This window comes from Monodelphis domestica, chromosome 1 (assembly GCF_027887165.1).
Source record: "Monodelphis domestica isolate mMonDom1 chromosome 1, mMonDom1.pri, whole genome shotgun sequence".
Classification (NCBI taxonomy): Eukaryota; Metazoa; Chordata; class Mammalia; order Didelphimorphia; family Didelphidae; genus Monodelphis; species Monodelphis domestica.
In genome coordinates, this window is record NC_077227.1 from 281,555,868 (window position 1) to 281,616,815 (window position 60,948).

Sequence of the window (60,948 nt, forward strand, 5' to 3'; positions counted from 1 at the left end):
GATGAACTAATATCTCCAGGTCCCACTTCTTTGACGCAGTCTCCCATTCCTGGAATGAGTCTCCCCTCAACTTCATTGAGTCCTACTCTAGCTTTTAGCTGGATCTCAGGCACCATCTTCTCTACATAAAGCCTTTCCTAATTCCCTCAACTATTCGTAGCATCCTTCCCAAAGTACTTCCTTATTAATTCATTTTAAATTTAAGCTGTGTACATTTTTATATGTATTTGCTGTTGTCCCTATTAGAATAGGATGGGGGGGGGGCATTGTGGATAGCTAGGTGCCTCAGTGGATTGAGAGCCAAGCCTAGAGACTAGATAGAGATTCTGGCTTCAAATCTGACCTCAGATAGTCTTTTTTTTTTTAACCCTTACCTTCTGTCTTGGAATCAGTACTGTGTATTGGTTTCAAGGCAGAAGAGTGGTTAGGCAATGGGGGTCAAGTGACTTGCCCAGGGTCACACAGCTGGAAAGTGTCTGAGGCCAGATTTGAACCTAGGACCTCCCATCTCTGGCCTGGCTCTCAATCCACTGAGCTACCCAGCTGCCCAGCTGCCCCCACCTCAGATACTTCTTAGCTATATGATTCTGGGCAATTCATTTAATTCCTATTGCTGAACCCTTACCACTCTTCTGTCTTGAAACCAACATACAGTGTAGATTCTAAGATAAAAGGTAAGAGTTAAAAAAAACTGAATGGGTTTGTTTCATTCTTTGTATTTTCATCCCCAATGACTAGCACATTGTCTGGCTATAGAAGGCACTTAATAACAAGGTGATGCTTGACTGATTTCTTCCACTCATGCCCTACAAAATCGTGAGTCTGGTTATCCCCATAACCTACTTTCTCTGTTCCTTCTCTTTAGCTGTTCTCCGACTATCATTGTATCTGTATCAGTTGTTCTTAACTTTCCTTTACCTCAAGCTCTCAAAGAACCCACATTTCCCTTCTATCAGCAGATCATCTGGCCTCCTACTCTACTGAGAAAATCAAGGCTAGCACCATGAGTCCTCTTCCTCTCCCATTCCACACCTCAAAATTCATTTTCTTCTCTCCTCTTTTGTTTCAGGCTTTAAAAAGAAGTAATCCTTCTCCTTGCCCAGTCAGCCCCTAAACTTGTGCCCTTGACCATACATTCTCTCTTTCTCTGGGAGTTCCCTACCACTAATTCTTTATTCTCTCCCCCTTGTTATCTGGCTCTCAGCCATACCACTCAACTGGCCTGTTTTTAACTCGCATCCTCTTTTAGCCTTACTTAGAACTTCTGACATAATTAAACCTCTCCTCCTGGATGTTCTTACTTCATTTGACTCCCTTGAACCTACTATGACCTGGATCTCCTAATTACCTGACTGTTCTTTCTTAGTATCATTTACTTTACCATCATGTTGTACCCTGCAAGACTCCATCCCCTGAAATCCAATGACACTGGCCTCTGCTTTTTGTGGAACAAGATGACCCACATCCCAATTTCAGGCATTTGTGCAAGTTGTTTCTCCCTCTAGGAATTCTCTCCCTCTTCATCTCTGCATCTTGGCTTCCTTTGAATTCTAACTAAAAGGGGAGAGGGAGAGAGGGAGAGAGGGAGAGAGGGAGAGGGAGAGGGAGAGGGAGAGGGAGAGGGAGAGAGAGAGAGAGAGAGAGAGAGAGAGAGAGAGAGAGAGAGAGAGAGAGAGAGAGAGAGAGAGAGAGAGAGAGAAGAAAGGAAAAGAAAGTAAAGAAAAGAAAACCCTTTCTGGACCCTCCTTAATTTTAGTGCTTTCTCTCTGTATATTATCTCCAATTTATTTGTTTTCTTGCTCATACAGAGCTATTTGCATATGTCTCCCTTATTAGAATGAGCTTTTTGAGAGCAGTGACTGTTTTTTCATTTATTTTGCCTTTCTTTTCATCCTTAGCATTAATACAATGTCTGGAACCTATGTTGACAAGACAGTGATCACCAGTGTCAAATGCTGCAAAAAAATCAAGAAGAATAAGGGTTAAGAAAAAGCTATTAAAGGCAGCTAGGTGGTTCACTGGATAGAGAGCCAGACCTAAGATCAAATTTGGCTTCAGACACTTCCTAGCTTTGTGACCTTGGGCAAGTCACTTGACACCAGTTGCTTACTCCTTATCACTCTTACATCTTGGAAATTATATTTAGTGTCAATTCTAAGACAGACAGTGAGAACTTTTTAAGAAGCCCTTAGATTTGCTGATTAAGAGATCCTTGATAACTTTGGAGAGAGTGATTTCAAATTAAAATGCTGAGGCCAGAAGCCAGACTGGAGAGGATTTAGAAGAGTTAAAAGAAAAGAAATAAGAGGTACAACCTATAATGGCTTTTTCCAAGGAGCTGAAGGGATGAGACATATGGAGACAAAGCAATATAATTACATTTGACATATAATAAGCCTTATGGCTTTTTACATTTTTAAAAAAATGTTAATTTACATTGCCTTCATTTGCTGCAGACTCTTATTTTACTCAATTTGGCATTGATTTCACAAGATTTCAACACATTCTTGAACTTCTCATCATGAAACCACACTTTTATCACATTAGTCATTAAGTGTACTTTTGACCTTTGACAAAACAGCCCATTTTCCTGAGTCTAGACTTGGTTATAATCCAATTTTTTTCCAATAAGGTTTAAAATCAGGTAAGTTCCCAGGCCACTGAAGCATGTTTAACTCCATCTTTGAGATAAATGCCTTCATCTTTGTCAATCCTTAATTGCATCAAAAAAAAGTTACAGCATTCTGTTTCTTTTGGGGAATTTCAGTGATTGTGGAATAATTCTACCTCTTAGCATATTAATATATTTATCAGAATTTATCACTCCCTCAATGGAAATAATTCTTACAAGCTAAATAGAAGTTTTTTTAAAATGCCACCAAACACTTTTTGAGATGAACGTTTTAGAATCTAATGAAGTCAACCAAATCTTATAGAATCCCCCAGGCTTCTGGCAATGGTTTTAGTATAATTTTGAATTAAAAGGTAAATTTCATTAGTAAAAATTAGCTTTTCCCCCACCTTCAATACTTTACTCTGTGTATTATCTTACCCATAACAAGGATTACTTTTTTCTTCACTATGATTAACAGTTGTTTGGTTTTTGGTTTATTTTGGGTTTTTTTATGGTCTTCTCACTATTCTTCCAACTTCAAAGAATCTGTGCTGCTCTACTGATGAATTAGCAGAACCTCCAGCTTCCAGGTCCTTCTTCAGGTCTTTGCTTGTTTTCTGAGATTCAATTAGGTGGTTTTGTAGTTCATAGATTCTTAACATTGATTTTTGGTTTTAATTAGACTTTCCTTTATACCTTGGTGTGATTAATACTGTTTCATTGTAGGCTTAAGGTTGCCCTTGAAACTCTTGACTTCTCCCCATCAGTAGTAACTAAAATTATGTCAAATAGTCATCTAAGTGTTAGCTTTAATAGCTACAGCCTTTGCATACTTCAGTGGAAATCTTAATTAAAAAAGCAAAGAAATACAGGTGTTTAGTATGAAACAGTATTCAAGTGAAAGAGAACTGACTAATGGTGGGGAAACCAGCTCAACCTGGTTTCATGTGGTCAAGGTCAGCCATTCTGAGTCATTCTAATGTCAGTAGAAATATATACACAGGATCATTGCTGTAACAAAATGAAACCATCTCCCAATGACTATTTGTCCCATGGAATTAGCACACCACAACAACAATTAGCAGGGATGGTAGGATCTAGTGAAGGTATTTTTAAAACAAGAGGCAGTCATGAGAATGTTTTAGGTAGCAGGAAAAAACTCAGTAGAAAGAGAAAGACTGACAATTTGAGAGATGTGCATGTGGGGTTAATCTGCCAGAGTCCTGGAGATTATTGCCAATAGCTATCGGAATTGTGGTTGGGTGATCAATATGGACTGAGAGAATCTCAAAGGAGGAGCGCCTACTGAGTGAAGGTGGTAGAGGGAGATCTGGAAATGACAGTGGGGAACAAGGACTATTCCAACTCAACCAACCAGTGACTGCAGGAAATGAGTGAAAATGAAACCCACACCAAGGTATATTTAGTGATGGGTAGTGCTGGTAACTGAGAAGGACTTTTAAGGAAAAGAGAAAATGCCTTCTGGGGACAAGAATGGGGACAAGTCAGTGGTTTAAAGATAAAGATTCTGGAAGATTTTGCTTTCATTTTGCATAGGCAAAATCTCTCCAGGAGATGAGATTTACTGTGCCTTAATAGGGACAGTAATGAGGAGCAACTGAAACTGGAGAGAGAAGTATTTTAAAAAATGTCATGCCTTGGGTCTTTTTTGATCAGATAGGAGAGTCTAACAGATCAGTCCCATTTAAGACTGTAAGATGCTTAGAGGATTTACATACATTTTTGGGTCTAATGGTTGCATTTATAAGGATTTACTGTATGATCTGTTTTCTTTCAATAAAACTTTCTTTTACAATAAAAAAAAAAGAAAATGAAACCCAATTCTGGAATGGGTAGCACTCCAGGATGTGTCATCAAGAGAGGGCCAGGTCCCAGGGAGAGCCAGAAATGGAGAGGATGGAAAAGGAAAAATTTAAGATGAAATCAAATTTGTTTCCCATGACACAAGCATTTCAGAGAGCACAGAAGAAGGGGTAGAATCTTAGAATGGGACATTGAGAAGGGATGGGTTAAAGGAATTGGGGATAAGAGCCTGGGCACTGGGGTAGACGAATTTCAGAGTTATGTATTTTAAATCAGCAGGCTGGAGGCACAACCACCCCAGGTGTGGCTGAGGCAGAATGAAGGTACAGATCACGTGTTCTAAGTGGCTTTTGAGAAGTTGGCTAACAAATCCTGTATGTCAACTGCAATCTTGTTTTAAATTCCAGTTAAAATTTTTAAATATAGACTCTACTGCCTCTATTGACTTTCTCCATTAGGTAGAGTAAAGGAAATTTAAATTTAGCTCTGGGACTTTTGCTTTCTAAAGTTTAGGGCTGAAGGGACTTTAAAAAGTCATTTTATCTATCCATTCATTTTGCAAACAAGAGACAGCTAGGTGGCACAGCTATGCTTGAGTCAGGAAGACCAGTTAAATAAAACCCAGCCTCAAGACACTAGCTATGTGACCCTGTGCAAGTTACTCTATTTACAAGTCACTTTATTTATCCTGTTTGCCTCAGTTTCTTCAACTGTAAAATGGGAATAATAATAGCACCTAACTCCCCGGACTGTTGTAAGGATCAAAAGCTATTAACACAGTGCCTGGTACATAACAGTCACTTAATAAATGCTTCCTTCCTTCCTACAGGTGAAAAACTGAAATGAAGCCCAATATGTAGGTGGACTTGTCCAAAGTCACACAGTTAATAGAAGACCTAGAATTCAGGTCCTCTGACTCTCAAACCAGGGATTTTTCTGTTCTAGGGAAGTTTCTCTTTGTGGCTCTCAAGTATCCTATTTATTATTAGCATTAGGAGATTCTTCAGTACATTTTTAAGAAGAGAAAGGCACTGGTTCCTCCGTCCAATATTAATCTTTCCATCAAGCAATTTGCACAGAACCTTTAAGAAAAAAAAGAATGAAACCAACCCAGATTGTGGACAGAAAACAAGGCCCCTTCAGTCTGTGGTTGCAGAATTGTTATTCTCATTCCATGTACATAGGGAACCACAAAGATTCAGATAATTCTACAAACAATTCAAAGCCACAGGAAGGGGGTGGGGAAAGGGAGGAAAGGAAGAACCAAAGTATTTTCTCTTACCCAGACTAAGTGCTCTGTGTGGCTTCAGACATAACCAGATCCAGAACTTCCCAGGGAGAGAGCAGTACCTCCCCCTCCCCAGATCCCCATGTGTCCCTGGGCCAGGGCTGCAAGTCCTCTGGACAGGAAAGGGGAGAATAGGGCCTGGAATGACAAACCCCCATCTTGGGCCAATTAATGAATCACACCCCACCCAACCCCCCTTTTCCATCCCCCTCAGCCCATTTCCCCAGCTTGAGACAATTAAGTAGAGAATTTGAACAGACTGCTTTTAACCTCTTAAGGGGCCTTGATGATCTTCCTTTCCATTCTTGCTCCAATTCAATGCTTGGATGCTCTCAAAACCTGCCAAGTGGTCATTTTCTTTCTAACCCTAGAATTTGAATTAATGAACGAACAAACAAGAAATGGATAACCTGGGCTAGAAGAAGTGGTGGGAGGAGGGAATAGGAAAAGTAATCAAATAACTGGAAATAGTTTATCAGTTACTGGGGGGGATAATTAGCTTGACAATTATAAAGGCCCTGAATTTCCAAGTAGATTTATAATCATTGATTATTCATGGCAACACCCTGCTGCAAAATACTATTATTTCCCATTTACAGGGAAGGCAGCTATAAAGAGGAGCCTGGAAAAGTAAGGGATGAGTGGCAAGGTGGGGCTTCCATTCACATAGGTAGGGGGCCTACAGAAAGTGATCTTGCCCTCTTCATTCTGGTTTTTGTCTTCTTCAAAATGAGGGAAAGAATCTCTGACTCTGCACTCATCGCACCAAGTGACAGTGAAGGTAAATTAAGAATGATAAAGTGTTGATCCTACAAAAACGCCAGGGATTTTGAGGATAACAACCAGTAAAGGAGACACTGGGAGGGTTAAAGTTGTTCAGTCTTTTCAGTCATGGCTGACTCTTCATGACTCCATGTGGGGTTTTCTAGGCAAAGATACTGGAGTGGTTTGCCATTTCCTTCTCCAAATCATTTTACAGATGAAGAAACTGAGGCAAACAGGATAAAGTGACCTGCCCAGAGTCACAGAGCTAGTGAGGATTGAACTCAGAAAGGTGAGTCTTCCTGACTCTAGGCCCAGCACTCTATTTACTGTGCTATTTAGCTGCCCCCAGGCTAGGAGGAAGAAATAACTAAATTGCCTTCCCACAAGGAAATGAGCTCTTCCAAGGCAGTAATTCCCAGTACAGGAAGGGACTGGGAAGGGAGCCAAGATACTAGTATACAGTCATGGGCTCTGTCCCCTAATCATGTGTGCCTAATTATTGATCAATATTAGTCTATAGGAAGAAGATACCTATATCGAGTCATTTTACCTCAGTTTCTTCATCTATAAAATGGAGATGAGGATGATTAAATCATAGGATCATAGATTTTAAAGTTGGAAGGGGCTTCTTTAGTCATTTAATCAAACTACTTGATTTAACAGCTGAAGGAAATTGAGAAGGCCCAAAGGGACTTGGGGACTAGCACAAAATCACATGGATTAAGTTGATCTCAAAGGACTCTTCTAGGTCTCTCATTCTACAGTGTTTTAAGGACAGTATGGAACCTGGGCAACTAGGTGGCACAGTGGATAGAATACCAGGCCCGGAGTCAGGAAGATTCACCTTCCAGAATTCAACTCTGGCCTCGGACACTTAACTAGCTATGTGACTCTGGGCAAGTCCCTTCACCCTGTTTGACTTCATTTTCTCTTCTGTAAAAGAAGCTGGAGAAAGAAATGGCAATCTATTACAGTATCTTTACCAAGAAAATCCCAAATGGGATCATGAAGAGTCAGACATGACTGAAATGACTGAACAGCCAATGGAACCTAGAAGGAAGGCCTCAGGGAGAGCAGGGCTTGCCATACTCCAACTTTAATATTGTCAGGGCACCTCACAAATAACTCTGGGGTGGACCTTCCACTTGCATGGGAACTATTACAGACTTTCAATAGGATTGGAGGGGGAATAATATATTACCTAAGGTCCCCCATCAAGTAGTAAAGTAGTCAGCTACTACATTGTACTACTCATTGGGCCATGCACAATTTCTTCCAATGACCTTTAAAAACAGAGACAACAAATCACACGATAGCTCCAAACAGGAAGTCTAGAGAAGGCAATGGTGAAGAACTTTACTCCATTACACATCCATCTCCTTCCTTTGGGAGACTGGGGTACATTTCCTTCCCATAGTCCTAAGAAGAAATACCATTCTTTCAAGTCACCCCAACTAGTCCTCTAACCTAAGGCCTTGAAAGGATACCACTCTGAGGCTAAACTCTCATCTAGGGATGTTGATAATTGACCTAAACTCATCCCTCAATGATTAACAAACTCCCACCTGAGTATACCTCTCCAGCATTCCAATGATTGTGAATGCTGTAGGCAAAGTTATACTTAGCACCACCCCATCCCAAGGCCTAGTCCCTTATTCCCAATCCCTTCAACCCATCTCTTCCCAATGCCCCATTCTAAGATTCCCTATCCCTTCTTCTGTGCTCTCTGAAATGCCTGTGTGATAGGTAACCAACTTGATTTTATCTTAAATCTTTTCCTTTCCCATTCTCTCCATTTCTGGCTCTCCCTGGGACCTGGCTCCCTCTTGATGACACATCCTGGAGTGCTACCCATTCCAGAACTGGGTTTCATCTTCATTCGTTTCCCCAAATCACTAGTCAAGTTATATTTCTTGTTCCCCACTGTCATTTCCAGATCTCCTTCTATCACCTTCATTCAGTAGGCTTTGAGATTCACTCAGTCCATATTGATCACCCAATCAAAATTCTGATAGCTATTATCTATAACCTCGAGGACACTCCCTTCTTTCCTTAATGAGGTACATGCCTGGCACACAGTCTTTCTCTTTCCAAGTTCCTTTCCTCACACCTGGAGACAGGGATATCCTGGTAATTGTTTAACAACTAGCTCTCCCCACAGCCAAATGTATATATAATACACTTAATTTAATTGCATTATTTTCACACTATAATCTGATTGTTAAGCAATCAATAAAACAAAAAAAACCAAACTCCTGATTTGTAGTATTTGCCAGTTCCCAATATGTAAATGCTCACATTGAAAATATAACAATCCATATAAGCTATCTCCAGTATACCTCTAACTAGGGACTTCAATATAGATATGGATATAGAGAGAGATGGATAGATAGATAGATAGATAGATAGATAGATAGATAGATAGATAGATAGATAGATAGATAGATAGATAGATATTCCTTCAAACAACCTAATTCCACAATTTCTCAACTTCACACAACTTAGTCCTCTGTCTCACCTCTCACCTCAGCAACACAGAGAGATGGCCATATTCTTGTTCTGCTGTCACTCACAAATGCAACCATTTCCATATTCATGAACTCTGAAATTTCTTTATCAAATCACAATCTCTTTCCCTCAGCCTTGAAACACCAAACCCTGTTCTTGATCTCACCAAGACCTCCAGTCTCTCAACCCCTCAGTTCTTTCCTAAACTATCCATCAATCTCCTCCCTTTGCTGTCTTGGACCACTGGGGAACCAATTCAACCCTACACTGCCCTCCTCAGCTTCAGGTTACTCTCACCATCCACTGCCTTAATGCCTACTCACATGCTGAGCCCTCACTGCTACAGGGTGATTCTTTCACACCTTCTTCATTGACTCATTCTTCTACTCACTAACTTGCTTTTCAAAACCTTTTTGTCCCTCCTCAAACTTCCCATCTCTTCCCTTCTCATCACTCTAAACTGAAGGGGTGATGGAAGGGAGGGAGGGAGGGAGACAATTTGGATCTTATATTTCAGAAAATATATGTTGGAAATTGTTATTACATGTCATTGGGAAAATAAATTATCTTTGAATAAACCCTTGTTTTCTGCCTTAGAATCAAGACTGGGTAAGGGCTAGACAATGGGGGTTGTGACTTGCCTAGAACCACACAGCTAGGAAGAATCTGAGGTCCCATTTGAACCCAGGACCTCCATTCTCTAGCCCTGCCTTTTCATTTTTGCCTCATATTTCACTGAAAATATTAAGGTCATTTGCTAAGAGTTCCCTCTGGTCTTCCCCCCCTTCTTCCTCCTAATCTCATATTACTCAGATGACTTATGTCACGATTTCCTCCCTCACCCTGGTCTCATATGAAGAAGTAGTCTTTCTCTTTGCCAGAGCTAGGCTGTGTGTCTAAACCTGAATTCATTATCTTTTCCCAAACAAATTCTCCCTTCTGAACTACTCATTACTATCTAGGGCACAGGTATCAAACATGCTGCTTTAACAGTCTTTATTACAGCCCAAACCAGATTAAAAAGTAATTAGGGAATAGTAACAAGATAAATAAAATTACAATAAAATGTAGATCATAGACAGTATTTTGAAACTATGTCAAGGGGGTAGATAGATCGCTCAGTGTATTGAGAGGAAGGCCTAGAAACTGGAGGTCCTGGGTTCAAATGGGACCTCAGATTCTTCCTAGCTGTGTGGCTCTAGGCAAGTCACAACCCCCATTGTCTAGCCCTTACCCAGTATTGATTCTAAGGCAGAAAACAAGGGTTTATTCAAAGATAATTTATTTTCTCAATGACATGTAATAACAATTTCCAACATACATTTTCTGAAATTATAAGATCCAAATTGTCTCCCTCCTTCCTCCCTTCCCTCACCCCTCTCAGAAATGGTAAGTAATTTGATCTGGATTATATGAGTATTGTCATGCAAAATATAAGTATTTTTTTAAATCCTAAATCAATACACAGTCCATAGTATTCCTCATCTATGGTTTAATGACCCCTATTTCCGTTTGAATTTGGGTGCCTCTGGTCATCCTCCCAGTCACTCAGGCTCTCAATTTAGGTGCCACCTTTGACTCTTCACTCTACTATCTTGAAGATTTAGCCTCAGACACTTCCCAGCTGTGTGACCCTGGGCAAGTCAGCCCATTGCCTAGCCCTAACCACTCTTCTGCATGAGAACCAATACACAGTATTGATTCTAAGATAGAAGGTAAGGGTTTAAAAATAAAATAAAATAAAAAATAAAATAAAATAAAATTCCTCTGCTCTTCAAAGCTCTTTACAACCTGGCCAATTACCTTTCAAGGATTTTTATGCCTTGCTCACTCACTATGTACTCTTTGATTCAGGAACTGTCGGTCTTCTGGTTCTTCCTCAAATAAGACACTCCCAAGAATATCTCCCAACTGGAGACATTTTCTCTAACTGTCCCCCATTGCTGCAATTTTCTCTCTCCTCATCTCTGCCTCCTGGCTTCCCTGGCTTCCTTCAGGTCCCAGCCTTTCCTGACTCCTGACTCTACCTTAATGCTAAGGCAAATCACTTAACCTCTCAGGCCCTCTGTTCAGTAATCTTTAAAATAAGGCGTTAGACTGGGTTCCTTGCAGCCCTAGAACAATGACACTATAATCTGCCCTGTGTGTGTGTGTGTGTGTGTGTGTGTGTGTGTGTGTGTGTGTGTGTGTGTGTGTTTCCCTGTATTCATTCATGTCCTCAGGCCAGCATGGTGAAAAAGTAGTGTTATCCTTTAGGTGAACCTATTCTTTTGGGTGGAATCACTGAGGCTGAACCGAAGGGCCCTTTCTAACATAATTTCTGGCTCACTCCATTCCATAGAGAGGAGGAAAGAATTGGGGTGGAGGCACTGAGCATAACTCTCTCCTTGTGGTCACTAAATCATTCCATAGCGTCCCAAGTGCATTTCCATGGAACAGATTCAATCTTTGAAGCTTCTTCCTAAAATCTCTCTATATGCCCGTTCTGTCCCCATTCTTCTGGTAATATTAGAATTTGGCTCATGCATTTTAGCTCCCATGGAAGCATTTAGGCTAATGAATATTAAATAAGAGGATCTGATCCCACCTTCTAGGGAAAAAAAAAGATATTTTCCCCACACTTACTACATGTAGAAAACTTTGATAAGGCTTCTTATAATGAAAACATTCATTTATAATGTGAACAACCACCTCCCTGGATTTTTAAGTATTAGATTTCCTTAAAATGGAATGCCTGAGGGCAGCTGTGTGGCTCAGGGGATTTGAGAGCCAGACCTAGAGACAGGAGATCCTAAGTTCAAATCTGATCTCAGACACTTCCTAGCTTTATGGCCCTGGGCAAGTCACTGAACCCCCAATGCTTGGCCATTACACCTCCTCTGTTTTAGAACCAATAGACAAAAGTTAAGGGTTTAAAACAACAGCACCATAGAATGCACCTTCAAAGATTATAATTGTTTCCTAGGAGTACCTAAAGAAGGACTAGTCTTCCTCTATCCACTAAATGAAGTGGTTAAATGACTGGAACATCTTATCCTTTAGAGTAATTGGCTGAGAGCCAAGACTTCTTTCTAGAAAGTTACAACTCCTAAAGCTTGGATGTAGCATTAACCTACTCATCCTGATGGTATAGCCCTTAGGTGACAACATGGCACTTACACTCCCCTCTGAGATGGCTCATCCCAACCTGTGCTCACACTGGCAGGTCCTAAGGGGTATTCTTAGAGAGGACCAGTCATAGGAGTTAAAACTCACACTCTAGACCTAGAGGAATGGGGGGAGATAGGCAAAGACAAGGAATTCATTGCTACTACTCACCACTGTAGCTCCTGAGCCCCCATCAAGGGGTTTCCCATTTCGCAAATCTGTTACAGTGATACTATTGACTCTTGAACATGAAACATTTATACATCTTCTAAAGAAGGCAAAACCAAGAATAATTATACCATAGCATTTTTTCAATGGAAGACAAAATCAGAAATAACCAAAATAAGGCAATAACCCCATACATTCTAGTCATATTCTGTCACCAATTACATTGTATAGGGCTGAGGTAAGGAGCAGAATGGGAACAAACTTACAGAAACAGCAGTAAGGCACATGAATAGGAATTCACAATTCTGGACTGCAAGTCTCAATGTCAAGGGTCTCTTTTAGAGAACAGTCTTTATAATGTACCACCTGTTCCCCCTTTGAGACTCCCTAGCCTGCCACTAGACAAAACTGCTTCTCTGATACTCTAGGGCCCCTGAAGTTCTTTTTAAAAAGCAGCAGTATTATACTATTTCAATGAAAGCAGCCTTAAGACCGGGTTCTGAACTTTTTTCAGGTCTACTCAATTGGTAGTAGACTAAAGGAAAGTTATTTCAGGAATGAGCAGTTCCCTTAAGGTAGAAAACTGAAACACACCTCAGATACACTTTCTTGGCTCTAAGAAATTTCCCTTAATTCCCTGAGGTGTTTTCCCTTTCTCAAGTTGTTGAGGGTGCAGAAATGGCAATACCAACAAGCCCAACCCACTCTTCACATAGCAAGAAGATTCTGTTTCCTCTGGTCTACGTCTAGCACCTTCCAAGTTCTCCTCCAAATAGCAGCCTGCCTGACTGGTCAACCCTCTCAACCAATTAATTGATCTTATCTTCTGATTCTCTCAGTTCTGTTCATTTCAAACAGGAAGGAACAGTCTCTACACTGCCTTTGACTTGAAATTCTCTCCTCATGAAAACTACTCTGATCTTGCTTTTAATTTCTCAGTTTTCAATAAATCAATAAGCATTTATTAAGCACTTGCTATGTATCAGGCATTGTGTTAAATATTGTGGATGGAAAAGAGTCTTTACCCTCAAGAAGCTTATAATCTAACAAAGCAATCTATACTATATTCAGGATAAATAGGAAATAATTAATAGAAAGAAGGCTTGCAGCAAAATATAAGACTTAAAGGAATCCAAGGATGTCAATTGATGGATCAAAGGAAAGAGAGCATTCCAGACATGAAGAACTACCAGAAAAAAATGCCTAGAGCTAAGAGATGGAGTGCCAGAAAGCCAGTGATCTTGGACCACAGAGTAAGTATAAAAGTGTAAGGTGTAAATAGACTGGAAAGGTAGGGGAGACTAATTTATGCAGGGCTCTGAATGCCAAACAGAGCATTTTGTAATTGATCCTAAAAACAATAAGGAGCCAATGTAGTTTACTGAGTAGACAGATGATATCATCAGACCTGTGCTTTAGAAAAATCACTTTAGTAGCTGAATGGAAGTAGTAGATGGAATGGCTCCTAATGCTTCATGTATTAGGAGAACTGGGCAGTGAGTGTCTATTTTTGAGAATATTTGCAAAGGACTCTGCCTCCTGCCAAATCACATGGGAGGTTCTAGAGAGCAGGACTATAGGTTATGCTCAAAGTATTTATAAGGAGAGGTCCTCATACACGCACTTTATATACTCTCAAGACCAGGACCCCATTGGCCAATCTCTTCCTTCTCCTCCCCACAAGTGTAAACACACGCAAATCAAAACTCCCTCATGAGTAGTGACCCATCTATGATTCACACTGAAAGATTTAAACTCTACAGTTCTATCAAGTATAATACTAATATAACTCTCTCATACTCCCCAAGAAAAATTTCAGTTTTCAAGTTTCTCAACTATATTCTTCAAACCCCTGAAAAAAATCACATTTAAATGAAACTATGGACAACAATGCCTTGCTACTATCCCAATCTTTAATCAAGTAAGATTCCTTCAAAAACTACAGGGGCCTAAGGAGCTCAGAATTATCTCAAGGTACATTTTTTTTATCACACAAATGCCTTTTCTCTGACCCTTTCAGCAAATAAAATGTTCACAAGTGAAAAGGGCAGGATTTTAAACTAGGAAATATCTGTCTCCAAGTGGTTATTGGATTATTTCAGATTTGGCTATTTTTAATATTTATCTTTTCTATATCCTAGGCTAACCTACACTGTAAATATTATTACCTGGGGATAAAGTTTCTAACTTAGCCCCATACCATATAATACCAGTATTTTGAAATACTAAACAGGACAAAATTTGGGGCCAAGATAGCAAAGCAGAGACAGCATCTGAACTTTCCTAAATTCCCCTCCAAACAACATTAAAAGAATGAAATTGAATCTGGATCAATAGAGCCAACAAAAGATCAAGGTGAAACAATTTCCCAGTCCAAGAAAACTTAGGAAGCAGGCAGAAAAAGTAACATCAGTAGCAAGTCTTAGAGGGAGCTAAAACACAGCCCATAGTCTATAAATGTGTTGGGCAACTAATCAGAAAGAGAATACATAGGACCCTTTGGTGGATCTTGGTTCAGAACCCTGTTGAATGCTCAAAAGCAGTTCTGGATCACAGTCCAAGAACAGAGGAACAACTGCAGAAGAGCAAGGGCCGCTGTCACCTTTCCAAGCCAGAAAGGAACCCTAGCATTTGAGGCTATAGGAGGATAGGGGATCTAATCAGACTCCCAGAGTCAAGATGAACACCAACAATTGTGGCTGCAGGGAAGCAAGATCCTTTCCTGGGTAAAAACCAAAACACAATTTTGGAGAATAATGACAAGACTTCTTCTTAGAGCATATCACATTGGAAGCATCAAAAACTTACAGATCCTCAGAACTAATGCTGAAAACAGCAGCACAAAAAACTTAAACCTTGGGACAGTACTTCCATCCTGAGAGCAGAGCCCAACTTGAACATGAAATTCAAAGTCAAGAAATATGCTGAGAAAATGAGTGAACAACAACAAAAATAATATTAATATTAATAATAATAACTTTACCATAAAGTTACTATAGGGACAGGGAAAATTAAGATACAAACTCAAAAGAAGACAACAATGACAAACAACTGCAAGCAAAGCCTCAAAGAAAAATATAAATTGGACATATCCAACAAGAATTCCTGAAAGAGCTCAAAAAGGCTTTTCAAAATCAAATAAGAGAGATAGACCAAAAATTGATGGGGGAAGGTAGGAGGGGGACAAAAAGAATGGAAGAAAATTATCAAAAAAAAAGAATTAACAGCTTAAAAATTTTAATGACACCTTAAAAAATAGAAATGGGCAAATGGCAAAAGAGGAACAAAGATCCAATGAAGATAAGAACATTTTTTAATTTATTTTTTAAATTTTTTATTTAGTCCATTTAGAACATTATTACTTGGTTACAAGAGTCATTCTCTATTCCTCCCTCACCTACCTCCACCCTTCCTGTAGCCCACCCGCAATTCCCTTCTTATTTTTTTAGGGTCTGTTAAGTTCCCTCCACCCTCTCTTTTCCTCCCTTTTTGAACTCCCTGCCCTCCTATCCACTTTAGTTTTCTCTTCTTACTTTCCCTGTAAGGTAAGATAGAATTCAAGACCCCAATGGATCTAGATGCTCTTCCATCTCAGAATTGATTTTACTGAGAGTAAGGTTTAAGTATTACCTCTTAGCACACTCTTCCTCTCCTTCTTATAAGAGTATTCTTCCCCTCCCCTTCCCATGCATATCTTTGTGTGATAAAGATTATACTATTTTTTTTCTTCAAGTATCTCTTGGTGCCATCCTTGATTCCCCTCCTCCATTTTTCTTTTTTTGCATATCATCTTATAGCACTTATTACCTCATTCTCTTCCTGTGAATGATTCCTCTAATTACTATAATAGTGAATATAATTTTTGAGAGTTACAAATAACATTTTCCCCATATACTTATATAAATAATTTGATCTAATCAAAACCCTTAAAGAAGAAAGTTTGAATAAAAAACATTTCTCCCTTTTCCCTCTCTTTCTTATTTACTTTTTTCATGTTTCTCTTGATCTTTGTGTTTGGATATCAAACTTTCCACTTAGTTCTGCTCTTTTCTTTACAAATACTTGGAAATGTTCTATTTTGTTGATGCCCATTCTTTCCCCTGAAAGTATATAGTCAGTTTTGATGGGTAGGTGATCCTTGGTTGAAGACCCAATTCTCTTGCCTTTCTGAATATCATGTTCCAAGCCTTGCGGTCCTTTAGTGAGGAAGTGCCAGATCTTGTGTAATCCTGATTGGTGCTCCTTGATATCTGAATTGTCTCTTTTTGGCTTCTTGTAAAATATTCTTGTTAGCTTGGAAGCTCTTGAATTTGGCAATTACATTCCTGAGAGTTGTCTTTTGAGGATTTAGTGTATAGGGTGTTCTATGAACTCTTTCAATGTCCATTTTCCCCCCTTGTTCAAGAACTTCAGGGCAATTTTCTTGGATAATTTCTTGTAGTATGATGTCAAGATTTCTGTTTATTTCTGGGTTTTCAGGTAGACCAATGATTCTCAAATTGTCTCTTCGTGCTCTGTTTTCCTGATCCATCATCTTTTCAGTGAGATATGTTATATTTTCTTCTATTTTCTCAGTCTTTTGACTACTTTATTAATACTTTATGTTTTGTAAAATCATTGGTTTCCAATTGCCCAATTCTGGACCTTAAGGCCTGGTTTTCTGTTATAATCTTTTGATTTTTTGCTATAATCTTTTGATTTTCTGCTATAATCTTTTATAAAATGTTATTCTGCTATAATCTTTTGAATTTCCTTTTCGGTTTGGTCTATCCTGCTTTTCATGGCTTCCAGCTTTTTCTCCAATTGGGAGTTCTTGTCCTTTAAAACTGTTATTTTCTTTTTGAACTATTTTCCACTTTTCTTGCCAGAAGGCTTCCATCTTTTTGATAAGCTCCAATTTAAATTCTTTAAGAGCTTGTGGACAATTCTATTTTTTTTTGGAAGTTTTTGTTGCATTTATTTGTATTTCCTCTTCTATTCCCTCTGTAGCTTAGGTTTTTACTCTGTAAAAATTATCCCAGATCAACCCCTTCTTCTTGTTTTTCTTGGTGTTTGGAAGTTGTTGTTTCTGGGCACTATTTGCCATCACTGTGGTGGTTTTTCCTTCCCTTTTCAGTCAGAAATCTGAGTGAGATGGGCAGGCTCTCTGTGTATGGAGCTAAGGAGCAAGGATTTTGGCTGAAGCCAGCTCTGGAGTCTCTGCTGCTTCTGCTGTTTGCTGCCCCTCTCTGTGCTGTCTCCCCACATGGATGCCCACAGTCTGCACTCCTCAGACTGCTGGGGCCTCAGGTCTAGCTGCAATCAGGTGTAGGTCCACAGTGGTCTCAGTCAGCTGCCAAGAACCCAGAGGTGCCCCTCGCTCACTCACAGCACATGCTGGCTCTGACTCGGGCTCTGTACATGGGGTGGGGGAGGGTGGATCAGCTCAGGTTTTGGTGGAAGCTTTTCCACCCCGTTATGGTGTGAAAATGCCCAAATTCCAAATACCTTCAGTGCTGCACCCTACTGTAGAGTCCCTTCATTCATATGAATTTGGGGTTTTTTTGGATTTTTGAGGTAGTCTGTATTGGTAGGTGGTGAGGAGAGGAAAAGCCCTGCCTAGACTGCTGCCCTGTTTACCGGGAAGTCTTCTTGAAGATAAGAACTTTTTAAAAAGCAGAAATAGGGGGCAGCTAGGTGGCTCAGTGGATGGAGAGCCAGGCCCAGAGATGGGAAGTCCTGGTTCAAATCTGGCCTCAGACACTTCCTAGCTCTGTGACCCTGGGCAAGTCAATTGACCCCCACTGCCTAGCTCTCCTGATATAGAACCAATATACAGTATTGATTCTAAAGTGGAAGGTAAGGGTTTTAATTTAAAAAAAATTTTTTTTAATAAAAAGCAGAAATAAGTGCAAAAAGCTTGCTGATAAAATGATTCCTTAAAAATTTTAAATTGGACAAATGGTAGGTAAAAAAAATCTACAAGACACCAAGAAACAGTAAAACAAAGTCAAAATAATGAAAAAATAGAATAAAAATGTGAACTATTTCATTGGGAAAATAACTGCCCTAGAAAATAGATTCAGTAATGATAATTTAAGAATGATTGGATTATCTGAAAGTCATGAAAAAAGAAAGTGCCTAGACATTATCTTTTTAAAAATTAACAAGTTAAACTGTTTATAAGCTTAAACTTTGGATTTATTGAACACTATATTACTATTGTCATTTGCTACTGTGCATTGTGTTTCTAATCTATTCCATTGATCTGCCACTCTATTTCATAGCCAGCACCAGATTCTTTTAATGATTATCACTTTGTAATAGAGTTTGAAATCTAATAATGCTAGGCCACCTTCACATTATTTTTTATTGATTCCTTTGATATTCTTGACTGTTGTTCTAGACGAATTTTGTCATTTTTTAGCTGTATAAAATAATTTTTTGTAGTTTGACTGATATGGCACTAAGTAAATTAATTTAGGTAGAATTATCATTTTTATAGTTATATATATATAATTTTATAATGAGCAATTAATATTTTTCCACTAGAACTGACCTTATTTGTATAGATAGTGTTTTGTTATTTTGTTCATATTGTTCCTGGGGTTGTCTTTGCAGGTAGACTTTGAAGTATTTTATATTGTCTATGGTTATTTTAAATGGAATATCTCTTTCTGTTGCTTGCTGCTGGACTTTGTTGGCAATATATAGAAATTATTTCTATGATTTGTTCTTTGATCCACTCATTCTTTAGAATTAGAGTATTTAGTTTCCAATTGATTAAAAAAAAAAACAACCTTACCTTTTGACATAGAATTAATTCTAAGTATTGATTCCAAGGCAGAAGAGAGGCAATGGCCAGGCAACTGGGGTCAACTGATTTGCCCAACTTTACAGAGCTAGGAAATGTCTGAGGCCAGATTTCAACCCAGATCCTCCCAAATCCAGACTTGGGGCTCTTCGGACTCAATCAGTCTACTTATGGCACTCCACCTAGCCAGGAGCTGAATGAGGGTTATGGAGGAGTCTCTGAAGGTCATATCAGCATGAACAAATATGACCAAGCATTACAGGGAAACTTCAGCAATTTTTCAACCCCACACGGCACAGAGAACCAAGGAGAGGTCAATAACAGCTACAACAATTGGGGAAGCTTTGCAGATATGGGAAAGAATAGAATGGGAGAAATATCTGGCATATCCAATATGGGAAGTGAATGTGGAAAATATCCTGATTATTGATTTGTCAACTTTTTACAAAAGAAAAATAAGCTTATGATTTATGCTTATGGTTAGTGAAATAAAGGTTGTTTAAATATATATATAGTGTTCAATAAACCCAAAGATTCAAGCTTTTGGGATAAGAATTCACTATTTGACAAAAATAACTGGCTTTAGCAAAGTTGCAGGATACAAAATAAACACATGTAAATCATCAGCATTTCTATATATTTCCAACAAAAATGAGCAGCAAGAATTAGAAAGGGAATCTCCATTTAAAATCACTTTGGACAATATAAAATATTTGGGGATCGATCTGCCAAGATGAACAGAGGAATTATATTAACAAAATTACAAAACACTTTTCACACAAATAAAACTATATCTAAACGATTGGGAAAACATTAATTGCTCATGGGTAGGATGAGCTAATTAATAAAAATACAATCCTACCTAATTTGTTCAGAATCATACTGATCAAACTACCAAAAATATTTTCTAGAACTAAAATAAATAATAACAAAGTTCATCTGGAAAGACAAAAGATCAAGAATATCAAAATAACTAATGAAAAAAATGTGAGGGATAGTGACCTAGCAGTACCAGATTTTAAATATAAAGCAACAATCATCAAAACAATCTCATACTGGCAGAAGGGAGGATCAATGGAATAGACTGGGGTAAATAACCTCTGCAATCTAGTGTTCCATAAAACCAAAGATTCCAGCTTTTGGGATAAGATCCCACTACTGGACAAAAATTTCTGGGAAAACTAGAAAACAATATGGCAAAAATTAGGGTTAGATAAATATCTCACACCCTCTACCAAGATAATTTCAAAATGAGTATATGATTTAAACATAAAGAGTGATATAAGTAAATTAGGTGAACATAGAATAATATAATGGTGGAGCTGTGAATTGATCCAACCATTCTGGAAGGCAATTTGGAATTATGCCCAAAGGGCTTTAAAAGACTGCATATCCTTTGATTCAGCAACATCACTAATAGGCTTGTATCCCACAGAAATTTTTTTTAATGGAAAAGGTTCTGTTCATACAAAAATATTTATAGCTGTGCTTTTTGTGGTGGCAAAAAAAATGGAAAATGAGGGGGTATCCATTGATTGGGGGGTGGCTGACAAATTGTAGTATCTGATGGTGATGGAATACTATTGTGCTGTAAGGAATGATGGACTTCTATAAGAACTGGAAAGACCTACATGAAATGATTCAGAGTGAAATAAGCAGAACCAGAACATTATATACAGTAACTGTAACAGTGTGGGATGATCAAATGTAATAGACTTTGCTAATAATATCAATGCAGTGATCCAGGACAATTCTGAGGGACATATGAAAAGAATGCTATCCACATCAAGAGAAAGAACTATGGGAGTAGAAATCCAGAAGAAAACATATAATTTATCACTTGTTTATATGGGTATATAATTTGGGGTTTTGGTTTTTTAAAATTACTCTATTATGAAAATGGATAATATGAAAATGGGTTTTGAGTGATAATATATGTATAACCCAGTGAAACTGCTTGTAAGCTCTGGAAGGGGGGAGAGAAGAGAGGAGGGAGACAACAAGAATCGTGTCATCATGGAAAAAATAAATTTAATTTAAAAAAATTTTAATAACTGGGGAAGGTAGCAGCTAGGTGGCTCAGTGGATTGAGAACCAGGTCCTGGGCTCAAATGTGGCCTCAGACACTTCCTAACTGTGTGACCCTGGACAAGTCATTTAACCTCCATTGCCTAGTCCTTACTATTTTTCTGTCTTGGAACCAATATATTGTATTTATTGTAAAACAGAAGATAAGGGTTTTTAAAAAATGACTCAAGGAAAACTGAAAAGCAGTTTGGCACAAACTAGGCATAGACCAATTCCTTACACTGTATACCAAGATAAAGTCAAAATGGGTAAATGATTTAGATATAATGCGTAATATCATAAGCAAATTAGTGGAGTATGAAAAATTTTACCTGTTTGTTCTTTGGATTAGGGAAGAAATTTTGACTAAACAACAGAGAGTATATTACAGTATGTAAAATGGATAATTTTGATTGCATTAAATTAAAATATTTTTGTACAAAAGAAAACAATATAGCCAAGATGAGAAGGAAAGCAAGAAACTGGGGGAAAATTTTATATTATGTCTCCGATAAAGGTCTCAGTTTTCAAATATATAGAAAAACTCAAATTTATAACAACATGAGTCATTCTCCAATTGATAAAAATGGTCAAAGAATATAAAAAAGCAGTTTTCTGATGAAGAAATAGTCGAAGATGAAATCTATAGTCATATGAACTGATTAGAGAAATGCAAATTAAAACAAATCTCAAGTACCACCTTGTACCTATCAGATTGGCTGATATGAGAGAAAAGGAAAATGACATATGTTGGAGGGAATGTGGAGAATTTGGAACATTAATGCCTGTTGTTGGAGTTGTGAACTGATCCAGCCATTCTGGAGAATAATTTGAAAATATGCCCAAAGGGCTATAAATTGTGAATACTCTTTGACCCAGCAATATCATCATAACTGGATCTGGATCCCAAAGAGATCAGAAAAAAAAGGAAAAAAACAAATATACAAAAATATTTTATAGTTGCTTTTTTGTGGCAACAAAGAATTAGAAACTGAGGTGAAGCCCATCAACTGAGGAATGACTAAACAAGTTGTGGTATATGATTGTGATGGAATATTATTGTGCTATAAGAAATGACAAGCAGGATAGTTTAAAAAAAAAAAAACCTTGGAAGACTTATATGAACTGATGCAAAGTGAAATGAGCAGAACCAGAAGAACATTATTTACAGTAAACAGCAATATTATATGATGATCAACTGTTACTGATTTAGCTATTCTATGCAATACAATAATCCAATATAATCCTGAAATGATAAAAAGTGCTATCCATCTCCAGAGAATGAACTGAATAAGTAAAAATTTTTACTTGCTTTATATTTTGTTTTGAGGAGGGGAATTGGTCTATCTTCTTTTAAACACATGGCTAATATGGAAATATTCTTGGCATTATTTCACATGTGTAATCTATATCTAATTGTCTACCTTCTCAAGAAGGGGAGAGAGAATTTGGAATTCAATTTTTTTTAAATGAATGTTAAAATGTTTTGTTCATGTAATTGATAAAAAAAAAATAAGAGACAAAAACCCCCCCAAAGATGGCGATACTAAATACCTTGAAGATGAACAATATCCATTAACTGAAATGGTTTTGGAAAATTCTTTGTTTTTTACATAAATTGGAGACAGATCTATATAACAGAACATCAGATTATCATTCAGGTAGTCTTAAATCCTGGCTCCCTTAGGTTTTTTGTTTTCACATCTGAAAAATGGAGAGAAAACATACATATTCCTAACTCTTGATGGCATGAGAATGAACATGGAGTATAATCTTCCTTACATTCAAGGTTTTACTGAGCTCCAAGTGATAGTGCTGGGAAGTATTAGCAATTTCAGGAGGCATTTGATCTGCTGGCTCAATGAAGAAGGTGCCTAGCTTTGGCTCTCTGTCTCCCTGGTCCTCTGAAACCTTTTTTCTTTCTCATAATCCAACCAATAACTGAGCCTTAAAAAAATTGTTCTAAAGGTAGTAGTCGAGGAGAAACAGCCTGTCTTGTCTTCACCGGCCACCTCTGAAATCGTTTGGGGTTAAGCCAGTCCCAGACTTGGCCCAGCCATATAGACAAGGGGCAGGTCTGTGATAACAGGACAGAACCAACTCCCACTTTAGGCTTCCTGGGGCTTGATCTTTCCCTCTATCAATCATTAACAAAGGGCACCCCTACAGCAGTCAGAGCAAAAGAGGAAAGTCCAAAGGGGTGGCCTGTGCCCTCCCTTTCCCTTGAAACACCCACCTTCAAATAGATCAGCCCAAGTTCAGTGACTTTTGGGGTAGAAAGGCATAGGTCATTGAGCCATCTTTCTGCTTCCTGTTCATTAGCAGCTTATCCTGGCCTCTTAGGATCACACTGTCAGAAGTCCTTCACTACATTCATTTTTCTTCCTATATTCTCCTATGTTTAAAGGAATCCTTCTTTCGATCCTTCCTCAGTAGAAAGAGAATGGTGACTCATGGCTCTCAAAGACCTTTCCTTTCCTAGAAATCTATCAGACATCCTAGCTTTAGAACTGAAATGGTCCTTAAAGACTGTATAAACTAAACTCTTCATTTTACAGGTGAGGAAGCTCCTCATCTCCAAAACACATTCCATAATAAAATGTTGTTGATTAAGCAGGTTGGCCAAGGTTGCATGGTTAATAAGAGTTTGAGGTGCTATCTGAATCTAGTAAAGCTCCATTGAGCTATCAGCAGCTCCAGAGTTTATAAAGGTCTTGGCATCCACCTTCCATCTTTCAGACTAGAGATTTTGGCTTTAGTAAAAGTACATTTCAGGCACAAATGATACCTAGTGCTGAGCCTCAGGAAATAGTTAACTATTCAGGAACTTCCTTTTTGCCCATAGGATAAAGGCTCACACTTTCCCATCCTTTCTTCATTTCCTAGCTTCCTAGAAAAATGCAGTATTCCCATTGTAATTCTTTCACTGATCATCTTTGCAATGGGAAAAGTAGTGAACAAGGAATGTGAACTTCGAATCCCAGGACCTGAGTTCAAGTTTCCATGATTTCTCTTGCTTATCCATGTGACCTTAGGAAAATCACTTTAACCTGAGGTATCCCAGTTTTAATTTTTAAAATGAAGGGGTTGGACTAGATGACTCCTGAGGTTTGTTTGGGGTTTTGTTTTGTTTTTTTGCTCTAGCTCTATGATTCTATGAATTTGATGTTTCCTCCAGAAAAGAAAAATGTTAAGTGAGCTAAATGATTGATCTAGGAAATGTCAATAGGAAAAAGAAGTAGAAAAACTAGTTATTCCCACACACCCTTTTTCTTATTTCTAGCTTTATTTCCCTCTCTCTATGGCATATTCTGCAGACTGATCAGAATTAGAAAAGAACAAGAAAGAACAAAGGGTCTTAACTTTTTTGCATGTCATTGACCCCTTTGGCAGTCTAGTGGACTCCTCAGGATGTTTTCAAATAATTGAAGGAAATGCTAAACTTTGCTTAAGAGTTTAATAAAAATAAAGATGCATTTTTTCCCATCCAAGTTCATAGATCCCCTGAAATCTCTCCATGAATTGGGGTATCCATAGACCCCAAATTAAGAATCCCTGAACCTGTGGACAGATAACAAAAGCATTGCTGCCTTGAGTTCCCCAACAATCTGTGCTCCCTGGGAGTTTGAACCCAGAAATTTTCCCCACCACCTCTGCACAAACCTTTGAATTGACAGGAACCAATTTTCCCATTTTTTGGTACTAAGTATACTGAAGGATCATCACTGTGACCCTTCAGGATTGGAATGTCTTGGGGCAGGTCTTATTTTCCTTTTACAAACTATGTTAGCAAAAACAAAACAACACAAAAGCCAAACCTGAAACCTACTTGAGGAGTGGTGGGAGAAAGCCAGCCTTCAGAACACATCCCAGCCACTGCCCATTCCTCTGGGGCCTGCTCACTTTTGTGAGGCAGATAGTGCAAATATTATTATCCCTATTTCTAGCCGAGTATCCCTTGAAGTAGGGAGCTTAAGTGCTTTGTCCAAAGACCCCATAACTAGTTAAGAGACAATGCTCACTTGCAAACTCATTTCTTCTGGGCCCCAGATCAGAGTCTAGCTCATCTGATACACCAATTCCTGATTATTTGGTGACATAAAAAGAAAGTTCCTCTACTCAGGTTGGCATAATAGTAGTCACATGGGAATAAAGTCCTGACTAATCCAAGAGAATAACCTCAATGGTGAGACTTCCAGTCTGGGAATGAGGGAAGTGTGGCACAATCATAAGTCCACTTGGGGAGACATTTGGGAGATACCTTCTGGCAACTACTGCTTTGCCTACCTTTGATGCCAAGTCAACTTAGAGAAGAAATCTTACCATCAACAGAGAGTAAATGAGAAAAAATGAGCTACCAAATAACTAGGAAATTCTCTGTCAAAGTATAAAAAGTTCACTAGCTCAGGGGCATCAAAGTGACTCAGTGAATTAAAAACCAGGTCAAGAGAAGGGAGGTCCTGGGTTTAAATCTCTCCTTAGCTAGGTAACCCTGGGCAAGTCACTTAAACCCCCATTGCCCAAGTCCTTACCACTCTTTTGCTTTCAAACCAATACACAGTATTGATTCTAAGTTGGAAAGTAAGGGTTTAAAAAAAAAAGGTTCAACAGCTCAAACATTTTGGCTAATGTGAAAGACCTACAACCAAGTTCAGAAAAATGTCAAAAGAAACATATTTTCATGATCCTTCCCCATGATGGGGCACTTTCTGACCCATGAGAACCAAGAGGCCCACCCTCACCCCAACAAACTTTTCCTGTCTAAGGCCTTGAACACAAAACTTTCCTACAGTTTGTTTTTTGATGGTTCATATACCTCTCCCCACTATGGTAGGATCCAAAGCTAAGAAAAGCATTTTTCAGTTTACAAACTCTCCTCGGCCTAAATAATCCTTTCCTTGATTTTATCCAATATAATGTCCATTGCAGACCCAACTGCTATCAGGATAGACCCAGTTCATTCAAAATAAATTTCCCTAAGTAGCAGCACACCCAACCCTGACTGGCATCATATCTCTCGAGCTACTTATCTACCTGGAAAGTAGTTTAAGAAACATGGAACTAAAATAATGCTTCTTGGAATCCAAGTCACAGTAATTGAGAGATTAGGATCTAGTCTTAATGGGTTGGAGGGCTCCAAAGAAGAGAAAGCAGGAGGGCAGAGTCAAGATGGTGGTGTAGAAACAGCAAAAGTTCAGACCTCTGAAAACCCTTCCTTACCGATCACAAACTGAATGCTCCTATTGTACTAAAAATCAAAACTAACAACAAGAGAGAGCCAAGGAACCCTCCTGCTGGACTCAATTCAAAAGGTACATCCCCCAAAACCCGGAATTCAAGAATTCTTGGGTTTAAGGGGAAGGAAGGAGGAAGGTCCCAGGACCCTCCCCCCCAAACCTAGAGTGCTAAGCTTTCAGCGGCAGCAGGAACCCCTGGGTGGGCAAAGGTGCTTATCTGAAGGGTATACCTTGCAGGCAGGGCTGTGCCAGACTCAGAGTGTCAAACACAAGAGGTGGGGAAGGAGTTGGAGAGGGAGCGAAGAGCAGGCAGCCTAGTCATAGAGGTGGAGACCCTCCATACTGCTCCAGCCTTTGAGGAGGTTTTGGCCTCAGGGCACATCCAGCCCAACCTAGCTGAACTTAATCCCATCAAAAGCCTTCAGAGGTAAGGGAAGTCCAAGTTCCAACAACCCTCCCCCAGAGGCTGCTGGACTTTATTCCAATCACAAGCCTCCAGAGGACAGGGAAGCTCAAACCCCAACACTCCTCCCCCACAGACTGCACTGAGAGATCTTCTGTCAAAGTTCCAAGAGGGGAGACTGACAGAAAAACCCCAAAACCAGAAAAATGAGAGGAGCAAGAGCACAGACAAATATGGGGAGTAAAGAAGGGGTAAATATGTGCAAACAACAGTAAAAGAAGAAAGAAATTACAATTGACAGCTTCTATATAGGCAACAAACAAAGAACAAATAGAACAGAGGAGATGGGATCATCAAATGATAAATCAGCAATCCCAGCGAATTGGATACAGGCTTTGGAAGAACTCAAAATGCAATTCAAAACACAATTAGGAGAGGCTGAAGACAATTGGGAAAAGAATTTAAAAACTAAAATAAGTAATCTGGAAACAGAAAATAGTGTCCCGAAAGCCAAAATCAACCCGCATGAAAATGAGGCAAAGGAGATGAAATATGAGGCAAAGAAGATGAAATGTGAGGCAAAGGAGATGAGAAATGCAGTAAAGAGGATGAAAGATGACCTCCAAAGAAAATCAGACCAGAAGAAGAAGGATGACCAAAAAGCCAGGGATGAAATCCAATCATTAAGAACCAGAATACAACAACTAGAATTAAGTGACCTCACAAGGCAGCAAGACACTATAAAACAAAATCAAAAAAATGAAAAAAAATTGAGGAAAATATGAAGCATCTCATTCACAAAACAGAAGATTTAGAAAATTGTTCCAGGACAGACAACTTAAGAATCATTGGTCTACCAGAAGACCATGACAAAAGAAAAAGCCTGAGCATCATACAACAGGAAATTATTCAAGAAAACTGCCCCAATATTCTAGAACAAGAGGGAAAAGTGGAGATTGAAAGAATCCACAGATCACCTCTTGTATTTAGCCATCAACTGACAACACCCAAGGCATGTTATAACCAAATTCAAGAATTATTGGACCAAGGAAAAAATATTACAAGCTGCTAAGAAGAAGTCATTTAGATAGTATGGAACCACAGTGGGGATAACACAGGATCTGGCTGCATCTACACTGAAGGACCGAAAGGCATGGAATATGATATTCTGGAAAGCAAGGGAACTAGGTCTAAACCAAGAATCAACTACCCAGCACAACTGACTATATTCTTACAAGGGAAAGTATGGTCATTCAACAAAATAGAAGAATTCCAAGAATTTGTAAAGAAAAGACAAGACCTAAACAGAAAATTTGATGCCTAAGCACAGAACTCAAGAGAATCATCAAAAGGTAATTTAAAAAGAGGAGAGAAAGAAAAACAAAACAAAACAAAACAAAATTTAAAAAAACTTTTTTTATTAAGAGACTCAATAAGTTAAAATGATATGTATCCCTATGAGAAAAGAGGTCATTGGTAACTTTATCATCTGGGCAGCTAGAAGAATTACACTTAGAGGGAACAATGACAAACTGTATAGGATGAAATAACAAGACATAAATAGGTATATAGGTATATGTATGCATAAATATATATGTGTATATATATGTGTGTGTTTATATATATACATATATATGCATGTACATATATATATATAACTAGAGCTAAAAAAGCGGTTAATACTAAAAGAAATGGGAAAAGAAACAAAAGGGGGTAAATTGATATGTCACAAAGAAGGGGGGAGAATATCAATACACTGGAAGTGTTATAGATGTTGGAGATAGGAAATATTCAACCCTTATGTGCATTGAAATTGATCCAAAGAGGGAAGAACAATCCAATCCATTGGGGCAGAGAATAGATTCTGCCCTAACGGGGAGTAGAAGGGTAACAAATGGACTGGTGTGGAGGGAAGCAGTATAAGGGAGGGAGAGGGTGAGAGGGTAGTTTTAAAAAAGACTGCAAAGAAAATAAGGGTGGGAATACGAAGGGAGGGGGGTAGAAACAGAAGTAAAATAAGGGTGGGAACTAGGGGGATTGATTAAAAACAAACATTGGTGTAGAAGTAAATAGTGAAAGAAGAAAAGGCAGGACTAGGAGTAGAAATCAAAATGCTGGGAAATACATAGCTGGTAATCATAACTTGGAATGTGAATGGAATGAACTCACCCATGAAATGCAAGCAAATATCAGAGAGGATAAGAAACCAATAACCTACCATATGCTGTCTACAAGAAACACACATCAGGAAGGTAGACACGCATAGGGTCAAAGTAAGAGGATGGAGCCAAATCTATTGGGCATCAACTGGTAAAAAGAAGGCAGGAGTCACTATCATGATATCTGACAAAGCCAAAGTAAAAATAAATCTAGTTAAAAGAGATAGGGAAGGTAATTACATCCTGATAAAAGGCAGTATAGACAATGAGGAAATATCAGTACTCAACATGGCATAGCATCCAAATTTCTGAAGGAGAAACTAGTGGAGCTCAAGGATGAAATAGATTTTAAAAAACTATACTAGTGGGAGATCTGAATGTTCCTCTATCGGAACTAGATAAATCAAACCAAAAAATAAATAAGAAAGAGGTAAGAGAAGTGAATGAAATCTTAGAAAAATTAGAATTAGTAGGTATGTGGAGAAAAATAAATAGGGACAAAAAGGAATATACCTTCTTTTCAGCAGCATGGGGTACACTCACAGAAATTGACCATGTATTAGGGCATAAAAACATTGCAAACAAGTGCAAAAGAGCATAAATAATAAATCGAAACTTCTAAGATCACAATACAATGAAAATATCAAAAATTAATTGGAAATTAAACAATACAATTCTCCAAAACTGGTTAGACAAAGAACAAATCACAGAAACAATTAATAATTTCATTGAAGAAAATAACAACGATGAAACATCCTTTCAAAACCTATGGGATGTAGCCAAAACAGTACTCAGGGGAAAATTTATACCCTTGAGTTCATATATTAATAGATTATGGAGGGCAGAGGTCAATGAATTGGGCATGCAAATTAAAAAACTAGAAAGTGAACAAATTAAAAATCCCCAGATGAAGACTAGAAATCCTAAAAATCAAAGGGGAAATTAATAAAATTGAAAGTCAAAGAACTATTGATTTAATAAATAAGACTAGAAGCTAGTACTTTGAAAAAACAAATAGACAAAGTACTGGTCAGTCTAATTTAAAAAAGGAAAGAAGAAAATCAAATTGATAGTATCCAAGATGAAAAGGGAGACCCCAACTCTAATGAAGAGGAAATTAAGACAATCATTAAAAACTATTATGCCTAATTATATGGCAACAAATATAACAATTTAGTTGATATGGATGAATACTTACAAAAATATAAATTGCCTAGACTAACAGAGGAAGAAATAGATTACCTAAACAACCCCATATCAGAAAAAGAAATTGAACAAGCCATCAAAGAACTCCCTGAGAAAAAATCCCTAGGTCCAGATGGATTCACAAGAACAACTCATCCCAATATTATACAAACTATTTGACAGAATAAGAAAAGAAGGAGTACTACCAAATTCCTTTTACGACACAAATATGGTACTGATCCCAAAACCAGGCAGGTCAAAAACACAGAAAGAAAACTATAGACCAATCTCCCTAATGAATATAGATGCAAAAATCTTAAATAGGATACTAGCAAAAAGATTCCAGCAAGTCATCACAAGGGTTATTCACTATAACCAGGTAGGATTCATACCAGGAATGCAAGGATGGTTCAATATTAGGAAAATCATCCACATAATTGACCGTATTAATAAGCAAACCGACAAAAATCACATGATTATCTCAATAGATGCAGAAAAAGCCTTTGATAAAATACAACACCCATTCCTATTGAAAACACTAGAAAATATAGGAATAGAAGATCCTTTCCTAAAAATAATAAACAATATATATCTAACACCATCAGCAAACATCATCCAATGGGGATAAACTAGAAGCCTTCCCAATAAGATCAGGAGTGAAACAACAATGCCCGTTATCACCTCTATTATTTAACATTGTACTAGAAACACTAGCAGTAGCAATAGAATATTCATAGCTTCCTTTTTTGGAACTATCCCCAAAGGGCACTAAAAGACTGTCTGCTTTTTGATCCAGCCATAGTACTACTGGGTTTGTACCTTCAAAGAGATAATAGGGAAAAAGTCATGTACAAAAATATTCATAGCTGCACTCTTTGTGGTGGCAAAAAATTGGAAAATGAGGGGATGCCCTTCAACTGGGGAATGGCTGAGCAAATTGTGGTATATGTTGGTGATGGAATACTATTGTGCTCAAAGGAATAATAAAATGGAGGAATTCCATGGGAACTGGAACAACCTCCAGGAACTGATGCAGAGTGAGGAGAGTAGAACCAGGAAAACATTGTACAGGGAGACTGATACACTGTGGTACAATAGAATGTAATGGACTTCTCCATTAGTGGCAATGCAGTGATCCTGAACAACTTGGATGAATCTAAGAGAAAAACCACTATCCACATTGAAAGGAAGCACTGTGGGAGTAGAAGCACTGAAGAAAAACAACTGCTTGAAAACATGGGTCAAAGGGATATAGTTGGGGATGTAGACTCTAAATGAACATCCTTGTGCAAACAACAACATGGAAATAGGTTCTGATGAAGGACACAAGTAATGCGCATTGGCTACAGAAAGGGTGGGTGGAGGGGATGGAGGGAAATAATGTGATTATTGTAACCAAAAAATAAATTCATTAAAAAAAAAAGAAGAGAAAGCAGGACACTAATGGAAAAAAAATTTTTATAGGTCTATAGGGTGGCGAGATGTTATCTGTGTGGGCAAGGGAAACAAAGCTTGAGTACTTGGTCATTCCTGAATAGTCCCTCCTCTTTCCCCAAGAACTGGAAAATCATCTGAGGCACCCAGCTAGGAAAATGGAGCAAGGCAAAGAAAGGTTCGATTATTTTGGTACAGGTCAAATCTCTAAAGCAGTGATCTCCAAACTTTTTTGATTCTGTATAAAATGTTTGAACATACCGCCTACTGTGAATATTTATAAATTATATGTAAATGGACATTATTGTATAAAATATATAAAAATAGGTATTTAATAGTAAGCTAATGATGAATTATTTGAGTCAATAGGCAGCCGCTGGATTTTAATGGGAAGAAGCCCCCCCACTTCAGCAAGATAACTTGGATAACTTTATAGAAGACAGATTGGTAGGGAAAATTGAGGCAAGGAAGACCATTTAGAAGGCTAGTGCAATAGTTCAAGTTTGGGGGCCGCTAGGTTGGCAAGGGAAACAAATGGGAGAGATGTTTATGGATAGAGGGATACATTTGGGGTGAAAGAGTGAGAAGTTTTGAGTAATGAACTTGGAAGACTAAAAGTTCTGGTGGTATCCTTGTCAGTATTAGAGAAGTCTGGAAGGTTTTTGGAGAAAAGATGACATAAGATCTGTGATTTGTTGCAACTCATGATGCTCCATCCAAAGAAGATGGGACTTTTCAGTTCTGGATCAAAGAGGAGCACCTGTTACAGCCACAAGGTGGTCTAGAGAGGTCAAGAGAAGCATATGGTGTGATGGTGAGGGAGACTTCTCCAAAGAGTGTCTGCATAAATATGGGTGCTCAGGTAGCAATATAACTTTTCTGAATCTAAAATCCTGACTCAGAACAATGAATAGGCCCTGGCACAATGGAGGGAAGGAGCAGACAAGTACTAGTGGGGAAATAGGATTAAGTGTTTTCGTGTTATACTCAACTCTCATGAATGGCTCTCATGGGAAGGGTTAAGATGTAACCCTTCTTCCCACCCTCCAACTGGTTAATCATGAACCCCTGGGAGTCAGGCAACAACCCTCCCCCTCCCGTCTTCAGAGCCCATCACCCTAGTATGCCAACAAGTGAATCTGATGGCTGTCATGCCAGGGAGATCAGTCCTAAATGAGACTCTGACTATGGAGTGTTAAAGAGATCATCTGGCTAAACCTTCTCATTGGCCAGAAGAGGAATTGGGGATAAAAGAAACGATAAGAAATTCAAGTCCTATTTGAGTACATAAGAACAAAACCAGCATCGCAGTCAAACGTTTCTTGAAAAAAAACTTGGGGTTTATTGATTTCTAAACTGCAAACAGTCGTTACAAAAAGATTTTTCTTTAAATAAACTCACACAAAGGAAAAAGAAATAGAAAGCATCGGTAGTGAACAGTAACAGGAAAGAAGTAATTACATTCATCTTTGTGTATGTATGTATGTGTGTTTGAGTTCTGTTTACACTAATATTGGAAAACTCCAAACCTGGAATACTGAACCACAAATCTGTGCTCGGAATGTCTTGAGTAGCACGTGGGAAGTCCAAGGGTTTTGTTTTTTGTTGTTGTTTTTCCCTTTTAGAAGCTATACAAAAAAAAGTTGTTTTCCTTCTTTACTGTATATTTTTTACCACAACTTTTACATACATTCTAAGTCCTAGCTGTGTAAGGTCTAGAAAGAAAGAAACTCAATTTGCAGTCCAACACAAGGGGGGAATTTCTAAAATAAATAATCCAACAGTTTTTTGCATTTTTTTAAATTAATTTTTCATTTTTTTTAAAATAAAATAACCAAAAAGTGTAGTTACAAAAAAATGTCATTGTAGTATAATATATTAAACTGTGGGAAAAAAAGGAAAAAAAGACATTTCACAATCTTAAGATTAATATGGAAGAATCATAATTTAAACATAAAAGAATATATTCTATGGATTTGTCATCCCGATAAATATGAACAAAATTAACAAAAAAAAGCATAGTTTGGCAATAAATACGTTTTTTGATAAGTTAAATAAGCTTTTTTTTATATTGTGTGCAGTGACAAGCAAAATTTTTGCTCTCCAATTTCTGAAAGTTATACAGTTAAAAATCCAGAAAAAAAAAGCATGGCGTGAGTGCTATAACAATAGTCCTAACGTACTTAATGTACTCTAGAGCAAAAACCATTATAGCTACTTCTACTGGAAATTGTTTTACACAGAAATTGTATATGGAATGAATACCATTCACCACTCACCCCCTTATACTTTCTCCTTTTTTTTCTTTTTATAGATGTCACATGTATACTGGGGAACTTTTTAGCACCAAAATCAAAAGTCTTTCATGGTCCACCTAGCATTCCCTTCCTCCCTCCCCACTTTAAAAAAAAATCTGTTTTAAAAAAATCATGAAAGTCCCACTTATGTCACAAATCTTTGTCCATTCTCAGCCTTCCTTCCTGCTGACCTGCATAGACCTAGGCAAGATTAGTCAACAAGGGGAATAGGAGGATGGGTAGGGAAAGGGTTCAGATACACTGCCAGCTCTCTATACACAGCAGAGGCCTGGTGGGAATTGTCCCAAGGGGAGAGGGAGAGAGAGGAGGGGGATGGGGAAAAGGGGGGCTGAAAGAGAGAAGGTCCAGTTTCTCCTGGCCAGTGGAGGGAGCTGCTGATTCCAATGATCCTGTTCCACTCCCTAAACCCTCCCTCCCTCCACTCACCCCCTTCTCCCCCATCATCTCTGAAGGGCAGAGTTAAGAAGGCCCACTGGTGCCCTCTGCAGCTAGAGAGGTAATGTAGTCACAGTGGAAAAAAAAAAGCTAAGTTTAAAGGCACTAAGTTGTTTTTGTAAACTGTTAACTGCTTTTTGCTTTTGTGATTTGGCACTTAAGGCTTAAGCCAGAGAGAAAGGCAACTACCAACCATTGGGACTTTTGTCTTTTATGTAAAGTGGGGTAGAAAATTGATGGGGAATTGGGGGAAGGAGGAAGTTCAAGCTAGAGAAGGCTACAGACAAATGGACTTGTCGTTATATTAGGTGGGACAAAAAGGGGCGAGGAGTGGGGGGTATTCCAAGGCTAGGGGAAAAGGGGTTGAGCTTAATCTTGTTAATGTAGAGGTTGTAGGGAAAAATCGATGAGGGTAAAGGAATTTGGGCAAGGGGAGAGGGACTGGGGGAGGGGAATAGGAAGGGGGAAAAACCCTCCCTGCCCTGGTTAGTCATCTGAGATGGAAAGTCTGCTGAAGATGGGGAGGCGCCTCGAGTTGTCCAAAGTGGGGGAGTCTGAACCACTGTGGCTACTGCTGGAACTGCTCAGGTAGCCCTCCTGGTCCGAGAGGGAGTCCTGAGGGCTGGGGGGAGAGTCAAACATGTGAGGGGATTCTGACATGGGCCGGAAGAGGAAGGTGGTCGGGGAGCCACCTCCAGGGACCCCCATGCTGGGGGCAAAGAGGCTGGCCAGCTCCTGGCTGGAATAGGCAAAGGGGTTGTTGGCGCCGTCGGGCAAGGTGGGTGAGCCCAGGAGGTCATCAGCGCTCAGAATGGGAGGCGGGGTGATGGAAGTGGGACTGTCCAGCAGCCCCGTGGTAGCAGCGGTGGCGGCACTGGGGAAGCCAGAGAAACTGAAGCTGTGGTGGAGGCGGGGGCGGTCGGCAGAGGGGTCCCGGCCCCCAGCCAAGGCCCTGCGCTCCTCCGCATTGTGGATGAAGTGGCATCGGGGGCCGTAGGGGCAGAAGCCAATGGTGTGGAAGGTACGGCACAGCTCCGTTTTGTACTTGGGGTGGCGGGTGAGGCTTCTCAGCTCGTGGATGCCGTGGGCAAACTGGCACTTGTCTCCGTACTTGCAGGCGCCATTCTCCTCGAAGGGACGGCATAACTCTGTCTTGTAGCGGCTGGAGTTGACCTGGCCTCCCCCTGGCTGTTTCTGAGGAGGCAGGAGCCGCTCACCCCCCTCGGAAAAGGAGCGGTCCCTGAAGCGGCTGTCCCTGGAACTGAGGGCCTGGGATGGCTCCCCTGCCTTCAGGCTGCTCAGGAGCTGGTTCTGGTGGAACTTGGAGCTGGGCAAGGTGACCGAGTGCCTCCGGGGAAAGCCCCCACCTGCCGGGGTGCCCACGGCTTTCCTGTCCAGCAGGCAGCCCCCTGGGCTGGAGGGGCTGTAGTTGAGCATCTTGTTATTCTGGATGGGAGAAGAGGGAAAAGAGAGAGAGGGAGAAAAAGGAGAAGAAATGAGATGACAGAGAGGGCACAACCGACCCCAAACTCCCCAGGCAAGCTCCAGCTCAGCACCTTTTTCCTTCCCCCTCCTTAGCACAGGTACCCAACCATCAGTTCCTCAGAGCATCTCAAGGATTTGCTCGGGGCAAAGGCACTTCTCAGATCTCCAAGTTTCTGGGCAATCCTCACCTGAGGCCACAAGCCTCAATCAACAACCAATCAACCAACTATTTATTAAGTGCAGGGGACCGAGTACAAAGAATGAAATTATTCCTACTGGCAAAAATAATTCTCATTCTCATTCTCTGTGTGTGTGTGTGTGTCTCTCCTCCTCTCTCTCTCACACACACATACACCCCATAACCACAACTCTAGCCTGGGTTCCCTGCCACACCCACTGCCACTAAAGCAGCGCCCACACACACACACACACACACACACAACTGTCTCCCTATTTCACCAAAATGCAACCTGTTTGGCACCCTTGCTCTACTTGAAGTCTTTCCAAAAGAAACAGAGATTTCTCCAGTGTCCCCCTAAAAGTCTTGGGGGCAGCAGGCATTCCATTCTCTTCTTTTCACCCTTCATCAGTCTTTGCCGCCAGCTCTTTCCTTCCTATCACTTGGCCTTCCAAGCGCCCTCAATTTCTTCCCTTCAAATCACTCTTCCCAGTTAAATCAGAGCTCTCGACACCATCAGCTCTATTTCTACGTGAATAACAATTTCCCACCTAAGTTTTCTGAAGTTATAGGATCCAAATTGTCTCCCTCCGCGCTCCCCGGGGCTGGCAAGCCATTCAATCTGGGTTCTGCATGTATTATCACGCAAAACATATAGCTCTCTTTTTCTATTGAATAGCTGGGTGGCAAAATGCTCAGGGGTAAAGAAGGGAGGGGGGTGTCTAGGGAAATAAACTCATTGATAATCTGTAGGCACATGCTCTTTTCCTGAATATCTTCTATCATAGTTTTACATCACCACCCCTTCCTCTGCCCACCCCCAATCCTGTGAGGATTCCATTGCAATTAGTCTTTTGGCTGCATGCAAAAACAGGGCAGGATAAGGGCACCAGTGTTTAATCTTTAGAGGAAAGCTGCAGATGGGAGGAAAAAAAGGCAAAAAAAGAAGCCTCAATCTCAAGTCTCACCCCCACCCCCACCCTTCTCTGTCTCCTGGGGGTAAACCACAGCCAAGCTTCTGCCCCCCAAGATCCACCCTCTTTCCGACACACCAGTTGAAAAATTTACCCAAAATCTGGAAGAGGAAGGAAAGGGGGGGGGGGAGGCCTAAGGCTCTCAGCACCATGTGGGTGTCACAGCGCAAATTCAACATTTGCCCCTTCAGATCGGGCTGCGAGGAATAAAGTCGAGCCCCAACTGCACAAGCAACCCGGCCAAGGCGATTACAGCTTAAGAGTTGGGCTTCCAACAATGGGGCTCATTTAGAAAGGGAGGGGGGAGGGGAGAGAAAGGGGGTGTGCTGGGGGGGGGCGACAATCACATCAAAGAAGGATTGAGGAGAAAAGTTCCCAGGTGGCTAAAGGCGACACCGATGTAGAGCAAGCGAGGGAAAAGAGTTGCTTGGGAAAACTTATTCTATTTGCCTGTGTGTGTTTTCAACTCCTAGTGATTCCCTGCACTTCTAGCTCCAGTCATGGGAGCAGCAACCAACAGCAGGAGTAAATTGGGAAAAGTTACAGCAAACAAGACCAGACGTGTTTAAAATGTAGTCAAAACACTTTAGCAATTAAAAGTGGCTGAGCAACTTCACCCTTTCAAATGGGGGTGGGGAGAGACTTAAAGAAAGAAAACTTAAAACACGTCAGCCAATTGCTACATACACTTTCCCACAATATTCCCAACTTCAAACATCATCTTGCTAACGCACTCTGCTAAAACAACCTCAACTTCTAGAAACTAAAAGAAAGATGTCTAAAGGTCCCGTCCAAACTGGACTTTGGGAGGCGTCTATAAACTTCTTAAAAGGCACACACACATCTGTCACGATGCCCCCCGAATTTCAGAAATCAGTTTTTGGGATGCAACATTCAAACAGGTTTCAGGGTTTGAAAATCTCTCTGGCTCCCAATCCCTAAAAGTCACTGCACCTACATACACTCCTTCCTGCCCAACTTTCCCCCCACCCCACAGTAAAAAGTGCAAGATTTAACCAAATGAAAAGTTTGCAAAGTTGTGGAGTTTCAATTAGAACTGCAAGGGCATTCAGCCTAGACTTACCGTGAACACAAAAACTCCTCTGCAAATTTCGTTTTGCAATATCCTTTCGGATCCAATCTAAACCATCTTTCCCACCACCAAACCCACCCGCCCAAGGCTATCCCCCAACTCCCAAAGGATCAGACTCTCTTGAGGGAAAACAATCCAAACTAAACCAATTCTTATGTTTTACAAGGTAAAATTGAAAATAAGGTAATCCCTAGGCTGACAAGAATTATAAATCAGATAAAGATACTTGGAGGGGTTCAGGGGAAAGCGAAGGAAGAAGGGGGGAAAACAGAGGCGCGGAAGTGTACTTTGAACTTCTAGTGAAACGATTGCAGAGAAAAAGTTTCTAAAAGTCTCTGACCATATGCAGAGAAAAGTAACCCGACAATTGCAAGATTCCCGCCCACCCCTTCAAAACTGGTCTGCTTTAATAAAAAAAAAATACTCTAATTTTTCCTGAACTTTTAACAACAACCAAAAGAAAGCAAAAGAAAGATCTACAAACTCTTAAGTAGAAGACGAAGGGTAATAATGGGGCGGGGAAAAAAAATCTTGCCTTTCTATACCTCCTCCCACTTTCTAGGAGCTAAAGGTTTTGTTTTTAAGCAAAAGTTTAAATTAAAAAAAAAATAAGCTTTGACCCAGTTTACCTTGCATAAAACTTCACTCAAGTCGAAGATGGTTGCAGACACCAGAGCTGTGGTCATCTTCGAAGTTCAAATAGGGGGAGGGGGATAAAATATATATATATATTTTAAAAAAGAATCACAGTGTTGGTAAGGCACAGCCTCCAGTTTCTCTGGGTTGTGGAGTTCTCTCACTCCCAGTTCTAACCACCCCTCCGCTTTCAGACTCTCCCAGGCTGCTGAGCTTTTAAGGCCCAATTTATAGTTTCAAGATTTGCTAGCTGGGGAAGGGAGGAGCTTTAAACTCATTTAAATGAGGAAGAGGAGGAAAAAAAAAAGTTGATTGACAACGAGGTTGAATCAGCCATGCGGTCAAACGCAGGGGAAAGAGAAGAAAAAAAACTTTCAAAAGAAAGAATGGGGAGGGGAGAAAAGGAAAGAAACACACACACACACACACACACACACACACACACACACACACACACACACACACACACACACACACTTAAACCGTACAACTTTTTTTTTAAGAGGAAAAGTTTAGAGTTCACTCCCTTTGCCTCTTGTGCGTTTTAAACGCACCTTGAGTTAAAAGGGGGAGGGGTGGGGGGAGGATGGAGAAATGGACAAGTTTTTTTTTTCTCTTTTGTCAAGCCTCTGAATGTGATCCGTGACATCACATTTATTCCACCCACTTTTTTTTTTCTTCTTTTCTGGAAGGCAGTATCAACTTTCTCTTTTTTGCTGAGATCTGAATCGGGTCTATTTGCTTGAAGGTTCTACACTTTTAAAAAATCTTTTTTTTTTAATTGGGTCTTATTTTAAAACCTGAAAAGTTCTTGTGGTCCTTCATACTTTGCTCCTTTCTTTCCTCTTTAGTGTCTTCCTTCCCCTTTTGGTAAAAAAAGTAGAGAGACGATTTTTAAAGTTTAGAAGCTTCCAAGAGCTTTTTAGTCTTTTTAGAGAAAGAGCCATGGGGTGGGAGTAGGGGGGCGATAGAAACCCAAGCAAGTTTTTTTTTTTTAATTAGGTCTCATTTTAAAAACCTAAAAAATTCTCACTTTGCCCCCTTCCCCTTTAGTCTTCCTCCCCTTTTTGATAAAAAGTAGAAAATGTGTAAAGTTTAGACAACTTCAAGGATTTTTTAGTCTTCTTAGAGGCAGGGTCATGGGGTGCACTAGGGTGCGGTGAATAAGAACCCAGGCAAGTTTTTCTTTTTTCCACCTCTTGGGAATTATTGTGCTGCGGCTGGGGCCCCAATGAACGGCAGGATTCTCCTCCACATGCCTCTACACTCCAGCCGCCAGGTTTTACGGGATGCCTTTCTTGCTTGGGGAGTTTGCAAGAAAAAAAACGACCACCCCTCTAGGTCTTTTGCCTCTAGCAACTATATATTTTTTTCTTCTTCTTTCTCCCCCCCCCCTTTAACGGATTGGGAATAATTTCTCTCACGTTCTCCACATTCCTCTCTACGCCCCCCCCCCATAATTCTAAATCCTTCACTAAATCTTCCTTTGCTGACCCCCGAACTTCCAAACTGCTCCATTCCAAATCTTCCCCCTTTTCCCTCTTAGTCTATCCTCCCACCCCACCCCACCCCACCAAAACCCTCGGACCTGGGAATAAAGAGTTCTCTTTTTGAAAAACAAAACAAAACAAAACAAAAAAACGAGTTTGGAAAAAGGAGAGGGAGAGCACTCCCGGCCTTGTCCATCCACTGTTCTAGAGACCCTCTCCCTGCCCCCACTCAGCCCAATAGAATGTAACAGATGGCTTTTCGGTCCCTTCAAGGCTTGAATTCACTCTGGGTGTTTTCTTCTCCTCTGTTTTGGCGGGACGGATGGGGAGAAGAGGAAGAGCGTGGGGCTCTCAGGCTGAAACTTGTTCTTTTTAAAGTTAAAAAAAAATCCATTCATCTAATGTTTTCTATCCCCCCCAGGGCTTAGCACAGTGTTTGGCACACATAGTAGGCATTTGCTAGTTGACTGACTGATGGGTTATTTTCCGCCCTCTCACCCCCACCCCCATCAAGTTTTGGAGTGGAAGATAGAGACCGAAACAACCGACTCTGGGGTGTTTTTCTTCTCCGTTTCCATGAGCCCTTTGCCATCTTGTTACAGTAAAACCCTTCAACACGGCTTCGATGTTTATTCCACAACACTTTTAACTGCTCAATCTTATTATGAAACCCAGTATGTGTTTGTGTGTGTGCCTAAGTGCATTTTCCATTGCGATGTAATTAGGTCACCCTATTATGAGCATGTTTTTCGTAGGAAAGGCAGAATAGAACTTATTCCCCCCCCCTTTAATGCACATTTTTTTAAAGGTTCTATATTCTATTTTAAAAGCCCCAAACCAGCAACCTAAGCAGATACTAAGCAACTTTTAAAATTCGGCTTTAGAAATAAAATCATCCACAACTTTAAAGCTTTTAAAGGTGGGTAAACTGTACATAAATGTGAAGTTATGCTCCCACTATGGACAAACTTTGTGTCTATAAATGTACGTCTTTAACACAGCTGTCTGCGTTGCCCCCCACCCAGTACAACTGTCTTCTGTTGATTTACCTCCCCCTCTTTTTTCCAAATTTTTATTTAAATTTGGCAAGTTCCAGGAAGGGAAATAACTCACATCCACATTAATTTAAATCATTATGCTTCGTTTTCTTTTCTTTTTTTTTTTAGGGGTTTTGCTTATTCCTAAACTATGTCTTCCTTTAATTCTAGAAGGTAGGGGGTGAAGGGGGAGAGTTTCTAAAGTCTGGGGGTTAAGAATAAGTTTTTATTTCATAAAGTTACTTGGTGATGAAGTAATGAGTTCCAGATTTCAATACACAAAGTAGGTTGCACATTAAGACCACGAGGTTTGTATGACTCCTGATGTGAGGCTATTTCAGATTGAACCCATCCAGGCTGAGCCCTCCTCCTCCTCCTCCTCCCCTCTCAGAAACACACGTACTTAACTCCGCAGGACCGGCCCTCACCTCCAGTGGGATGTAGGACACAGCTGATGGAGACGGGAAATGAGGGGGGGGGAGCCAAGAGGATGAGGGGGGGACTAAAGAATTGGGGGAGGGGAGGGCAAGAAGGGTGAGCGAGTGAAGAAGGGGGTGTAGCGGGGGAGGGGAAAGAAAATGATGAAAATAGGAGAAGCAAGAAGAGATCACATTCTAAACAAATGGCCCCTGTTCCCACTTCCTTTTCCATGCATTTCAACCCTCAAACTTGGGCTTTAAAATTCTCCTCTTGGCTGCTGCCACATTTTCCTCTTCTGGTTCTCAAGACCAGCCAAAATAATCAAACGAAAAGACGCCCACAGACTCTTATCCAATCCAGATTTTTTTTTAAGTTTTTTAAACGCTATTCTTCGAATTTCTTTAAACTTTCTCAATATGAGTGGTAAATCAATTCCCTTCCTCTACTCGCTCCCCACTCCCGTTTTCTCCCCTTCAAACCTTCAACTCAAGGATCCTCCCCCCCCCCTTCTTCGGTTCTCCCCCGGCCCTCCTCCCTACCCCCACTTTGGCCCAGGCCAGTAGCCGGAGCCGAAAGCAGCCCCCAGCATGTGGCTCTCTCTGCAGTTGTTTACCGGCTAGGCAGCCCGGGTTTGTTCCCAGCTCTGGGAGCTACTCTCTATAATTAAACCTTCTTTAATTGTTGGGTTGGAAACGTCATTTCAGGGACTTTCCAAGGGTTACAGAGTCCAGGAGGGAAGCAAACTCGTGTTAACCATTTGCTAACCTGGTCCTCCCAGCTCCCACGGCAGTATACGGGCTCACAAGGGGCCATCCGTGGGGGGCAGATAAAAAGGAGGGGTTTAAGACCCTCTGAGAGGGAGGGAGGGATGAAATTTAACCTCAACCAGGTCCAGATCCGGGAGATCAACTGGTGCAGGTCACACCATCCCCTCCCCTCTCCTCCCCTCCCCTCCCGTCCTCCACTTTAACGTGCGTTGGGAGGGTGCTTTTTTTTTTTTAACTCTTTACTTTCTTCCTCCGCCCATAGACTGAGCAAATCACTCCAATCCCTTGCACTGCCGTTTTTGACCGGGAGGTGTCCCGCCTGGCAACCGATTCACACACAGCAAGGAGTAACTTTCAGATTAAGAAGCCTGAACTTCAGAGACTTTGAAAAATCATTCTTCTGCCCTAAAACTGGTCTAAAAACGTGAGCGTCAAGTTATTTTTCAGTTTGGGCTTGTTCGGTTTTGTTTTTGCATGGATCTTGATGCTACCAGGAAAAGAAGTCAGTCATGGCTCGTTAAAAAAAAAAAAAAAGCAAAATTACTCACTTGCATAAATGGGGTCAGGGACCTCAGGGGAAGCGGACGGTTCCTGCAGAGAGAAGCAGAGAGCCGCCAGGCCTCGGCTATGCAGTCTGTGGTGGAAGCTGGAAGCACGTGATCAAGTGGGTGGCTGTATTTAAGAGTGAGGCAAGTCAGGGTACCCGCCAGAGAGGGGGACCTGCACTGCCTTCTTCCTCCTGCACCTTGGTGTTCAACTCTTCTCAAGTGCCCACCCACAGAACCATCTTCTCTGTCTGGCAACAGAAGGGATGTATCCAACTAAAAAAAAAAAAACAAGTGGGGGGAGGCTGTCAAGCCATTATGAAAATTCCAGATTGATCAATAAAAGAAAGTTTGGGGGACTTTACAAAGGGGTTCTTCAACAGAAACTTCCTTTAAAGTCAGGTCTTCTTGGTGCATTCAAATTAAATGTAAATGAAGCTATCAGTGGCCAGGATTCCATCTATTGGGTCAGACAGGGAACCCAATATTAAATTTTGGAAGCGATGAATGGAGAGTATGACAGCCATTCCGAGACTACCAGAAGAGCTCACATAGTTTAAAGCAGGAGTGGTTCCAGAGAAGGAGTTGGCATCTCTCCTTCCCTTGCTGGGTCACATAGAGGAGAAGTTATTCTAAATGAAGTTAAAATTGAATCTCGACCTTGGGGTGCTTTCCATTGTCTTCTATGCTGGGAAGCGGACCAAGAATTGACTGTCTGTACATCATGTAAGTGTTTAGTGAATTTGAATTTTTAATCCAGCATCACAGAACACTGAAAGCAAGAAAATGCATTGCAGGCACATACCAACTTTAACTCAGGCAATCCCCCTTCCCCTCCCCCCCCCCCTTAAACCCTTATATTCTGGCTTAGAACCAATATCGTGTTTGGTTTCCAAGGCAGAAGAGCTATAAGGGCTGGACAATGGTGATTAAGTGGCTTGCCCAGGGTCAGATTTAAACAAGGATCTCCTATCCTTAGGGCTGGCTCTCAGTCCACAGAGCCATCTAGCTGCCCTTTCATCACATGAAATTCTTTTTTTTTTTTTAATCCTCACCTTCTGTCTTAGAATCAATACTGTGTATTGGTTCCAAGGCAGAAGAGTGGGAAGGGCTAGGCAATGGGGGTTAAGTGACTTGCCCAGGGTCACACACCTAGGAATTGTCTGAGGCCAGATTTGACCAATTTTTACTTTCATAGCTTTTTTTTAACTTTCATAGTTCAGAAAACAGATAAATTCGTTGTCTTTTGTATGAAAAAAAAAGGTAATCCTTGATATTGTTTGAGGATTGGATCTATCTTTTTACTGAGCTTCCCCCTTCATGCAATTGTTAAAGGATTTTAGGAAGCATAAATTTTTAGCAAACCACCTATGGGCTATTTCCAAGCATTTTTTTTTTAAGTTAGGCTTTATTGTCAGGAGTTGGAACAGAAAGGACAAAAGTTGGGGGGCAACTGAGTAGCTCAGTGGATTGAGAACCAGGCCTAGAGATGGGAGGTTCTAGGTTCAAATTTGACCTCAGACACTTCCTAGCTGTGTGACCCTGGGCAAGTCACTTAACCCCCAGTGACTAGTCTTTACCACTCCTCTGCCTTGGAACCAATTCACAGTACTGATTCTAAGATCGAAGGTAAAGGTTTAAAAAAAATGGGGGTGGGGGGAAAGGCAATCATTGAATTCATGTAACTGAGGCACCACCAAGATCTCAGGGAAGCCTTGGCTGCCACTTGCCTTTCTATGAGTGGAGGCTTCTCAGAGGAGCCCAAGTCTGGGGCAAGGACAGCTAGGCCAGGACAGATGACCCTGTCCCCAGATAATACCCACTATAGGAGAGAGAAGAGGTACAGACAGTGTCTTAGTCCTTTTTCCCTCAGGATTCTAGGGATAAGAATCATTCCTGAGCCCCTTTCAACATTCCCACCTCAGATTACCAGCCCACCTTTTTTTGTTTGTTCGTTTGTTTTTATTTTTGTTTGTTTGTTTGTTAACCCTTACCTTCCCTCTTGGAGTCAATACTGTGTATTGGCTCCAAGGCAGAAGAGTGGTAAGGGCTAGGCAGTGGGGGTCAAGTGACTTGCCCAGGGTCACACATGCGTTTTTTTTTTTTAAGCTTTTAGAAAGGAGCATTTACTAATACGGTGAGAATAATTGGTACAAAAACATTCTAGCCACAAGATCCCATAGAATCCAAGGAAGAGTGGGCTCCGAATTTTCTGTCAGACTCCAAGAGGGTGCTAGCTGTTGTTTCTCAGGACATTTACCCTCAGTGTCTCTCTGGCCTCCTAAGGCAGAAGCTGCCATCCACCACCGCAGGGAACATGGCTCTAAACATCCATGGAGAAATACAAAGGCCTCAGGTAGAGGAGGAGGAGAGAGAGAGAATTCACTCATCTCTTGCTTCCCTCTGGTGTATGTAAAGTCTTTCCACCAATCTCAGTACACTTTCTTTTCTGATTTCAGCTAGACAGGCTTTGCTCCCTCTAAATTTAGTTCTAATTTATCTTGTATATGTATGTGCTATCCTGTATGTATCTTTTATTTACATGTAATCTCTCCCACTAGACAGTGAGCTTCTTGAGGTCAGGGACTAGGTTTTGTTGTTTGGTTTGGGTTTTTTTTTTTAATTTATTTGTTTTGTTTTTCTTGCCTCTCTTTGAATTCACAGTACAATATGCCTACCATATGGTGGGCGTTTAAAGTTTTTTGATTTGACTTAAAGACTTACTTGTACCTAGTTCATACCTTTGACTCAATAAAGGTTTGAATCAATAAAAATTATATTTAATAAAGGCATCTAGAACATAGTCACATTGACCTTTAATTGGCTGATTTTGTAACTCAAAGAAACATTCTTGCAAGATAAAGGTCTCAGAGTGCAGAGAAGAGGTGTCAAATATATAACCTAACACCCCAGAGAATGGTAGAACTAACTTGAAATATAAGGGGTAAATATTTAGCAAATTAAATAAAAATACAATAGAACATTGCAATATATGTTTTCTTAAGTCAATATGTGGCAACAAAGAGTCTTATGTATGGTTTGGTGGCCCTATTTTTTTTAACCATTAGTTTACATCTTACAATCAATACTAAATATTGGTTCTAAGCTATAAAGACTAGACAATGGGGGTTAAGTGACTTGGCCAGGGTCACACAACTAGGAAGTATCTGAGGTCAAATTTGAACCCAAGACTCCGTCTCCTGGCTCTCAATCCACTGAGCCACCTAGCTGCCGCCACCCTATTTTTTTCTAATGGAGTTTGACACCACTGGTATAGGGTATTTTGTTATATCATTTGGGCTTGGTTAAATAGTATTCTTTTCTTCCAATTTGAAGACCTTTTGATTAGATTTTCAAACACATTCTTACCATTCCTCATTAGATGGGCTCTATCCCTGACCATGAATTTTTTATTCCTACATTTTAAGTTATAGTCCAGAAATCCAGATTCCATTCTCCAATGCCAACTTCTTACCCTGTGGTTCACTTTACTGAATCTTTTGCCCCTGATGAATAGCAATGATGAAAATATCACCTGTGCCCCAAAGGTTCCTGTTTCTTGGCCAAATTTTGTTTCCACACAATTCATCAGAAGTGAGTAGTAGTCATATGTTCCAAAAAAATCTTGGAAGACTGTTGGGTACCTCTTGGAAAAGTGCCCTAGGAGGACAGAAAAACTTCCTGTTATCAGGTCAGCAAATAGCTGACTCAATATCCCTTCAGTAGGGTATCACCAGTCTTTTCTTCCTGTGATCTCTCCTTGGACAGCTCCTTCATTTCCTTGTTATCCTTGAAGGATGAGCAGCTCTTTCTTTCTCAGAATATCCAGATCTTCTAAAAACAGCCTTCAATATTGTTTCATCTTTAAACTTGTTTTTGTTTTATTTTTCAGATCACAGTTAGTGGCCGGTCTTCCTTTTTTGTTTCCTACTTTTTACACAGAAGTGTATTTTTTAAAGAAACACTTCAGTAAGACTAGGAAAGCCCTGGTCAGACAGCTACTAGAATATGAGTTCAGTTCTAAGTGTCACATTTGAGGAAAGACATTGAAAAAATTATTAACATTCAAAGAAGGACAACTAGGAGAAGGTCCTCTAGACTATACCACATAAGGATCAGATGAAGGAAATCGGGATGTTGAACCTGAAAGAGGAAGAATCCTTAGAGAAGACAGAATATCTGTCTTTAAGTAACTGAAGGGTTATCATGTAAAAAAGGGATTAGATTTATTCTACTTGGTCCCAGAGGATATTGCTAGGAACAAAAGGTAAGAATTGCAAAGAGAGAAAGGGAGCAAACATTATTAAGAGTTTAGATGCCAGACATGTGTTAAGCACTTTGTAGAGATAATCTCATTTGATTCTCTAAGGAACTCTGTGAAATGGGTGCTGTTATCATTCTCATTTTACAGTACAGGAAATTGAGGAAGACAGAAGTTAAGTGACTTGTGCAGGGTCACACAGCAAGTGTCTGGGATAGAATTTAAACTCAGGTCTCCTTAAGTGTAAGCCTATTCACTTCACCACCTGATTGCAAAAACATTCTACTTTGATGTAAGGAGGAAAAAAAAACTCCAAAACGTTCTAAATATTTATAGTTATCTAAAAGTAATAGACTAGGGGCAGCTATGGATAGAGTGCCCAGTATCAGGAAGACCTATGTGGCTCTGGACAAGTCACTCACACGAGTTAGCCTAGCCCTTGCCCTTCTGTTTTAAGAGTTGTTAATAAGACAGAAAATTAAGATTTAAAATAAAATAAAAACAGTTTTAGGTTGTCCCAGAAGACAGTGGATTCTCCCTCAAGGAAGAAAGCAAAGTGAAATTAACCATTTTGGCCAGTCATGATGTAAAGAGAATTGCTGTTTTGGTTCAAGTTGGACCAGGTAGTATCTGAGGTCCTTTCCAAATCTGATTTTGGGGATTTCTTCTTTCATCCCTCTAAGGTGTACAGAAGGAAGTAATAATCATTTGAAAATATTTTGGTTTTTTAAAAAGAACCTACTCTTAAGCAAGCTAAGGAGCTATCTATATTGGGTACCACAGGAATAATGAAATGTGAAAAAGGCCCCTCCCCTTATAGTTACTTTATTGTTGTTTAGTTATTTTTTCAGTCCTTTCTGGCTCTTCATAACTTCATTTGGGGTTTTCTCTGCAAAGATAATGGAGTGGTTTGCCATTTCCTTTTCCACCTTATTTTACAGGTGAGGAACTGAGGCAAATGGAGTTAAGTGACTTGCCCAAAGTCAAGCAACTAGAAAGTGTCTGAGGCCAGATTTGAAAAGAGGAAGATGAGTCTTCCTGACTCCAGGTCTGGTACACTATTGGGCCACCTTCTTGCCCTGTTGATTATTTTCCTAATTAAAAAAAATTATTTTGCTAATTAAAAAAAATTAGGCAGAGAAAAATTAGAATAAGTCTTCCCAACTCTAGGTCAGGCACACTACTGGGAAACCTTCTTGCCTTATTATTTTCTTAATTAAAATAAACACATTATTTTACCAATTTTTTAAAAATTAGGCAGATAAAAATTAGAATAATAATATCTATTCATGTGATTCATGAGGTTTTTTCTAACAAGAGTCCCATGGAGTGCACACATATTGTTTTCCTCCTTTTAGAGACAAAGGAAGTTGAATGTCAGTTGTGAAAATGACCTCAAAAAAGTCATGCTATCTGAGCATTTACCCTCTAGGCCAATGTCCTAAAACTGCCCAATGGAGATGCCTCAATCATAGAGATCTTAGAGATCAGCTAGTGCAGCCCCCTCATTCATACAGATAAAGAACTGAAGCTTAAGGAATTGGAAAAGGCATATCCACAGTCTTGGCACTGTTTTCTAGTAATACAAAGCTATAACTAGGGTGGGACATGTTGGGCTTTGCCCTGGAGCATCAAATTTAGAGGATATTGACAGCACTTGCAGTTCTTCATAATAGCAAGAATAATTCATTAAAAATTTTCATTAAGAATTCATTAAAAACCATTCATAAAAAAAATTAAAAAAAAATAAAGGATGTACTGGATTGAGCTTCTCTCCCACCCCATCCTGTTCCCCAACCCTATTCCCCAACTAGGGGCTTCCCCATGGTGTATTGGGGTCTTTGTCTCCCTCTGCTGGCCCAAACTGGGAGCACCTTTTGTGCTGCTTGCCTCAAGTGCAAAAATTCCTAGTTATGGCTCTCTTACTCACCAATCCTGTTCTGATTCCATACAGAGTCTATAACCCCTGAGTGGCCCAAGTCTATATATTCTTTCTCTTTTTTTTAAACCCTTACTTTCTGTCTTAGAATCAATATAGAGAGGTAAGGGAGTAAGCCAGCAAGCCACTGGGGTCAAGTAATTTGCCCAGAGCCACGCCGCTAGGAAGTGTCTGAGGTCAGATTTGCACCCAGATCCTCCACAATCCAGGGAGTCTGGGTTGAAATCTGACCTCAGACACTTAGTTGTTATATCCAAGTATTATTGTTGTTTAGTCATTTTTTAATCCTTTCTGACTTCATTTGGGGTTTTCTCTGCAAATATAATGGAATGGTTTGCCATTTCCCTTATTTTACAGGTGAGGCACAGATCAGAGAGGAAGGGGTAAAGGAGGGAGAAAAGGCAAGGATGATGGGGGTTGTAAACCTGGATGGCAAAGAGGACAGAAACAGGGGAATCTGAGGGAGAATCCTGATAGGGGAGGAGATCAGAAGTTCCATTTTAGGTCTTTAACAACCATTTGACCCCTGGAATTTAAGGGACCTGGGCTGGAGAGGTAGATTTGGAGGGTCATTAAACTTATGGAAACCATTTAGAACAGAGGGGTTAAGCACAATGTAATGTGGAGCTGGCAGGTAGGTGTTCAGTGGATGGAGAGCCAGACCTGGAGATGGGAGGTCCTGAGTACAAATCTGACCTCAGACACTTCCCAGCTGGGTGACCCCTGGATAAATCACTTAATCTTAGCCCTTATCCCTCATCTGTCATGGAACCGATTCTAACTTGGAAGGTAAAGGTTGGAGGGGGGGAAGGTCATGGGGACAGATTTAACAAGATTAAAATAAAATATAGATAACATTACATTTTAAAACTAAGTGGCCCATACGGATCCTTATGTACAGATGAGTTTTAAGTTTGGCACCTCTGGTTAAGATCACCAAAGGACAGAGAAGAGAGAAGAGGGCCCAGGATAGAATCTTGGGGAACATTCACATTTATAGGAGAGGTGATCAATTATGAACTTGCAAAGGAAGAGATCCATTAGGAAGAAATCATTTGGGTAAGGAGAAGAGCCAGTAATTCAGTATCATAGGAGTCAAGGATGGACAGAAGAGGAGAAATGGGGAAGGTCTAGAGGAAGATTTCTTGGACAGATTTCACTTGAATGGGAAACATTTTTTTTCATCTTGATTTTTACTCACCTAACTGAAATTTAGCATTATGAATGAAAGCAATAAACATTACTCTGAGAAGCAGAGCCACAGTCTTCATCAGGCTGGGTCTATAACATGCAAAAATGTTCTAGAACTCCTGGACTAGAGACTAAGACAAGCCTATGCAACATTATGCTTTTGACTCCAAATAAGAGCCATCTTCAACTTATTCTATTTCCATATATTTCTTTGTCAGACTCTGGTGTGGAGCACTAATCATATTTTCCTCCTCCTACCATGATATTGAATGACTTAAGTGTCTGAGCTAACGCATAAAATTGTATTTCACCCATATTTGTGGGAAGGACAAAGAAGGAGAAGGAGAAAGGATCGGCCAACTGGTAAGGTCCTGAGAACATGGAGGCGTCCGCCCCCAGGAAGCTGAGGGTAAGGGAGAGTCCATTTTAGTAAAAGGTAGAGGCTCCATAGGCACTGTTAAACTATGTAGAATAGAATAGAACGTGTAATCGAATATAATGTAATATAGCAATAATATATAATGATTTGTTATAATGATATATCATGTGATATGGTATATAATATAATATGATGTGGTATGATATAATGTAATCTAATATAACCTAACACAATATAATAATATATAATGTTATAAAGATATACTATATATGATATAATGTGTAACATATATTATATTATATTATATTATATTATATTATATTATATTATATTATATTATATTATATTATATTATATTATATTATATTATATTATATTATATTATATGGTATGATATAATGTAATCTAATATAATCTAAGACAATATAATAACATATAATGTTATAATTATATACTATATGATATAATATGTAGCATATAATATATTATATGGTATGGTATGATATATTGTAATCTAATATAATCTAAGACAATATAATAAAATAATATACAATGTTATAATTATATATGATATATTATAATGTTTTATATATTATAATATAATATATAATATATTATAATATATCATATATAATTATAACATATTATTTTATTATTATTTTATATTAATTATATTTTATATTATTATATTATATTATATATTATTATATAATATATAATATATTATATATATAATAAATAACATAATATAATGTTACACATTATATTATGTTATATATTATATATTATATATTATAATATATCATATATAATTATAACATTGTATTATAACATTATATTATACTATATTATATCTTATATTATAATATAATGTTATAATGATATATAATAATATATGGCATGATATATAGTATGTGGTGTGATATATAACATAACATCATACATCATATCATATAACATCATATAATGTAACACAATATAATATAATGTTATAGCATAACATAACAACAGATTCTGGGACTTGATCATTAAAGGGTTTGTTGGGGTTTTTAAACCCTGACTTTCTGTCTTAGAATTGATGCCAAGTATCTTCTTTTTACTTACTTATATCTTGTTTTTTAAACCCTTACCTTCTGTCTTGGACCCAACACTATATATTGGTTCGAAAGCAGAAGAGCAGTAAGAGGTAAGCAGTTGGGGTGAAGTGACTTGTCCAGGGTCACACAGCTAGTAAGTATCTGAGGCCAAATTTGAACTCTGATCTCCCCACCTCCAGGCCTAGCGCTCTTACCTAGTGAGCCACCTGTTACAGTTTTACTTAGAGTGGCCCTCTGTGTGATACATTATAGAGAATTTTGGATCCAAGTGATCTTTTATCCTTAGGTCTATAGTGGAGGCACTCTAGGGCAGCGAGGGGGCACAGTGAATAGAGGACTCACTCTCCTGAGTTCAAGTCTGTCCCCGCCGCTTACTGGCTGGGTGACCCTGGGGCACATCACTTCACCCTGTTTGCCTCAGTTCCTTCATCTGTCAAATGAGCCTGCAAAGGACATGGCAAACCCCTCTAGTATCTCTGCAGAGAAAAACCCCAAACGGGGTCCTGAAACACAGACAGGACTGCATAAAGAGGCGCTCTGTTTGGAGTTAGATCGGCTCTGGTCTTCTGTTTTTAGAAATACTCATGCCAACGGACGGGTAGAGAGCCGTGTAAGGATGCCGCCTCCCAGGCTCTGTGAGGTAGGTGCGCTGCCCAAGGGGGAAGATTCCTCCTCAGCATCCGGATTCTCCTATTTCCCAGATCTGTAGGCCAAAGGGGATTCTACTGGCACTGCTCATCGCCCAGGGCAATTGTGAGGAAAACCATTCATCTACACACATGTCTATACACACGTGTGCAGATGCATGTGTGTATAGACACATCTAGGGCATGGTTGGGGTATCATACATATGTGTAGTATATGCACGTGCTATATATATGTGTACAAATATACAGTGCGTTATAAAATATATGTATAGATATGCAAATATGTACACATACAGATGTATAAAATATATGCATGCATACCCATGTATCTATAAATGTATGTATAAAGTACATACAACTGTGCATATATACACATGTGTGTGAGCACATGTATCTATATGCGAATGTATTTCTAAATATGCATGCGCGCATGTATAGATATGTATGCAAATAGGTGTGTATGCAATGCGTGAGTGTGTATATACACATGTGCATACAAATGCATGTGTATGTACAAATATATGTATACAAATAATGTGGATACAATTTATATAGAAATGTGTGCATACAAATATGTATGCATACACGTATTGTATATGTGTGTAAATACATACATATATGATATAATGTTCTATATAAGCATACACACCATGCCAGTTTATATACACATGTGTACAGGTAATATACATATATACCATGTAAGCATATACCTACAGATACATATGTAAATACATACATTTAAATTTGTGTGTAAATATATGTATGCATACACACGTGTATACACATTTAGATATGTATACAGGTGTCTATATGTGTCTGTATACACATGTCTGCATACAAATACATGGGCATTTGTATACAGATGTATGTACATGCATGTCTACGGATATAAACATGCACAAAATCCCTGCATGCACACATGGATGTATACAATCTATGCACATAATTATATGTATGTACACATGTGCAGGTGTATATATACCATGTGTGTATTATATATATAAATAAATTTAAGCCATTATTACTTTATTTTTCATAATAAAACATCAGACCAACAGCACAGGCTCTGTTGAGCATATACAGGCAAAAAAAAAAAGCAGACTTTTTAAAATGTAAAAAATTAAAACACAACTAGGCAGGACTGAGCGCTTTAAAGTCTCCTCGCTATTCCAGTTGGGCGTCTCCCCAGGCCATCCGATGCCAAAGAATTCCCTAAGGAAGAAAGGATGGTCCCTGTGGAGCAATAAGCCTCTTACATCACCACGCATTCCGTTCCCCAAGGGAATGTGGCCGAGAGCTCTGTGCAGACCCCCCCCCCCCCCTCTGCGCTTGCTCTCTGGGCCCTCAGACGGGCGGGGTTGCTCGCCTAAATTTGTTTCATCCCGTTATAGAAACAGAAGAGGGGGGCGGGGGGGGCGGGAGAGGAAAACCTGCGTGCGCAGCAGCCCCTGCCCTGTGGTATTAATATCCGCGGGGTCAGGGCTCTCTGTGGGCTCATCTGACCCCTCCCCTCGGGGATGGCGGGGCGGAATGGGGTACACACGGCGGACCTGTGGCTTCTTCCCACCTTTGTCCATCCCCGTACCCCGGTGCAGTGTGTGGAAGTCCAGCCCGTCCCTGCCCAGCATCTCCCCACACACAAGCAGCCTCCACGGGACTCGGCTAGCTCCAGCTCCTAGCAGGACTTGCTCTATGTGGGTGATTTTTTTCCCCTTCCTGTTTTCTTCCTTTCTGGCCTGGGTGTGTAGGGAAGGGAAAAGGAGGCTTTTGTTCAGGCACCCCCTTCCACGCTGTGTGACGGGCTGGACCTTTGTCATGGGTGCCTCCAGCCCCCTCCCCTCCCTCCCGCCCGGCAAACCGCCCCTTAGAATGAATATTTGACAGGACGACAAGCATAAAAAAGTCACGGGCTCTCTAACCCCATCTCCTTCCTCTTCAGCTTGTGAACAGGCTGAGTCACATCCTTGGGTGCTCCCCACACCTGGCAGATCACTTCCTTCACACAAACTTCCCTTGACTACAAAGAACGGTTGGAATACAAACACCGTTTTGTCTTGTTTGTCTAAAGTTCCATATTTGGGGCTTGAGGCTGGGTCTATGAATGACACTTTCCACCCCTTCCCTCCCTCCCTTCCCCCAACCACATAGTAAGCCATTCTAGGAGATACCCGGAGCCAAGGTAAAGGGTGAGAAGGGCAGAACACGGCCCCTTTGTTTCTGATCTCCAGCCACTCCAGTGCCTTGAAGGTTATCTTCCTTCTTATTTAGACTTTATTTTTTAAACCAGAACCTTCTGATGCTACACTTGACCTAGGCCGAGAAGCGATGAAAAAAACACAAACCCTTCCCGTCTGTCTTGGACTCAACGCGAGAGCTTGGCTCCAAGGCAGAAGAGCGGGAAGGGCTAAGGAAGCAATGGAGGTGGACTGGTTGGTGTGCCCGGGGTGGCACAGCTAGGAAGTGTCAGAGGTGGGTTTTGAATCCAGGACCTCCCCTCTCCAGGCCTGACGGAAGGAGATCTTCTTGTCTCAACAAGGAAGGAGAAGAGGGAGAGAAAGACTTGTAGAATGGAGGTGGGGGAAGAAGAGGAAATATTGAGAGAGAAAAAAGAAGCTGAAGATGGTTATCCATTTGAGGCCGAGATGCTCTATGGCTCCCTGCTACAGCAAGGAAAAAGAGAAGAGGAACAAGGAACCTGCAACCTTCTCACTCGTGAGGGACTGGCTGGTATGGGACCCATCCTGGGGGAAAGCGAGGACCAGGGAAGGCAAGAAAAGAGGAAATGGGGTCCTCCGTCTCAGGACGTCTAGAGCAGCAGTTCTCAACCTCCCAATTTGTAGCAATGAGAATACATGATGCATATCAGGAATTTACATTCCGAATCTTAATTGTAGCAAAATTAGTCTTGAAGTAGCCACCAAAATAACTCTTTGGTTTGGGGTCACCGCAACATGAGGAACTGTACTGCGGGGTCATGACATTAGAAAGGGTGAGAACCACTGCTCTAGAGGGATTTTGGAACTGAGATGGAGCTCTGGGTCTCCTTTAGGGTAAGCCTGGGGAAGTGTAAGGTCTGTGGACAACTTGGACAAGTCTACAGAATTAGAATTAGAAGGAATCTTGGATGCCCATCCAATCCAACCCCCTTGTTTTATGGATAAAGCCACTGAGGCAGGGAGAATTGAGGGATTTGCCCATAGAGATAGGAAATATCTGAGGTGGGATTTGAACCCAAATCCTCCTGAATTCCTACTGCAGTGCCCTCTTCTCTGTATCCTGGCTACCATAAGGATGAAGCCAAACCCCAGGACCACCCAGAATGGCTTTTTACATGTCTGCTTTTAGGGGGAAGGTCCCCTACACAATTCAACTCAAGACTGAGCAATGTAACACAGAGGACCCAGAGTTAGGAAGACTCGAGTTCAAATTCAGCCTCAGATATGTACTAGGTGTGTGATCCTGGGCAAGTTCACTTAACCACTTACCTGCCTCAGTTTCCTCAGCTGTAACACCTGATGGAATAGTATCACCTACCTCCCCAGGATTGTTGTGAGATGAAAGGAAGAAAGCGTTTATAAAGCCCTTTACAAACCTTAAAGCGCTATTTAAAAATGCTAGCTGCTGGGGGCAGCTGGGGGACTCAGTGGATTGAGAGTCAGGCCTAGAGACAAGAGATCCTAAGTTCAAATCTGGCCTCAGACACTTCCCAGCTGTGTGACCCTGGACAAGTCACTTGACCCCTATTGCCTAGCCCTTACCACTCTTCCACCTTGAAGCCAATACACAGTATTGACTCCAAGGCAGAAGGTAAGGGTTTAAAAAATAATAAAATGCTAGCTGCTGTTTTGAACAGAAAAACACCCTTTAGGGAAATAGCAAAGGTGAGTAGTTGATTGTTGTTTACTTCCCAGTGTTTTCTTTCTTTCTTATAGGAAACTTTCCCCTCTTGTGTACTCTTCAAAGCCTCTGTGAGCCCCTTAACCAGAGTCTACACTTGTCTGGTCAGAGGCAACCAGATCTGCCTGCAGCTGCTTGATGAGAAAAGAAGCCCTCCCAGAGACCTGGGGAAGCAGCTGGAGAGAGATGCTTGCCAGCTTGGGGGTGTAAATATTTATAAACCATGGTTGGTGGGAAGAGAGAGGGCAGAAGAAGGAATCAGAGGAGGTTGGACTTGGCGAATTCGAGTTGAGAAACATGGCACCCCAGATCCCTGATCTGATTCAGTAGTGGAGAAGGAGTAGATCACTGGAAAGTAGTAGGAGAGAGACAATGAGATGGCTCAGTGGAGAGTAAGACAGGCCTGGAGAGTCAGATCCCTAGGTTCAACCGTTGAACCCTAGGCAAGTCACTTAAACCCCATTGCCTGGACTTATTTATCACTCTTCTGCCTTGGAACCAATAATTGGTTGATAATAATTGCGTTGATTCTAAGATAGAAGAAGGTAAGGGTTTAAAGAAAAACAAAGGAGAGAAGAGAAGAGAAGAGAAGAGAAGAGAAGAGAAGAGAAGAGAAGAGAAGAGAAGAGAAGAGAAGAGAAGAGAAGAGAAGAGAAGAGAAGAGAAGAGAAGAGAAGAGAAGAGAAGGAGAAGGAGAAGGAGAAGGAGAAGAGAAAGAGAAGAGAAAGAGAAAAGGACTACGTACTCCTGGGCTGGGTAATAATAATTATTAATAAGAATAATAAAGCACTTTATAAATAACAGTTGTCAGGGAAGTAGCTGGATGGCTCAGTGGATTGAGAACCAGGCCTAGAGACAGGAAGTCCTAGGTTCAAATCTGGCCTCAGACACTTCCCAGCTGTGTGACCCTGGGCAAGTCACTCAACCCCCATTGCCTAGCTCTCACCTCTCTTCTGCTTTGGAAAAGACTAGAGGAAATAATTAACAATTTTAGCAAAGTTGCAGGGTTTAATATAAACCCACATAAATCATCAGCATTTCTATATATTTCCAACAAAACTCAGCAGCAGGAGTTAGAAAGAGAAACTCCATTTAAAATCACTCTAGACAATATAACATATTTAGGAATCTATCTGCCAAGACCTCTCTTCTGCCTTGGAACCAATACACAGTATTGATTCTAAGAGAGAAGATAAAAGTTTAAAAATAATAATAATGAATGAATGAATAAGCAGCAGTTGTCAGGTTTGCAAAGCACTTAAAAAATATATCATTCACAACAACTTTCTGAGGTAGGTATTAAGGGTATTACTATCCCTATTTAAAGATGAGAAAACTGGCTAGTATTATACCCATTTCATAGATGAGGCCACTAGATCGTATTATTCCTATTTGACAGATGGAGAATCTGGATAGCATTATCTCTACTGTGTATACAAAGCAACTGGAGAGTGCCTGTTGTACAAATAAGGAAACTTTTCTATTATCCCCATTTTACAGTTGAGGGAATTGACTTTTATTATCACACATGAAGAAATTAAAGAGGTCCCATAGCTAATTGTATCAGGAAGGGATTCAAACCCAGGTCTTTGTGACTCCAAGACTGTTGCTCTCAATGACATGATGCTTCCTCTGTTCCAGACCTTTACTTAGAAATTTAGAGGCAAATACCTGCCTTAGGTTCTTCTTCCCTTTGTCTAATGCTACTCTACACTATAAGTTTCCTGAAGGCAATAAGAATGCCTCTCATCAAAGCTCTTACCATGGCTAATTGAGGGCCATGTATCCTGCAGACATAGTCTCTTACCAATCTTGCTAAAGGCACAGCTAGCAAAGCTCAAGGTTAAAAAGCAGGGATTTCTTCTAACCCCTCAATGGCACCATTGATAAGAGTGCTTTTACGGTGCTTCCAGGCTTCTGGGATATCCTAACATGGAAAGTGCCCATACCCTTCATGACATTCTGGAAGCCCCTTCAGAACAGAATCCAAGCCTATCGGCAGGATAGAGCTTAAAAGGCTGATCAATTTCCAGAGTGAGGCAATGATCACTTTCTTTCTATGACCCTAATAAGACACATAAGCTGGGATCCATGACAGAAGGGAGTTCTAGGAATGAAGGTAGGTTCCCTGAAGCCGGCTCTAATTCTGCCTCCTGATAAGCTACTGACAGCAGCAAGGATTCTGTGGCATTTCTCAGCAGCTAGAAGACAAAGAAAGCCAAAGAACTAATTTCTGCAGCTTTTGTGGTAGGCAGAAGCTACAAACAGAGTTAACACCTGCGAGGCTTCTGTGTCCCTGAACAACCAGCACCCCAGTGGATGATGTTCTCCAAACGGAACTGGAACAAAAGTGAAGTCACCACAATCAGCAAATCCAGGATATTGTCCATCCAGGTCAGGCCTTGAGTGATGCAAAGCATGGGCTAATATTTCTAGGTATTACCTAGGTTTATCAACCCTACCTTCTTCTGAGGGACCTCTGCTATTATTCTCTTTAGTTTATGAAAGAGGAGGCAGCTCATGGGAGGAGGAAGTCACCTCCCCACCCCCCACCCCCAAGGTGACCTGGATCTCAGAGAACCTCTGGTTGATTGACTTACTCGCTTGCTGCTCTAGGCTCTGCTTGCCTGCTGCCTGCCCACTCTTTGCCAGCACAGCTTTAACAGATGAACATGAATAAAGGCCCATGTGGCCTTAGGAAAGCTTTGGGGGAAAGAACTGAATCCCAAGAAAGACCAGTACAGGAAACAGGGTGGGAGAGGAAAGGAGGGAAACTCAAAGCAACAGACAGAAGGAACCATCCAAGAGCCCAGATGCAAAGTGAAGGAGGCCAAAAACAAAGGAAAATGATGCATATGTGTATTGGGGGTGGGAAGGAGAGGGAGAGAGGGGACAGCAGGGAGAGGTTTTAAATATTCTGAGAAGAAAGAAAAGTTTAGAACTAAATAGTCCAAAAAGGGAAAGTGAACCAGGAGAGGAAAGAACTCAAAACAATTCCCTACCACTCCCTTGAGAAAAGCTAAAAATAAAATAATAAATGTTATGAACAACCCCATTGAATGGTTCTGCTTTGGATAGAATGAAAATGAATGAAAGACTGAAAGCTTTCCATAGTGTGAAAATAGCACTAGCAAAGCAAACTTTCTATTTACCCTTCCGTTTCATCCAGCCCTTGTGAACCAACTCCCCCTTCCCAATATTGTCCACTATTTGGGGAGGCTGACCATCACTTAGAGGCTGCTATGAGTACTGGGCCTAGAGTCAGGAACACCTAAGTTTTAAATCTAGCCTCAGACACTTCCTAGTTGTATGACCCTGAGGAAGTCACTTAACCTTTGATTGCCTGACAAAAGGATCCCCTGGAGAAGGAAGTGGGAAACCTCTCCAGTATACAGAAAACTGCACAAATAACCATGGTCCATGGTGTCATGAAGAGTCAGACACGACTGAACAACTACAAAAGAAATCTTCCTTTAAGCACTAAGTACTAGAGTGATGCTTGAAGTAGCAACTGCCTGTCATTCCGACTCTCTTATAGAAAACAACATGGAGATATTGGAATGCTACCAGAAGAAACTAATAGTGTGGCCTTTTGGGTGCTAAAGGATAGGATAACAATAGGAATATAAATTTTAGTTGCCAACGATTGAACCTATAGAAGAGGATCTTGGAGTTCATACAGTTTGATTTAATAACTAAGTTCTATATAACCAATATTTGTTAAACTCTTCTTATGCTAGACCTGTGAAAGATGGAACATTTCAATAAAGCATAAGCCTTGTATGGGACCTCAATGCCCTATGTGATCTCATAGAGTGGGACACGACTGAACAACAGTAAGAGAAATATTCCTTTAAGCACTAGATACCAGAGTGATGGTTGAAGTAGCAGCTGCCTATTAATCCTACTGTCCTATAGAAAACTCAATAGAGATATTGGAACGCTACATGCCATAAATCAACTGTAATACAAAATAATAATAGCTAACATGCATTAAGTGCTTACTGTGAGTCAGGCATTGGGTCCTCACAATAACCCTGCAAGGTAGATATTATTAGTATCCCCATTTTACAAATGAGAAAATGGAGGCAAACAAATTAAGTGACTTGCCCAGAGTCACACAGATAGTCTTATCTGAGGCCAAATTTGCACTCAGGAGGTACAAAGGATTGTGAAGTCCCCTGTCAGAACCTCGGGAGGTTGGGGAATTAGGGAAGCCTTCATGAGAAGATCATTTGAGTTGGTCTTTAAAAGATGGATAAAAAATTCAAGCAGTAGAAAGTATAGAGAATCATATTTCAGGTATAAGGGATGACATGAGCCAAATTATGGTTTTGGAGTTATGGAGTGCATAAGGGTCAGTTACTGGTCATTTGTGTAGAATACAGAGTACACGGTGGGAAGTAGAATGAAATAAATGAGGTAGAGTGGTTTGAGCTCATGGAAGGCTTTGAAATGCCATTCCAAGAAGTCTGAACTTGACCTGGTAGACAAGAAAATCCCTCTGGAGAGTTTAAATGAAAAGAGTGACATGATGGTATCTCTACATAATAAAGATAAATCTGAA

General features: G+C 40.2%; 1 protein-coding gene and 1 long non-coding RNA gene across 3 annotated transcripts; one reads left to right on the forward strand and one right to left on the reverse strand.

Moving 5' to 3' along the window:
- Window positions 1–32,910: 32,910 nt before the first annotated feature.
- On the reverse strand, window positions 32,911–46,574 carry ZFP36L1 (ZFP36 ring finger protein like 1). Of its 2 annotated transcripts, XM_056810943.1 has the most exons (3): window positions 46,506–46,574; window positions 42,974–43,246; window positions 32,911–35,791 (listed from the first exon to the last, which is right to left on the reverse strand). In XM_056810943.1, the coding sequence occupies exons 1-3, from the start codon at window positions 46,557–46,559 to the stop codon at window positions 34,832–34,834; spliced, it is 1,287 nt and encodes a 428-aa protein (XP_056666921.1). In that variant the 5' UTR covers window positions 46,560–46,574; the 3' UTR covers window positions 32,911–34,831. The 2 variants fall into 2 exon arrangements, with proteins under 2 accessions (XP_056666921.1, XP_056666922.1); XM_056810944.1 differs by lacking the exons at window positions 42,974–43,246; window positions 46,506–46,574 and adding an exon at window positions 38,705–39,227.
- An 8,041-nt stretch (window positions 46,575–54,615) lies between these two features.
- Window positions 54,616–59,431, forward strand: LOC130456327 (uncharacterized). Its single transcript, XR_008915008.1, has 2 exons — window positions 54,616–55,211; window positions 56,417–59,431. It is a non-coding gene; the product is annotated as an uncharacterized LOC130456327 (long non-coding RNA).
- Window positions 59,432–60,948: the final 1,517 nt, after the last annotated feature.

What these genes read in the sequence shown, in the direction of transcription:
- ZFP36L1 (XM_056810943.1), bottom strand. Translation starts at nt 46,559, where the DNA reads ATGAATTGTGTGGAAACAAAATTTGGCCAAGAAACAGGAACCTTTGGG. An exon ending in CAGGAACCTTTGGGGCACAG is followed by an intron (nt 43,247 to 46,505) that starts GTGATATTTTCA and finishes TTTTTTTTTTAG; the next exon opens with TTGGATACATCCCTTCTGTT. An exon ending in CCCTGACCCCATTTATGCAA is followed by an intron (nt 35,792 to 42,973) that starts GTGAGTAATTTT and finishes TCTCCCATCCAG; the next exon opens with AATAACAAGATGCTCAACTA.